The sequence below is a fragment of the Grampus griseus genome (assembly GCF_964374135.1).
Source record: "Grampus griseus genome assembly, chromosome: 9".
Lineage (NCBI taxonomy): Eukaryota > Metazoa > Chordata > Mammalia > Artiodactyla > Delphinidae > Grampus > Grampus griseus.
In genome coordinates, this window is record NC_139003.1 from 51,118,884 (window position 1) to 51,190,972 (window position 72,089).

The window sequence follows — 72,089 nt, forward strand, 5'->3', positions numbered from 1 at the left end:
AGTGATTAGTTCTATGGATAAAAAAAGCAAAGAAGAATGGGAAGAGAGGGAATACTGGAGATGAGGCAGTACTATAAGGTCATGAGGGAGGACCTCTTGGGGAAGAGCATTTCAGGCAAAAGGATGAGCAAGTGCAAAGGCCCTGAGGTGAAAGAAGGTTTGAAGAACAGCAAAGAGGCCAGCTTGCCTGGTGCTGAGTGAGCAGAGTAAGGCTGACAAGAAACGAGGTCAGGGAGAGGAAAGTGAAGAGAGATGCTAAAGGCCAGTAGAAGGATGTGGGCTGTTACTCTTTTGTTTATCCAGTTAATTGCTGTGTACCCACATGTTTAGATTAGCAGAAAGTCTGTTATCTCACCACTGAGGCCTCTCTTCTACTCCAAATTGTTTAACAGCTGAGGACTTAGCCCTGCTTGCTATGTCACTTGGTCAGTCCCTCGCCACCGCTGTTTTGGTTACTCCCACATGGGATCATCATGGGACTCTCTTTTCCAAGGCAGCCTGATGGATGCTTTTGCACTGTTGTGGCCATGCCCCGGCTGGTCCAAATCCCTGCCCAGGCCACAGTGGCACCCTAAGCTTGAGCTGAAATATCACAGGTCTCGAATGTCACAGATACATGCTCAGCCCCTGTTAGTAAAGCTTGACAAGGGAATGGGCTTGGAGTGGTCTCCCGCGATCACCGTGAACAGCCGGGCCCCTGCCTCACCCCCACTAACCCCCAGGCATCGACTCGGCAGAACTTGCCTCCAGCTGAGTGGCATCCTACACCTCTAGGGGTCAGATTCAACACTACCTGCTCCACACGAATGCACAAAGCCACAGACAGTGAGCCTCATCTCAGGGTGATGTCACCTCTGACACAGAGGAGGGGGCTGCCATACTGTTGCACCTCTGCTCACCAAGCATTGCAGGCTTATTTCTTTCTTATTTCTTTCTTATTTCTTTGTCTGATCCCGCAGACAAACTGACAGGCGGGATCTGCCTGATTTACCTGAGCAACCTTCACAGCACCCAGTTCAGTAAACGGCACTCAGAAAGCAACTGGGGAATGAAATTTGATGCATTTTAAATGACCAAATCAATCTTTCATTTGCTGTGAAGTGTTCTCAGATGGGCGACGGGTGAGATCATGATTTTCCTATTCCCCTCAAAGCAGCTGGTATTTGTGGGCTGATGGGCACACAGTGGTGTTTTCAGATTTTACACACAGACTCCGCTAGACCAGATACTTTTGCGTTTCTGTTAGCTGGTCAAGAGCCAGCCTCGCAAGTGGGCTGGGGAGCAAGGATGGCAGGGAAGAGACCCATGTGGGCCCTGCCTTGGTATTTTGTGAGCTCCCCGGAAGTGACTCCTTCCAAGAACCTGAACCTCCCAGCCAGAGACCCAGGGGCAGGGCTGAGACAGGGGCTGGGGAAGCTATCAGCGTGCCTCAGAGTCTCAGTGGTGCCCTCGCATGTCTTGCATTCAACCGGCTGGGAAGTTCAGTCACCTGCTTTCTTTCCTCCTCACTGCAGAGTCAGGGCAAACTGGCCTCCGAAGACCCCAAACGGGCCAGATCACAGGGGAGAGAAAACATTCCCTTCCACAGCCCTCTGGGGACGGCCGTCATTCCTTTGCAGAGCCCTGAAAACCTGGATTTATCTACTGTGTGATTTTCTCTTTAAGCTGTCCCCTGGGGCTTCATTAATTAGCGAGTCTCTTATTTAAACCCACTGGCTGTTCATCCTGCCTGTGATCCTGCAATGAAGTCTTAATGCTGAACCCGGTGCCTCTTGGTAGTTTCCATGACAACCGGCTCTAATCGCTCAGGTAAAAGTTTGTGCTTTCACTCTAGGCTCTGGGCAAGGGAAGCAGGGTGATGAGAGAGACAAGCTCTTATTCAAACACAGACACCTTCAACAATAGCTCCACAAATTACACGGTGAAGTAAATTGATTTGCACAACTGCTTTTTGAGTTAGGTCTGACACAAACGCCTTCCCCACTCCCCTCCCTGGTTCATGTTTCCATAAATCATTTAAAGAGAGTATTTTCTATTTATCCCTTTATCTTAACTCTCTCCTTTTAGATGTCAGCTTCTGGTAAAGAAATCAGAATTATGATATGCTGATCTCCCTGACATTCTATTAATTTAAAATTAATCACCCTTCCGAATTAGTGAAATCTTTTTACTATAAATCCCCTCCTCCCAACACCCACCAAACACACACACACACAAGCAGCTCAAAGAATGGCCCAGATTAGGCTATAGTGAAACCCTTGCTCCTTTCTTGGATCCCATGAAATCATTTGGTTCCTAGGGCAATCGTCAGGTAGAGCTCATACCAAGGCCCTGTGCCTGTGACTCTATGCTAACTTCCAAAGCAAGGACTGGCCTGGAATCAGAGGATGATTCTTATCCTTTCTGACCATTGAAAGGGAGTTTCCCTTTTGCCTTTTTCTGAAGCGCTCCCGCCTAACCCGAAGGCCCCGTGGCACGGACCTTGTAACCCAGATGCAATGAGTCACGGTGTGCGCCGCTCCACTGGCCTCACGGTCCTCACTCAGCAGTCAAGTCTGTGACTCACGCCAGTGAAAGTGGGGCTTTCTGGGAAGTGGACAACTGCTAGGAAAAACAGACCCGTGCCGCCCAGCCACTCCAACATCACATTCAGGTTGCTGCCTTCCTTGGGTGAGTCACCGTGGGAGAAGGAGTGGTCTCTGGTATGTAGGGTATAGTTCTAGGGTCAGATTCTTCAGTCCTTAGCTCCAACCTGTCCCTGGAAAGTAGAAAGCCCAGTGTCCGGGGGCAACGCACAGACAGCCGTACTCCCTACCCTCTATCGTCCTCATTTTTAATCCACTCTGCTCCCTCAACAGAGTGGAAAAAGTGGATGGCTGTGCATGAGTGACAAGGAGATGGTTTTAGGGGTAGGACAATTGCCATGTCATGGTACTAAATGTAACATCCATCCAGGCAGGAAGACACCATACGTGGTTCGTGTCACTTTGACCACCACTGACACACTGGGACTTAATCATCAGACCTTAAGGATCAGACTTTTAGAATGCAGTACAAATGGCGTCCATTGAGTCTCGTTAGTGCTTGCTGGCTGCTAAGGGATGTGATATGTTGCCTTTGTCTAAGTGTGTCTAGGGCTGGCTTCCTCATCAGGCACAATACACACAGTGCCCAGGGCCCACGATACTTTTAGGGGCCTGTGAAAATGCTTTAATTGCTTTTAAAGTTAGAAGAAAAAATAAATCAAAATTGGCTTGGATTATATTCATCTTTAAACCAATGTAATCCTATCATTTAAAATTGTTTTTATGGAAGGGGCCCACGAAGGCAAATGTAGGTAGGGCCCACAAGAGTCATAAGGCAGCCCCTGAGTCTGCCACTTCTAGGGATGAGACCTTTTGAACAACAAATCACACTAATGACACAGCATGCAATAGTGGTTTACAGAACCAGCGGTCAGGGTTGAGTATAAAACTATTTTTCTTTCTGAACAGTGTACAGAGTGTGTGTGTGTGTCTGTGTGTGTGTGTGATTTGCCAGAGGTCTATGAAGCTGCATTCTGCCCTTGGTCAAATAGTTTTCTTCTAAGATCTTTCTGAAAATTTAAGAACTGTCCCTTTTTTCTTGGGACACTCAGGAAATGAAGTTGGTTATTTCTCATTATGAAACAGTTCATGTTCCCAGCTCCTTGGAAAGGCTGGAAGGATGCTTTTGAATGCCAGCTATTTTAGCTGAGAATGTTAATCATGCTGATTCTGCTGTCAGCTGAGGTTATACCATCTGATCTTCCATTTCCCTTGTTATAATCATTTATGCTCTACCCCTTGACATGACACATAAGTCCTTTTTATTATATTACATATTACACACACCAGAACACACTGAAACTCTCCATTATGCAGTAAAATATAAAGTGGGTCCATCTTGATCTCCTCTGAAAAGCATCTAGATACTGAAGTGCCTAAAGGCCCAGCTGAAGGTATTTCTGTCTGCAGGGCAATGAGGAGGAACAAACTCCACAAAGTCCATAATAAGGCTGCAAGAAATTTGAAGGATTCCTTTTTCTTTTTTTTTTTTTTCCAGAAGGAGGGTTCTGGAAGACTGGGCCCATTCAGTGTATGGAAGAAAGGAAAACAATTTTATTGAAAATTTCCATGTGCCAGGTCCCATGCTGGGTTCTCTACCAGATTATCTTCTTTGAGTCTCATAATGTACCTGTTAACTTTATTTGACAAGTGGAGAAACCGTCTTTCGAAGAGTTGACTGACTTGCCCTATGTCACAGAGCTATTAATGTGTAGAAACGGTGTTTAGATCCAGGTGTGTGTGATCCCAGGGCCCACAGTCCTCTTGCCACACCACGGGTCAGCAAAGTTTTTCTGGGCCTGATATCAACTATTAACATTGCTGGTATAGCAGGAAAGCCGCCAGAGACAATATGTAAACCAACTGGCACGGCTGTGTTTTTGTAAAATTTTATTTACAAAAATAAGCAGCAGCTGGATTTGGCCCATGGGCTGTAGTTTGCCAACCTTGGCTTTACACCATGAGTCAGGTCTCAACCCTGGTTGCCACTGGAATCACTGGGAAGCTTTAAAAACTCTTGATATGCAGGACTCATCCTGTAACAATTAAATGAGAATGATTTGTAAAGAAAGCTTCCCAGGTGATTCCTACAAGGAGCCACAATTGAGAACCCCTGCTCTATAGCTTGTTCACCAATAAAGGCAGCTAAGATATGATACCAAAAAAAAAAAACCAAAAAAAGATGAAATTAACAGATAATCCTCTTTGTCTATCCAAATCCAGTTCTTCCTTCAGGAGCCAACCCAAATCCTACCCCCTCAACTATACCTTCCTTGTCTTGATCAGAAAAATTGCGCCCTCTCTCATCTGAATTCCTATGTGTTGCAGAATTAGTCCCATTGCAACATATTTTGTATCAGTCTCAACAGTTATTCAATCTTCTACTATTACTTAAACTTCCATGTGGGTAAACCTTGTCTTCCTGTACAGCCTGCAAACTGTGAGTCTATGGCTTTAGTCACATCTATCACAGGACCAGCTACAAACCTGGCACTGGTAGGTGCAAGGAATTTTCTTAAGGGGGACAGAAATAAAACTTTGGGGGATTTGAAAATGGATTTGAATATAGTTTGGTGGAATTTAGTAACTTTTCAGATCTTCCCCCTTTATCCCAAATCTACTTCTTCAATCTTTCCCACTTTAGTTAATATCAACTCCATCCTCAAAGATCTTGGAATTGAGCTTAACCTTTCTCCTTTCTCATAAACCAACATCAAAATCAGATAGCATAAACCGGTGGTTCTATCTTTAGCATATGCACAAAATCTGATCTTTACCTACTACCTCCACCGCTGCTATCCTGATCCAAGTCACCATCTCTCACATAGATTTTCACCAGATCCTCTTAACTGGTCTCCCTGATTCTGCCTTAGCCCCCTTCTCTGCCTAATCTCAACATATCATCCAGAGTGATGTTATTTGAAAAGTTTAACTGCTTCAAATGCTTCAATGGTTTTTCATTTCACCCAGAGTAAAAACCAAAGCCCCACAGGGCATGCCATTATTTCTCTGACCTCATGTCCTACTACTCCCTCCATTGCTCACTCATTCTCAGCTCTTCTGGCCTCCTTGCTAAACCTTGAATAAACCAGGCATGTTCCCATCTCAGGGCCTTTGCACATGCTGTTTCTTGTTGCCTGACCTCTAATCCCCTTGATATCTACATAGTCACCTCTCACTTACTTCACGTCTTTGTTCAGAGTCACCCAGTGAAGCCTTCATGACCACGGAGACTTTGAATCTCCTTTTCTTCTCTGATACACTCTCTACCTCTCTCTTGCTTCGTAGCTCTCCATAAGGCTTCTCACTTCCAACTTACTCTATAATTTACTTATTTTTTGCAGTTATCAACTCTCTCCCCTAGCTAGAATGTAAGCTCCAGGAAGGCAGGGTCTCTGCCTCTTTTGTCTACCTGTATCTCTAGTGCTTAGAACAATGCCTAGCACATGTGTCATTGAGTAAAGGACAGACTATCAGCTTGGTGGGCAGCTTCCTGAGAACACATGTGTTGGTGTGATGGTAATCTGATGGTTTTGGTCCATCAGGCACCATTCCCCTCTCTTATGATAACAGGAGCCTTCTATTCTATAAAATACCATGTTTGAGTGGAGCAATCCCCACCCCTGCCAGCTCCAAGGGTAGGCACATGGTCCTGGCCTTGGGTGCTCCCTGGCTATATTTATTGGAGTTTTTGGCTTAGCGTTGAGCATGTCTAACCCAGGCCAGTCCAAATACCATTGTGACTTCTCTGCTGAGAGACAGGGGGAAGATCATTTTTCTGCTGAGGTTGCTACATTGGTAGACAAAGGATCTGAGCCTATTTTTCAGCATATGGCAAGAGCCTATTCAAAAGATGGAGAGAGAAATGGACCTGGACACTATTGTTTGAACTGTGGACACACACTTTCCTAAGACTAAATCTTCCCTGGGTGTTTCAGCTGTGTGACGAAATAAATTTCTGTAATTATTTAAGTCTGGGTTTCTGTCACTTGACACTAGAAGAGTCCTGAAAAATAAATCTGGTATGAAAAGACTCAATCTCAGTGCTAAAAACATTTTTTAACTTTTTCAAAGACTGATTACTTTGAAAACACTGAGGCAATACAATGAAGATCGAATACTATGTAATTTATGAAAAGGTAATATAGAGTCTTTTTTATTGTTTGGTAAGACTGATGTCTCTAATTTTTTTAATTAACTAGTGAACATATTTAGCATTATTGATTTTGTATTGTGCTTTAAGTTAATAAATTAATGTATGATATAGTTTTAATTTTGGAGCCCTAAGTGAGGAAAGATATGCAGGGCCTCCTTATGCTAGGGTGACTGCAAAAATATGCCAGAATGGTCTTCCACTTTAGTATATCACTCATCTTGTACCCCCTCGCAGAGTGCTGGCCACGTGGTTAATAATCAGGAAACTTTTACTGAGTATATCAAAGAACAATTGAATTATTGAGAATGTAAATTGTTCTTAGCATTTTTTTTTTTTTTTTTGCGATACGCGGGCCTCTCACTGCTGTGGCCTCTCCCATTGCAGAGCACAGGCTCCGGACGCGCAGGCTCAGCAGCCATGGCTCATGGGCCCAGCCGCTCCGCGGCACGTGGGATCCTCCCGGACCGGGGCGCGAACCCGTGTCCCCTGCATCGGCAGGCGGACTCTCAGCCACTGCGCCACCAGGGAAGCCCTGTTCTTATCATTTTTGGTGAGTGCTCCTTCCCAGAGAAATGCTCAGCCACGCACTAAAACACACACACACGAAACTTGGTGTAAATGTCTGGGTTTTGTGAAGTGCTCATAAATTTGCATGGTGTCCATAGATCCTAGGTTAAGAACTGCTTTGAATAATCCCAATGTAATATAGGGTCCAGCCAGTATTTCCATAAAGAATTTTGATATTAAAAAGTGAAACACAAACATGGACTGTTGAGGGAGGTTATTGAATTGGCACTTCAGTGGCTAAGTGGCTTTGGAGTTAGAAGTGGATTGCCTTTGCCAATAAATACCGGCACAACCTCAGGTAACTTAACCTCTTCAAGCCTCAGTTTCCAAATATGTAAGATAAAAATAATAATTCAATCTTCTTCATATCTTTGAGTGGTGACTAAATTAAATACTGCATGTATAGCAGTTAGCACAGCTCCTGCTCTATAGTAAGCATCCAATAAATGTTAGCTGCTAATGACGTTCAAACCATTTACAAAAGGTAATATTTTAAGTAGCGTGAACTCATTTTGTCTACCATAGCTCAGGTGGGAATGTTGCCAACTCAACAGAGGGGGAACTACGGGATCTTTCATAGCTTCTTTGGGTTCTATCATTCGTGATGTGAAGTTATATTTTCTATACATTATAAAAAGTTGATTTCCATTGCCTACAGAATAAAATGGCAATCCCTCAATCATCAAGATCTTTATACAAGCAGGAACCCTTCGACCAGCCAAGGGTTAAAAGTTAAAAGTCAAGTTAGTTAAAAGTTGATCCAGGAACAGGCGGAAGATCCAGCCAGAGTTGCCATCTATCTAACTCCTAGGCTTTCCCTTTAGTGACTGTTGCGAGATTCATGTGCTGGCAATAAAACTGGTTATATTACTTGTTCAAACCACAGGGACTTCTTGATCTGGTTGGTTAATTTTCTAATCAAAAAGGCTGTTTTTACAACATTAAAATGAGTATTTAAAAATTTATGGAAAACACGATGAGGTAACTTCAACTTGTTCACTGGCCAATTAACAAGCAACGTTAATTATCTGCTCTGTTCTGCACTTCTTTCCACCACTGATTCATTCAACAATTTTGTAGAGGACCCGTTTGGTGCTGGGTGCTGTTCCAGGTTTGGAGGACTAATAAGTACCTGTAGCTGGAGTCAAAGAGTGTCAAGTAGACTCTGCACTCCCTTCCTTCTGTAACCCCATCAGTACCTGAAGATTTTGTTATGGGGGTGTTACTGACGGTAAAAAAGAAATGTCCCTATGTCAAGGCTCAGCACTGAAGCTGAGTGAAGATAAGCCACTCCTTACTTTGTCCATCTTAAGTGGTCTTGCTCGGAATCAAGGCTCTCAAATTCAAACATCTTCAGGAGCCACAGAGGCAGCCTCAGTGTGAAGTGGGCTGGGTTTAGGAAAACAGGATGTGTTGCATGTGAAGAGTCGTGAGCATCTCCTAGACGCATTCAGTTTCTGCTTTATGAAACATGGTCCTTGCCAAAGCACCCTCACCTATCAGCCACTAGTTTCTAATCACTGCTCTTAATGAAACCCCAAAGGGAGAGGAATTAAATCAGGCGTTGACAAACTTTCCTGTCAAGGGTTAGACAGTAAATATTTTCACCTCTGTAGGCCATGCAGTCTCTATCTCAACTCTGCTACTGTAGCATGAAAGCAGCCATAGAAATACACAAACAAGCGAGCACGGCTCTGTGCCACCCACATCTAGCCTCCTGGCTGTATATTGCTACCTCCTGGGCTAAATCATACCTAGCTACCTCCTCTCTGAGAGAGAGAAAGCGGGTCATACTCATCTTCATGGCCCTAGGACTAAGCTGTGCATAGCACCAAGGCAAAGGCTCAGGAAATGTTGGTAGACCCAGTGATTTCAGGAGGTGGATTCCTGATGATCTAGCTGACGCTCAGAAAAGGGCTAAAGCTGAAAGTCTAACTTGGATGCAATCTTCTCTCTGAGCAGAGTCCAGGGCTGAACCAGATAAGCCCTAAAGTTCTGTCTAAGCTGGCAAAACCTGACAAGACAGAGGGCAGAAAATAAAGTCTCTTGAATGTGTCCTCTCTCCCAGCTCCCGACTGCAAGTGTGAGCAGGGCAGGAGACTCCAAGTAGCTGTGTCGGGCACAACACAGAAGACTAGTCCTTTCTCTGACTTGGGATGGCTTTCTGAGGCTGGAGCAGGATTCTCTTCCTGCTGAAGCCATCATCGAGGCACCTTGGCTAGAAGGTGCTGCCCCATGCCCAGTGCAATGGTTTAAACAGCTGAAACTGTAAGCCACCCCCCAAGTGGGATGTAAAATGATTCCCTGAGCAAAACACCCCTTCCTGCTTCCGACTTCTGTCAAATAAATTGTGCAGCAGCTCCACCAACCAGGTGAGTTCCTAAAACCACATGTTAACAGCACGGCCTGAGTTTGGCTTGTTTAGAGAGTTTCAATTTGTACAGAATAAAGAGAAGATGCCTCATCAGATCCTTTTTTTGGAGAAAAAAGAGAGGAGAGAAAGCCAAATGGAAAAGCCCTATACTCCGATTCCTGAAGCCAAAATACCAAAAGGTAATTTATACTGAGTGTCACTACAAATAAAGGAGCCTGGGTCTATCTTACAAAGACTTTAAAAGCAGAGAGGGTGGCCTAAGTGCTTTTTGTAGTTTATGCTTCCTTTTTATTTCCCTACATTGACACTATTGAAAAATAAAATCTCTCTGAATGAGTGCCTGTTGACAATATAAAACAAATTTATATTGTCTTTCAAATTCCCATGATGCTACCAGGGTCAGAAATGTCATGTTTCAACAAGATAGCTTAGACAGGAGATGACTGTTTTATTAAAAACTTCCACTAGAAAAACTTTCCACTAGAAAAACTGCCCCCTAACTCCTGGTCCCTAAAGCACAAGCAGGATAACCCAGGGGGTGACTGCCCTCTGACAAATAGAAATGACACAACTGTTTATTTGGTACAATTTTAATTCAGCCTTAAAGCTCTCTATAGTCAATTTTGGTAACTGATCTCCTCTCATGGAAGATTAAGTGCCTTGAGGTAAAGACAAAAAAAGAAATTTGTTTTGACGTTATGAGATCAATAAGTCCTGGAAACCACTGAACGGTACAGTGAAAGCCCTGAGTATATTTAAAAGTGTAGTTTTAGATTTCAGTACAAAGTCTATTGCTTCGTTTAAAATATATGAAAGAAGTTAATATTAGCACGTGAGAGATCACAAGTGTGATTTTATTTTATTCTTTTGTCTGGTTTCAGGACAACATTTATCTGCTAAATAAATCTCCCTAAACAGGTCAAATTGAATTAAGGATAAGATTTTTTTTAATGCTTTGCTGAAACATCGGTGATTTAATTGTAGCATTCCTACTAAAAGGTCTTGAATATGAGCACTCACTTAATTCTGTAAATTACTGAACCTAAGTGCTTTCATCATGCAGCCAAAGACCACATGAGTCCAGGCTGCATTTAGAGACAGGCATTGTTCTTTCAATAGCCTGCGTCTCTGTCTGGAAAGGTCACCTGGGCCGGGACCAGAAGGCTGGGTTACTATTTTGTACATCTATTCTTGGTTCAGGTCCTGATATCTGGATTAAAAATAATATCTTGTTACTGTAGTGATGAGTATAGATGGTACAGTTGTCCACACCTCTTTCAAATAAGGTTACCAAGTGCATTAGACACACACACCAATATGGCACTGTCTAATGTCATAGTGTGATTACAAGTGTCACACCCTTCAATACACCCTGGTTTTCTTTTTGTAGTTCCCTGTCATGGAAGACAAGCCCACTGACTCTCCTTTCTTTCTTTCTTTCTTTTTTTTTTTTTTGCGGTACGCGGGCCTCTCACTGTTGTGGCCTCTCCCGTTGCGGAGCACAGGCTCCGGACGCGCAGGCTCAGCGGCCATGGCTCACGGGCCCAGCTGCTCCGCGGCATGTGGGATCTTCCTGGACCGGGGCACGAACCTGTGTCCCCTGCATCGGCAGGCGGACTCTCAACCACTGCACCACCAGGGAAGCCCCTGACTCTCCTTTCTTAAGGTGAGTTCTCCTCCTGCCTAAGGGCTGCTAGCCAGGAGAGGCAATGGAGGAGCAATGACTTCTCCTTGGCATCGTTTACATTAGGGGACTCTAAAACTCCAGTTTCCTGTTGACCTGGTCTCTTCTAAACCTTATGAGACACAGGGGCAATGATGTATAGTAACTGCAAAGAGCAGAGCTAGGCACCCAATAATTCCCCAAGGTAGACATGCAATTAAACTGTGACAGACCTGGATTATAATGGACACTTCCCCTGTTGCTGAAATGGGCAGCCCTGAATCTCCCAAGATAATAGATTGTAAGTTAATCGACCTTATTTTGAAGGAATGTCTCCTTCTAAACATCCTTTCTGATCTCAGGTTTTAGAACTCTGCACACTCTTGACCCTTTGTCTAAATGTGGTATGACTAAACAGCCATCATACTCATGTTTAACTAAAGCAAATTCTCCTCTGAGGAGTGGGGCGGGTGGGGGCAGGGGAAGAAAAGGAGAGAAGAGATTGAGAGATAGAGACTTTGTAACATTTCCATCTATTCTGTTCACTAAGTACATACTGTGAGGTCAGGATGAGATGAAAACCTGCTATTCACTCAATGCTCTTGCTTCCCTCTCTAACAGTGGGAGCATCTTGCCATACTGAGTGTGATTCTAGTATTTAAAAGATTCATAAAAACAAAAATAAACAAATGGGAGCTAATTAAACTTAAAAGCTTCTGTACAGCAAAGGAAACCATAAACAAAATGGAAAGACAGCCCACAGAATGGGAGAAAATATTTGCAAATGAAGTGCCTGACAAGGGATTAATCTCCAAAGTATAGAAACAGCTCATGCAGCTCTATGCCAAAAAAACAAACAACCCAATCCAAAAACGGGCAGAAGACGTAAATAGACATTTCTCCAAAGAAGACATACAGATGGCCCAAAAACACATGAAAAAATACTCAACGTTACTAATTATCAGAGAAATGCAAATCAAAAATACAATGAGGTATCACCTCACACCAGTCAGAATAGCCATCATCAAAAAGTCTACAAACAATAAATGCTGGGAACGGTGTGGAGAAAAGGGAACCTGCCTACACTGTTCATGGGAATGTAAACTGGTACAACCACTATGGAGAACACGATGGAGGTTCCTTAAAAAACTAAAAACAGAACTACCATATGATCCAGCAATCCCACTCTTGGGCATATATCCTGAGAAAACCATAATCTGAAAAGATACATGCACCCCAATGTTCACTGCAGCACTATTTACAACAGTCAAGACATGGAAGCAACCTAAATGTCCATCGACAGAGGAATAAAGAAGATAAAGATAGATATCTAGATAAAGAAGATGTGGTACATACATACAATGGAATATTACTCAGCCAGAAAAAAGAACGAAGTAATGTCATTTGCAGCAACATGGGTGGACCTAGAGACCATCATACTAAGTGAAGTAAGTCAGATAGAGAAAGACAAATATCATATATTACTCATATATGGAATCTAATTTTAAAAATGATACAAATGAACTTATTTACAAAACAGAAACAGACTTATAGATATTGGAAACAATCTTATGGTTACCAAAGGGGAAACGTGGGGGGAGGGATAAATAAGGAGCAGTGGGACAGAGGAGCGGAAGGAGGAGTCAAGAATCTCTTCTTTTTTAGGAAAGGTTTCTCTTTCATCTGGTGCAGCATGTCCTCTATCAGCTTCCTGAGAATAAGTGCAAGGAAATTTTGTGATATTTGATTTCTGGAAAATGTCACATTTAATTGGTAGGCTGAGCAGGAAATTTTAGGTTGGAAATATTTTCCTTTAGAATCTTGAAGGTATTCTAGCCATTACCATCTGGCTTCCATTATTGCTGTTGAGAAGTCCAGTGGCATTCTGCTTCTTGATCCTTGGTACAAACCCTGTATTTTCTCTCTGAAGTTTCTTCTCTTGTTCCTAGAGTTCTGAAATTTTATGATGGTATGCTTCATTTATTGTGTTCAGTTCTCTGGTAGTTCGTTCATTGTTGATACTTGTATGCTTCAGTTCTGAGAAATTTTCTTGAATTATTTCTTTGGTGATTCTTTTCCTTCCTTTTTCTCTTTCTAGGATTACTATTATCATTTTGGTACCTGTTCTCTATGTGCCAGGCACTGTTCTAACCATTAAAAAATAGTAACAATTAATCTTTCTTGCAATCCTATTTTCCATTTCTTTAACTTTTTGCTCTATTTGGGGGGAAGATTCCAAACCTTCTTTTCAGTTTTTCATTTCCTATGTTTCAATTTCTAAGAGCCCTTTTTTGTCCTCTGAATGATCATTTAAAAAAGAGTATCCTGTTCCTATTTTGTAAGTGCAATATCATTATTTGAGGATAGGCTTCATTTGTTTTTAAATTTTTTTCATTCCGCCTAGTTTCTGTTTCATCCTAGCTGCTTTTACTTTCTCTCATGTTAGAGATTTTCCTCAAACATCTGACAATTTTTGCCTATTAGCTGAAATTTAAGAGTGAGATATCCATAAACTAATTCAAAGCTCTCTGCACTTGAGTTTATCATGTGTGGTCTTCTTGGTAGGATGAGATGGAAGGCTATTTCATTTGGGGAACAGTTTATATCATTATCTTTAGGTCTTTTCTTCAGGCTGATTACATTCCCCAGAGAGGGCACTCCTAGTTGCTTGACTGGTTAGAATATGAATACCCCTGGTTTCCAGGCATTATCAGAGCAGAGTGAAGGAACAGGGCCATTTAGTATGTAACCTTTTACTTAATTCTCTTGTTTTCACTGTATACCTCTGCCCTCAACTATTCTTAGCATCCTAGAGACCCTCTGTTTACCCACTCCAGAGAATAAATGTTGAGTCTTTACCCAGAGTCAGGGATTGGCAGTCACTTAGCTACGTGAAGGTGGGGAAGGAATCGGCAAGTCTAATTACTTCTCAAACAGACACTGAACCAATTCTACTAAGTTCCACCTTCCCTCCCACTTCCAGAGGTACCTGATGTGCCCAGCTCCTGGGCCTCTGGAGGTTCTGTGGTGTATAGCAGGTTGCATCTTGGCTTTCCTTCATCTTCTGATGTCTGCTGAGGCAGATGCTTTGCTGCTGCTGTCTCCTCTCCTGTGCACTTTGTCCTTATGGGTTTATACCTTTAAAACAAACCATTTACTGCGATTTTAGTGGGTTTGGCAAGGACACAGAAGCTTAATCTGTCTGTTTAACAAGAAGCTCTGTGTAAAGTTTTTATTGCAGCATTTTATAGAGGTCAAAAATTGAAGCTACAACCAGACCCTCCAATTAAGGTAATTATGGAATCCACTGTGGTTCCTCCATACCTTGGGGTACTAGATAATCATGGAATGAATGAGTTATATCTATTCCAAGGCATTTGAAAGATTTACATAATGTATTATTAAGTGAAAACCAAGGCCCAGAAAAATGTATAAAATATGATTTCACTTAACAAAATAGCAAAATCCCTATAAACGTAAATATATATTTATAATAATTTTATGTTAAATTTGACTTCCAAATTTGGGGCAGGTGGGAGTAGGGAGAGGCTGAGGGAAGTGAGCACAGAAGAAAAAGACTAGAAGGAAATAATTGTGTTTATAATAAAATATCAATAGTATGTTTAACATCCTATTAATGCTGCTTTACCTATATATTTGCACATTTGCAGAGAGATATATGAACACGTGGTTACTGAAACGTTAACAGTGATTTACTCTGGATAAGATTATTTTTGTATTTTTCCTACATCTTTCTGTACTTTTTTTTTTTTTACAGTGAATATGTATTATGTAAATAACATGGAAAAATCTTTAAAAACAAAAGTTCAGAACTACCCAAAGATGTAAAGATCTACAAGTGGAGGTAGCAGAGTTTATTCCCAGAATAGTAGATAAAGGTAGAGGCATTGCAGTCAGAAAGATCCAATTTCAAATTCTGGCTCTAATATTAACAAGACTACTTAGTATAGGTCTTCAGAGAAAGGATTGCCTGGGGCTTGAACCCCAGCTCCACCCTTTACTGGCTGTGTGATTTGGGCAACACACTTAACCTCCTTGTGCCTTAGTCTCCTCACCTGGAAAAAAGGGATAATGATATTAATGCCTCACATGTTGCAATGGAAATTAGAAGAGTTAATATCAGTACTTGTAAAATGTCAGAACAGGGCCTGGCATGTAGTCAGTAATATAGATGCTTGATTTTCCTCTCTTTTTCTGGTTTTAATTCATACATATTTTATATGATTCCATTTTCTCTCTGCTTAGTAATATTTCTGTATTTCACTTTTTCAGTGGTTGCCCTAGAGTTATTATAGTATACACTTTAAACTAATCTAAGTCCACTTTCAAATAACACTATACCTTTTCACATATAGTAAAAGTAACTTAGAGTCTTTTCAACTTCTTCCATCACCTGTGGCATTGTTGTCATTCATTTCAGTTATACATATACTCTAATCACCTAATATATTGTTACTATTATTGCTTTAAACAGAAGGTTATCTTTTAGATCAAGCAATTCTCTTCCTTTCTTTATGTAGATTCAAATTTCTGACGTATATAATTTTCCTTCTGCCTGACGAACTTCTTTTAACATTTCTTGCTGCTTTAGACTGAATGTTTATGTCCCCCCACAAAAAATTCATGTTGAAGCCTACTCCCCAATATGATATTTGAAGGTGGAGCCTTTGGGAGATTATTAGGTCATGAGGGTAGAGCCATCATGCATAGTATCAATGCCTTTATAAAGGAGGTTCAGAGAGCTTCCTCCCTCCCTTCTGCCATGTGAGGTTACAGAGAAAAGCTGGAGGTCTATAAACTAGGAAGTAAGCCTTCACCAGAAGCCAAATCTGCTGGCACCTAGCCTGTGGGACCCCCCAGCCTCCAGAACTGTAAGAAGTAAATTTCTGTCATTTATAAGTTACCCAGTCTATAGTATTTTGTTATAGCAATCCTAATGAAAAAAGGCACTTACAGAACAAGTCTGCTGGTGAGGAATTCCCTCTTTTTGTTTTTCTAAGAAAGCCTTTCCTTTTTTTTTTTTTAAGATTTTTTTGATGTGGACTATTTTTCAAAGTCTTTATTGAATTTGTTACAATATTGCTTCTGTTCTATGTCTTGTTTTTTTTTTTTTTTTTTTTTTGCCACAAGGCATGTGGGATCCCAGGTCCCCACCAGGGGTCGAACCTGTACCCCCTGAGCTGGAAAGCGAAGTCTTAAGCACTGGACGATCAGGGAAGTCCCAAGAAAGCCTTTATTTCTCCTTCAGTTTTGCAAGATTTCACTGGATATAGAATTCTAGGTTGGCTATTTTTTTTTTCTTTTCAACATTTTAAAGCTTTCGCTTCACTCTCATCTTTCTTATACGATTTCTGATAAGAAGTCTGCTGTAATTCTTATCCTTGTTCCTCTATAAATAAGATGTTTTCATTTCTCTGGCTTCTTTCATTATTTTCTTTGTCTTTGATCTCTTCAATTTGCATGATATTCCCAGGTGGTTGTTTTTTGTTTTGTTTTATATTTTCCCTGTTTGTTTTTTCTGACTTTCATTGGTCTGAAATTTGGTCTTTTATTAATTTTTGGAAAATTTTCAGCCATTATTCTTTCAAACATTTCTTCTGCATTCTTCTTTCTCTGCCTTCCAGTATGCCAAGGATGTGTATATTATACTTTCTGAAACTGTTCCACAGTTCTTTGATGTTCTGTTCTGGTTTTCTTTTTCTTCATTATTTTTCTCTTTGTATTTCCCTTTAGAAAGTTTCTGTTGACGTATGTTCAGCTCATTTTTTCCTCAGCCATGTCAAGTCTACTGAGGAACCCACCAAAGGCATTCCTCATTTCTCTTATAGTATTTTTGATGTCTAGTATTTCCTTTGGATTCTTTCTTAGACTTTCCATCTCTCCTCCTACATTACCCATCTGTTCTTGCATGTTGCCTGCTTTTCCTATTAGGGTCCTTAACATATTAATCATAGTTATTTTAAATTCCCTGTCTGATAATTCCTACATCTATGTCAAAGCTGAGTCTAGTTCTGATGACTGCTTTGTCTTTTTGGTTAGTGTTTTTCCTTGCCTTTTGGCGTGCCTTGGAATTTTTTGTTGAGTATCAGACATGTTTCACTGGAAAATAGAAACTGAGGTAAACAGGCCTGAGGGTGAGGATTTATGCTAATATGGCTAGAAGTTGGGCTGTGTTTAATATTTGCTGTAGCTATAGGTACCGGAAGCTTCAAACTCCTCATGTTCCTTGCTTTTTCTCCTCTGTTGACTTTGGGTTTCCCTAAATATTCTCCCAAGGAGAGAGTTAGTCTGTGTCTTCCAGCTCTTTCAGCTATAATCCATTGTTATTATACTGGAACGCTGTTGGTGTAGTATTAAGGTGTGGAGAAGAGGTAGTACTCCGTAATCTTCAAATTAAATGTCATTCCTTTAGTAGGCCTGTGTTTCTGGGCTGTGATCTTCACAAGTGTTCCTCCCTGCCCCCTATTCCCTTTCCTGGCTATAGCAGTCCCAATTTATTTCCTTGAAGGCCTGATCCCTGTGACCTACGGTTGTTGTTTCTGATTTTGTTTGTTTTTTTTCCTTAGGCAAAATAGGGGGGGAAGAGGAATGTCCTTCTCCTGGCTGAGACAAGGCTCAGGCAAGAGAGGCAAGGCTCAGGAGAGACGTGTCTTCTCCTAGAGTGTACTGTGGAGAATGCATTCAGTGTATTTCACAGTAATTATGGTTTTTCTTCCATTAACAGATCCACAAGGGGATCTTTTTCTGATCTTCACCTTGAGAACTTGGTGGGGTTCCTGGATGTAAAGTCCACATAAAGGGTGGAGTCCCCACTAAAACTGTGGCCCCCAGCAGTTTATCACCTTCAAGCTAGTCCACATTCAGCTTCCAGCAATTTCTCAAAATTACCATTTAAGTGTTCTCACCAGTTTATGGCTCTACTGGCTTCTGCTCCAAATAAGCAGATCTCAGCAGTACGCTCTGTGTTCACCTGTCTCTCCAGACCTGGGGGTGGTAGTTTTTATTTATTTATTTATTTACTTACTTACTTATGGCTGCATTGGGTCTTTGTTGCTGCACGTGGGCTTTCTCTAGTTGCTTGAGTTGGGGCACCCGTTGTGGTGTGTGGGCTTCTCATTGCAGTGGCTTCTCTTTGTTGCGAAGCACGGGCTCTAGGAATGCAAGTTTTAGTAGTTGTGGCACGTGGGCTCAGTAGTTGTGGCTTGCAGGCTCTAGAGCGCAGGCTCAGTAGTTGTGGTTCATGGGCTTAGTTGCTCCGTGGCATGTGAGATCTTCCCAGACCAGGGCTTGAATCCATGTCCCCTGCATTGGCAGGTGGATTCTTAACCACTGCGCCACCAGGGAAGTCCCGGGGGTGGCAGTTTGACCTATGAATTCAGTGTTCTGATGAATCGAAGATAAGTTATTGATATTCAGTTTGTTCAGCTTTTTCTTATTGTTAGAATGGGACTTCCAAGTTTTTATATGTTGAGCTGAAATTGTAGTCTACATACTTGTTTTAAAGAACAAGTTTCTTAAGCTCTCTGAACCTCAGTTTCAACATTTATAAAGTGGGAATAGCAATACTTATGCGCTAGGGTGATTGCAGGGTATAAAGGAAAGAATACCTAGCACATAGTACCCAGCAAATGGTTGAGTACTAGTACCATCTGCTACTCCACAGGGAAATCACTAGAGGTGCACAGGCAAAAGTAGAAAGACCCCTGGTAGGAACAAGGTGGAGGAGATTCAGTATCAGAATGGTGTTTGGGGAAAACAAAACCCTTTAATATCTTTTTTATCTCTGAGGTTACATCGTTCTCTCGCTCCCATATTCCAAATCTGGTCACTCCCGAAGAGAAAATTAACAGAATATGCAAATTGAAGAGCAGTTATAACACTAATTGACAGTTTTCATATCAACAACTAGACCAGTTCCATACAAGTGTAAATCAATACCTCAGTGCCTCTGCAGCTGTGGAACCTCTTACAGGAAACTTACAACTATTTTGCTGTCTAAATGGAACTGAGACTCTTAGAAATGATGGCTTCTGAAAGCCTCTTTATCTAACGCAGTGTCCTCAAAGTTCTATACCATACTCTCCAACAGATGAATGATGAATGTGAGCTCCACTGCATCCTTTGGTTGGCAAGTACTGGGTAGGGTGGTTACACAATAGCATCCGGAGTGCAGGGGGACAAACCTGCAGGGCAGAGGTGTCGGGCCCAGAGCTAGAGCAGTGATTGCCTCACCTCACCCTCTGTCCTTTTCTATCACACAAAACTAAATCTATACATTTTCAAAATGTGGACACACTGGATTTTGCTGTGCTTTGCTGGTTGAGAGTCATGACTTGTTAAACAGCTCCCCAGAGGGCAAAGCAGTTGATTGGTTGTGATTTTCAGGGGAGGGAGTTGTGTCAGTGGAGGAATTGCTGTGCGGCCACCTCCCCCGTCACACCCCCTACAAGGAGTTTCTCTGCAGCAAATAATGCCTCTTCCCAAATATGCTTTGCACAGCATTATTTGAAGACATGCACCTCAACTTCTGGGCATAACAATGGCTCTTTGTCCCCTTATCATAGAATAGACCCTGAAGAGTCAGGAAAGATAGAGCCAGAGACTCTCAAAAAAACCCAAATTTGCCAGTATTGGCAGTTTTTGTACAGGCACAAATATGCTTGCTTCCTAAACACTTTCCTCCATCCACACTTCCCAGTTTTCACTAAATTTTTTTCCTCTCATTTGTTTGTTCAAGTGGGACAAAACTCTGGATGTTTGAAATTAAAATAAGATATCATACAAATGCATGGAATTTTAAGTTCTTTTCTGTTCCTTTTCTGATTTGACAGTCATATTTTAATCATTTTTACTAGTCAAGGATACTGAGCTATCAATCACAACATTGTTACCAGAGCAACAAATTATCAAGTTAAGATAAACAACCAGAAATACTTTTTTTTTTTTGGTAAAAGATTATTGGCTTAGCATCCTTGTGGGAAATTACTTCCAACTCAGATGGTTCAAGAGACTTTAATGAAGGAACTACTTATAAAGCTGTGAGTGTGGGTAAGAGAACCATGGAGGGAAGTTGGGCCACTCAGAGACCAGCAATAGTGGGAAAACATTTCTGTTTCTAGGGCTGGGGGGGCAGGTGAGCCCAGGGAGGGCTGGAGCCCTGGAAGACCCTCCCCAGATGTCCTTCCCTTGGCAGGGCCAAAAACAGCCCAAAGCAGGGAGGGAATGGAGAGTGAATGCCCTGCCCCTTATCCCCTGGGTGAGGCAGGCCAGCGAGACCTCACCCTCAGGCTCACGGGGAGCAGGGTCACACTTGAGAGTGAAGGCCTCCTTAAACTTTGTGCTGGACTGTGCTTGCCTCACCAAAGTCCGAAGTCCGGGCTCTCATATCGGCCAAAGCCAACAAGGGCACCCACAAGGGAGGCTAGGGGATGCACTCCATGGGGCTCAGCCTCCTGGGGCCCAGGACAGGCCTCAGAAAGGAAGAGAATGGATCTTGGCGGCGGGGGAGAGTCACAGAGAATCACAGGCACCACAGTTTTGCAGGTCATGGCACCAAATTTTTAAGTCTTAGGACTCTTACAAGACCCTTTTGTTAATATTATTTTTCAAGGGCAGATTTTTGATAAAAGAAGAAAATAAGCTGGTAACACACAAAAGCAAGATTGATATTCTTGTGAAAGCTCTCAGTTTATATAGAATTTTACCAAATTAGATGATTGGAACTAGTTTTATGGGAAAAAGCTCTCTCTCCCGCTACAGAAAACGAGAAGGGCAATCTCTTTCATCTCTTCCTAGGACTCCTCTTGTTCATTATGGAGACTTTCATTTTTAAGGCCAGGCTCTGAAATTTCCTTAGTCAACAATCTAAGCAAAAAACAGCAGGCCAGCAGGGCTCAGTTTTACTGACAGAAAAGGACAAAGGAATGCATGATATTTCACTAATACAGATGAAGTGAGGAACATACAGCTTTATTCTTCCACACTTGACACACATTTTTCTTACAGCTTTTTAACATTTCACAGGAGTCACTAAATGTGTGATGATGAGGAAAGGGCACCCCGAGCAGTTTGGGGCAGAAGCTCCGGGGTCAGCTAAGAGCCCTCACGTACCCTCCCAGCTGTCCAGGGAACCCGTTCCCAAGCGGGGACTGACACGGACCCAAGAGCCTACTGTACGGACTATCAATTCTGTATATTCCACTGATAACAATTTTGAAATACAGAGATAACTTAAAAGAAATGCTTTTAGAGCAAAGCACTTCTGTGTGATACCAGCCTCAGCATAGAAATTGCCTCAGGGAATTTTAGTCTCTTCAGTAGCAGCAGCAACAGCTAAGAAAAAATATCGGGAAAGTGTTGAGTACTATCCATGCCAGGCACCGTTAGGTCTATTCAAACATTAGCTCACTTCATCTTACCACAGATCTAAGAAGAAGGCCCTATTTTGAGTTTTCTTTTTCTTAAGAAGTTGAAGAGGGATCACAGGGCTTGAGAGGGTGAAGCTGGAAGTGAACTCAGCCCCTCTCCTGTCAGCACCCAAGCTCTCAAGCACAGCCCTGAGAGTCTTGGAGCAGGAGAGGGCTGACAAAGAAACCTTCCTCTTTTTCCAATTAAAAAAGTATCTAGGGGCTTCCCTGGTGGTGCAGGGGTTAAGAATCTGCCTACTAATGCAGGGGACACGGGTTCGAGCCCTGGTCTGGGAAGATCCCACATGCTGCGGAGCAATGAAGCCCGTGAGCCACAACTACTGAGCCTGCGCTGTAGAGCCTGTGAGCCATAACTACTGAAGCCCGTGCGCCTAGAGCCCGTGCTCTGCAACAAGAGAAGCCACCGCAGTGAGAAGCCCGCACACTGCAACAGAGTAGCCCCCGCTCACCACATCTAGAGAAAGCCCGCGTGAAGCAACAAAGACGCAAAGCAGCCAAAAATAAATAAATAAAATAAATTTTTAAAAAAGTATTTAGGAAAAGATATATTTTTAGAGTAAATTTAAGGACCATTCTAAAAGACTGTAGAACCATAGAAAGCTTTTGAAGAAACTGTAAAGTTTTGCTTTCCTAAGGGAAGTAATAATATACAATCTTTCCCATTTTGTTTTTGAAGCATTTGTAAAGGAAAAAAAAAGAGATTGGAGAAAATGATACTTGATGAGTGAAACTCTTTCAGGTGCTGAGGATTCAGTAACGAGCAAGTGAGACACGGTTCCATCCACAGGCAGCTTCTAGGGTAGTAGGAAGATGGTTACCAAACAGTAATTGAAAAAAAACAGATTACAAAATGGTAGAGTATGAGCATGTCTTGATTTAAAAAAGAAAAAACTATGTGTGTGTGTTTGTCTTAGTCCATTCAGGCTGTTATAACAAAATACCATAGACGGGGTGGTTAATAAACAATAGAAATTTATTCCTCACGGCCCTGGAGGCTGGGAGGCCCAAGGTCAAAGTGCCAGTAGATTCAGCATCTGGTGCGGTCAGCTTTCTGATTCACAGACAGCTGCTTTCTTGCTGTGCCCTCACACGGAAGAAGGGAAATGGAGCTTTCTGGAGCCTCTTCTAGAAGGACACTAATCCCATTCCTGTGGGTTTCACCCTCATGACCTAATCACATCCCAAAGGCTTCGCCTCCTAATACCATTAATTTAGGGGTTAGGATTTAAACACATGAATTTGGGGTGGGGTAAGCCAGCACAAACATTCAGTCTGTAGCAGTGTTTGTCTGTTACTGGAAGTACATTTGTAAAAACATGCTAAGTGGTAAAATAGAGATGATTTTAGCTTTATTCAATTTGCTTTTATGTAGTTTTTAAATTCGCTAGAATGAACGAATGACCATGAACTCTTGAGGCAGGGACTGAGTCTTACTCTTCTCTGTAATGGCAGCAGCGAGTCTGGTGCTGGATGAAGTGGGCGCTCGGTGGGGCTAGTTGTTGACCCAGAGAACCACCTGCACTTTGCAATGACCCCAGGCGGCTCCTTCCCCAGTGTCCACGCGGTTCGAGCTGAGTTGTGTACATTAACTTCCTCTATTTTACTGGCTGGTTTGTTCTCATGTGCTGGGTGGACTGGTGGTCTGATCAAGTTAGAAGCAAAAGAGAAAATTCTTCGTGCATGAGGCTCTGACTGCGTTGCATCTTGATGAGTCTGGTTGGCATCCAGAGTTTTGGACTCTGCCTTTCATACCGTGGTGACTCTTAAATTGTGCTGAGAAATGTTAGGCATCCTGAAGAAAGGGAGATTGCTTTGGACTAATAGGAATGTTAATGGATTTTGTCGGTTTGTTGAGTTCCTCAAATTATGCCATTAGGTATACAACATTATTTAGAAATTGTTAAAATATGTAATTTTTGTCCATTGGTTTTATATTATCCATACTCTGAATTTGTATCATGGGTTTGTTTTGTTCATGTGCAGGCTCTTTAGACCTTGGGAACAGCAAAGAACAAAGTGTTATATATGCACTTGCTGGTATGTGAAGGGCTGTGAAATGCAGTCTGGCTTCGACAGATAAGCCAGTCAATTTAAGTTATATTAAATGAATTCACTTTTTAATAGAGCTTTAATTTCAGCCTGGTTGGAAAGGGACAGGGATGATAGAGTGAAATTTAAAGTCTATAACCATCTCTTTTCAGGACATGATCTTTCAGATTTGGGTCGGGAAGCAGCACATGACGATCTATTACAGTCAGTGCTTCTGGGGTTAAAATAGAATTTCATTTACATGAATCCCAGACTTTCCCCTTCCAAATCAGCCTTTACCTGGTGTCCCCTTATATCTAATTCCTATGAGCTTTTATAAAGTCTTTTATTTTTAAACTGTATTATTGACTTATGATCCACAGACAGAAAAAGAAATATGCAAGTAATAAGTGTACAGTTCAATTAATTAACCCAAAGTGAGCACACTCATGTAACCATCACCCACGCCGTAGAACGTTACCAGTACCACATGGACCTACTGCGTACCCCACCCGAACCACTTACCTCCGGTTTGGGGCATTATGAATCTCCCTGCTGTGAACAATTCTGTTCCTATCTTTTGAGTCCATATGAACACTTCTCTGTTGGGTTTATGTCTAGTAGCTGAATTGCTGGATGCTGTCATTCAACATTACTATGTGATGCTAAACAGTTTTTCAAAGTGGTTATAGCCCTTTACACTTGGCCAGTAGTGCACAGATTTCCCAGAGTGCCACATTCCTGCTCATGCTTGGTCTTGTCCAGCTGGTGACTTTGTTCTAATCCTTGTGAGTTTAAATTTGTATTTTCTGGATTCCTAAGGAGGTTGAATGCCATATAATATGTTTACTGGCCACTTGTTGGAGTTGTTTACTCATTTTTTCTACTAGGTTATTAGATCCATTGTTTTAGGATTGTTTAGGATTCTTTATGTTCTGCACATAAGTTATACATGTTGCATATAACTTCTCTCACTCTGTGGTTTCCTTTCCACTCTCTTAATAATCTTTTTGAGGAACCAAAGTTCTTCATTTCAATGTAGTCTAGTTCACTAATATTTTCATTTCCTGTTATTTCTTTTTGTGTCCTATTAAAGAAGTCTTTGATTATCCAAAAATGAAGAAAATACTTTCCAATGTTAGCTTCTCAGTGCTTTGCGGTTTTACCTTTTACATTTAGATGTAGGCTCTACCTGGAACCGACTTGAGGGCGTGAGAGGAGATAAGATTTTGCAAGCTTTCTTAGGCTTTGGAGGTCCCACAGCTGAATAGCTCTCTTTCTGTTCCTTAAAATCTTTATTTTATATCTACTGAAAGAGATCTTTTAGATATACTTACAAAGATTTAAAAAGCATGTATTACATATATTCATAGAAAGAAAAACGCTAGGAATATATTGGTTAGTGTGTGGGCATCTCCTGCTTGACCCTCCGATTCAGCCTTCGTGCTTTTCCCTCCTGCTCTGAGCCCCAGGAGGCTGAACTGCAGGGACTTCATGCAAGGGCTCTTCCCATTTGGCTTCTCATCAGTTTAACCGGTGGGCAGCACCAGAGGGAGGTCAGAGGGTGGAAGGTCCGTAAGGTTGGAGTGTTTATTCTCCCAGTTCCCTCCCTTCCCAGCCCCTTCCCTCAACCAAAGGTCATAACTCCCACCAGCCCCCTTCTCCATACAGCTCCCTTCTCAGGGGTCTAATAACCACTCGCTCTCCTTGACCCTTCAAGCAAACGGGTGGTAATTGATCCCTATTCTTCTGGTTCAGAGCTACTTCACTATCCTTTGCTGGTTGTCCTATACCCTGCCCACACCTTTGTAAAGTGCCCCTTTATTAAACTCTCCTCAATTCCCCAATTAGAGTATACTATTTGGTCCCTGCTGGACCTTGGATAATACCATAATGGTATTCCTAAAACCTTTTCCCCCATTGAGAATTCAACTCTCCTAAATCATTTTTCATCTTCTAGTCATCACTGTCCGTGTTTTTCACCATAATATCATCTCTGAGTCTAAGCCACAGAGAGTATTAATGATGCTACATTTCTTAGCTGAGAGCTGCACTACAGCTTCTGGGATTTTCTTACAAGCTGCCGATGCTCATTTTGCAAGTTTTGATGCACAGACAATGACTATTACATAACAACAGCTGCCCGGCCAACAGCAATTATGAGATGCTTCCTGATTTCAGAGATGTTAAAGTTTTTTAAATGTGTTTCTTATAATCAATGAAATACTGTAATGATGATGATAATGATGACTACAAAAAGTACCTAGGATCTTTACATATAACATTTTCTCCTTTAATGCCAATGCCAATCCTCTGTGGCAAATATTATTCTACTCTTTTTACAGGTGGGGAAACTGGGGCTCAGAAATATTACGTACTTTGCTCAGGATCACACACCTAGGCAGGGGCAGAGCTAGGATTCCAAATCAAGTTGATGTTAACGTCAAACCTTGAAGTCTGAACCACTTGCATTCAGGCACCTAGAGATGATGAGAGAGCATGGTGCATTCAATGACTTCCTAATGAGCTGGCTGATCCCTCGGGTTCCTTCTGGAAATTCTCAATAACTCCCACCCCAATTTTAGGTCTTCTTTAATGGCTTTGTTGCCTGCCCCACCAAACAAGCCATCTAAGAGAATGGGAACAGATTGTCCGTGACACCGTTTGCTCCCATGATGCGGCAGCTCTCACAGACCCTTGAGTCAATGGCTGTTGACTCCCTCAGGCCAGAGGGAGACAGGCACGCTGCTACCTTCCCAAGGGCCTGCAGTATTGCCAACTCCCACAAAGGCAAAGCTTCGTTTCAAGCAGCCAGCAGGGAAGTAACTGCCTATTATGGGAATATGGAGCAATAAGGCTGTGAAAAGACAAGCAAATCTCTGAACACGGATCATCAAAATCAGCCCCACACTTAACGTCTTTGAGCTACACGTAGGAGAGCTTCTGCTTTGGGAGTCACCGTGCAGGTTCTGAGGAGGTAGTTAAGTACCACTGAACAGAACGAGTACATTTTTTCCCACCACTTATGGTACTCAAGCATCACACTTGAAAACTGTCTAGTCTCCGTCCTTCTCAGGTACCTTGAAGGTCCCCTTGACATCTCTCTCTTTAGGGAAATTGGATACACAGCAGTGCTCCCCAAAGTCAGACAACAGACCAGCAGCATCAGCATCTCCTGGGAACTTGTTAAAAATGCATATTCTCAGGTCTGACCCCAGATCTGCTGAGTCAAACTCTGAAGGTGAGAGGCCTGGAAATCTGTGTTTTAACAAACCTCCAGGCCATCTTCATGTACACTAAAGTTTGTGAAGCATGGATATACAGTATTTTGTGAAAATGTTGGGGTCTACCACAACCTCAGTGTACTTGCAACTAGGATTTAATTATTGGATTAAAAAATAAAAATAATACATATTTCTTTTTGCAAACCAAATGTTACAAGGGTGTAAAATTCATCATTTCATCTCCCCAGTGCTGATCTTCAGAAGTAACCAAGGTCAACAGTATGACAAGAATCCATTCACACCAATCTGTTTATTCACATATACACAAACATACATATTCCTATATGAGTTTTTTCCCCCTTTCTTTCCATTTTTTTTGGTTGTTACAAAAAAGAATTCACGTTCCAATCCACACACGGCTTTGCAATCGGCGCTTTTCACTTAATATATCAATGGATATCCCTCCAGGTCAGTACCTATAGTCCTAATTTTTTTCCTTTAGGAGTTGTAGGATATTCCAAAGCATGAATACTTCACGTTTGATCCAATCATATTTTTACTGATAGACATTCAGTATATTTTCAGTTTTTCACAGAGGCTAAATTAGAGGGCTAATTTAAAGTAATTTAACTGTGACAATAATTTCTGGTCTCAGATATAATCATAGGCTGAATTTGAAGCTGAAAAGGTAGATATAGGGGAGCATTCTTGTGCATAAAGAACGGTCTATAACAAACCCATGCATCTACAGTCAATTAATCTTTGTCAAAGGAGGCAAGAATATACAATAAAGAAAAGACAGTCTCTTCAGCAAGTGGTGTTGGGAAAGCTGGACAGTTGTATGTAAATAAATGAACTTAGAACACTCCCTCACACCATACACAAAAATAAACTCAAAATGGCTTAAAGACTTAAACGTAAGACATGACACCATAAAACTCCTAGAGGAGAACATGGGCAAAACATTCTCTGACATAAATCGTAGCAATGTTTTCTTAGGTCAGTCTCCCAAGGCAATAGAAATAAAAGCAAAAATAAACAAAGGGGACCTAACCAAACTTATAAGCTTTTGCACAGCAAAGGAAACCATAAACAAAATGAAAAGACAACTTACAGACTGGGAGAAAATATCTGCAAATGATGCGACCGACAAGCGCTTAATTTCCAAAATATACAAACAGCTCATCCAAATCAATAACAACAACAAAAAAACCAAACACACAACCCAATCAAAATATGGGCAGAAGACCTAAATAGACATTTCTCCAAAGAAGACATACAGATGGCCAACAGGCACATGCAAAGATGCTCAGCATCGCTGATTATTAGATAAACGCAAATCAAAACTACAATGAGGTATCACCTCACACTGGTCAGAATGGCCATCAACAAAAAGCCTACAAATAACAAATGCTGGAGAGGGTATGGCGAAAAGGGAAGTTTCCTACCCTGTTGGTGGGAATGTAAATTGGTGCAGCCACCATGGAAAACGGTATGGACTTTCCTTAAAAAACTAAAAATAGAGTTTCCATATGATCCAGCAATCCTACTTCTGGGCATATATCCAGAGAAAACTATAATTTGAAAAGATACGTGCACCCCAATGTTCATAGCAGCACTATTTACAATAGCTAAGACATTGAAGCAACCTAAGTGCTCACTGACAGATGAATGGATAGAGAAGATGTGGTATATATATACAGTGGTATACTACTCAACCATAAAAAAGAATGAAATAATGTCATTTGCAGCAACATGAATGAATCTAGAGATTATCATACTAAGTGAAGTAAGTCAGAAAGACAAAGATAAATACCATATGATATCACTAATATGTGGAATCTAAACTATGATACAAATGAACTTATTTTCAAAATACAAACAGACTCACAGACATAAAAAAAACAAACTTATGGTTACCAAAGGGGAAAGGGGAGGATAAATTAGGAGCTTGGGATTAGCAGATACAAACTACTATAAATAAAATAGATAAACATCAAGGTCCTACTGTTTGGCACAGGGAACTATATTCAATATCCTGTAATAAACCATAATGGAAAATAATATGAAAAAGAATATATATTCACTGAATCACTTTGCTGTACACCAGAAACAAGCACAACATTGTAAATCAACTAGACTTCAATTGAAAAAAAGAAGGATCTCTAAAGATTGCCTGAGCTACTCAAGCTGGGCACCTGTCTTTGAGCATATCCGAAAAGCACCTATCAACCATCGTTTGCGTGCCAGGCATTGTACTGTTTCCTGGGGATACATCAGTGGACAAGACAGACATGATTTTCTTGATCCTCCTAGAACTCACTCTCTAGTGGGGGGACATAGAGGCACAAAAGACAGTTATAATGCAGTGAGATTAAGTGTCAACAGAGGTACCAGTTTCCTGCAAGAGATGCCAGGTAAGCTGTGACCTAGTGATTGAATAGGAGTTAGTTGGGTGAAGGAGGGGTAATGTTCAGGATAGAGGGACCAGCGTGGTGAGTCTGGAGGAACTGTGAGTAGCATGAGGAGAGGAGAGAGAAAGCTAAACCTCCGAGCAGAATCCTACTCATGAAGCCGCTTGAAAGTTTCAACACTTTTCTGAAAAAAACAAGGAGCCCTTTTTAGTGTAATAGAAGGGTACCTGCCCCTTCTAGTAGACAAGCACCTCTCGTTAGAAACTGGAACTGCATCAGGCAGACAAGAGAGGCAGGAAAGAGACTTGGACACTAAGTTGAATGTTATGCCAGATGTGAACACACAAAATAAGGGACATTCAATAAACCCAGCATAGAGCACTCTAATCAAGGCAGTGAGTTTAGTTTATACTCAGGGTGAAATCTGTGCTGATACACCTGTTAATTCACTCTCGCTGAAAATCCAAAATCTATAATGTGGGAAAAGTACTTCCAATCAACACTTGATAAATACTTACTGGGTGTTAGATCCCAGTGGTAAAATGAGGTGCAGATTTTTATTCACCAGATTCCGTGGGGATATGATTCTCCTAAGACGGACAGATTCCAAGTCCTGTGGACCTGTGCCATGTGTAAGCTGAAGTGTTTAGGGAAGAGTGAAGAAAATGTGAGACCCGCACGTCTGTGAGGGTACTCCGTGAACGAGACAGAGGAAACAAGATTTCAGCAGCTGCCGTGAATGAGGGAAGAAGGTGAGGTGGGTTTCCACTAAGTCTTCTGCAAAACCCTTATGCCATCACTTTATGGACAACCACAGTAAAAGATCTCTTGTATTTCTCAAGACTTTTTAATTGGACCATTGTTAATTTGCATGAGAAACTGCACTGAGCATGGGCCATGAAGGCGACAGTCATATTTAGGTTACACATCCATTATCTTCTTTAACTCCAGCCAGGAATCTTTTCAGCGGCCTTCGGCTAAGTGCTCTGTCCCAGGGCAGAAAGCCACGCAGTGAGGAGAACTACTTATGGACCAAGGCGTGCTCTGCCCATTTCATCCTTACTGTCTCCCATCCATGGGACAGCATCCCCAGGTGGGTGTCTGCCCCTACCCCACAGAGGCCTATGACATGGCCTTAAGCACAGCAAACAGTGTGCCTGTTTCCAAGACCCACAGGACAGTTACACACCCTCCCTCCTCTCATCTTTATCCCCAGAAAAGTGACCACAGAGTTCCCTAATTCCATGCTGCACTTCTCAGCGCTCCTAGCACAGCCTGTCAGAAGATCTTTCTTTCTTAGATTTAGCTAATGTGTGGTCACTAAAGCATTCAAACAATATAGAAGGGTGTAAGTACACTGTGTGAAGTCACTCACTCCACACCTACCCTGCTCTCAGAGGTAAACAATTTGATGTTCATCTTTCTAGAATTATGTACGTATACATATATGCATAAATATATATGTATGTATACGTATACACACACAACACACATTACTTACTACAAAAATAAGATGTTACTACAGATCTTTCTTGACTTATGATGGGGTTACATCCTGATAAACCCATCCTAAGTTGAAAATATTAAGTCAAAATGCATTTAATACACGTAACCTACCTTAAACATGCTCAGAACACTTACATTAGCCTACAGTTGGGCAAAATCATCTAACACAAAGCCGGTTTTATAATGAAGTGTTGACTATCTCACGTAATTTACTGCATAGTGTACTGAACATGAAAAACAGAATGGTTGTGTGGGTAAAGAACGGAGGTAAGTGTACGGGTTGTTTAACCCCATGATCACGTGGCTGACTGGGAGATGCGGCTCGCTGCCCTGCTCAGCATCATGAGAGGATGGTACCACATATGCTAGCTTGGGAAAAATCATAACTCAAAAATTTGAAGTATGTTTTCTACTGAATGCTTTCACACCATCGTAAAGTCGAAAAATTGTGAGTCAGGGACTGTCTGTACACACTCCAGAAGGTAATTGCTTTTTTTAAACTTAATGTATCAAGTTTATCTTTCCATGTCAGTACACACAGAACAACCTTATTCTTATTGTGCTATGCCACGCCATGCTAGACATTGTATAGATGTACCAGAATTTAATTAAACCTCTGTTAATAAACACGTAGCTTAATTTTTAGCTTTTTCTATACACAGGTCTATGGAGATGTAGATTTATCATTGTGTATGGATGCAATCTTTGCTATAAGACAGATTCTTTGTAATGGAATTAATGGCCCAAAAGGAATGCATTTAAAAACCTTTCCCCACATTCTTGCCCAAACTGGGTATTTCCAATTAATCCTTTTAATTTGTGTATTGCTTAGAGGAAGGCCTTTCTCACACCAGTGTTATAACAAATTTCCCTATATTTTCTGTTACAGTATACATATATATTTTTTAATGCTGTGGTCTTTTAATTTACTGCCAAATCCAGCCTGCTGCCTGTTTTTGTGAAGCAAGTATTATTGGAACACAGCGACACCGAATGTGTACATATTGCTGATGACTGCTTTTACACCACAGGGGCAAAGCTGATATTTGTGACAGAAATTGTATGGCCCATAAAGGTGAAAATATTTACTGTCTTGCCCTTTCTAGACTGTTATCCAACTAATGCCTAGAATTTATTTTATTGTTTGTTTTTGTGAGGAAAGAACTAACTTTATTTTATCAACTGACAGAAAATTATCCAATGAATGGCTCATCTTTTCCCTACTGACATGAAATGCTATTTGTGTCATATAACAAACTCCCATCCATCCATGGGTGGGGTTCCTTTACACTCTATTCTGTATCATTGATCAGTTGGTCTTTTCCTGCACAAATACTACACTCTTCACTTCTTTAGTTTTATGTTTTTCCCATAGTATTATACTTTAAATTTTTATGTTTGGTAGGGTAAGTCCTTACTTGTCCTTTTTCAAAAGGAGTTTTTATATTCTTTTTGTTTTTTCTTTCATATGAATTTTAGAATCGCTTATAAAGATCCCAATGGGGTTTGTAACCAGTATTTCATTGACTTTAATTTGGGAGAAAATTGAAATCTTTACAATATTCTGTAACAGTGACCATTTCCTCATGGTCTCATCTATATTAAATATTATTATCATTTTTCATCTTTGCCAATTGATAGTTGAATTGAGGTTTTTATTTTTTTTATTTTTTTAAGAAGATGTTGGGGGTAGGAGTTTATTAATTAATTTATTTTTTGCTGTGTTGGGTCTTCGTTTCTGTGCGAGGGCTTTCTCTAGTTGTGGCAAGCGGGGGCCACTCTTCATCGCGGTGCACGGGCCTCTCACTATCGCGGACTCTTTTGTTGCGGAGCACAGGCTCCAGACGCACAGGCTCAGTAGTTGTGGCTCACGGGCCTAGTTGCTCCGCGGCATGTGGGATCCTCCCAGACCAGGGCTCGAATCCGTGTACCCTGCGTTAGCAGGCAGATTCTCAGCCACTGCGCCACCAGGGAAGCCCTGAATTGAGGTTTTATTCTAATAAATTAATAATACATAAAAATTGATATTTTTACCTTATTGTGAATTTTCCTCAGCTTTTTCTTACAGTATGTTAAGATGGGGCATTGCTCTGTAACCGATACAGGTGAAAGACAGGAATTTTACTACATCGCTGGTAGTGCTGATTCCTATGCCCTAGAAAACAGTTTAAGCTATTGGTCAGTTGAAAGACATTGATCCCTAAACATAAGCTCTTTAGCAAACATCCTCCCTATTGACTCAACATTGCTGCTCCGAAAGGCTCCACCATTTCCTGCTGCCTAAATGAATTTTTAATCAGCTCCATGCAGAGTGAACAAGCACAAACAATCGCACAAACAATCTCCCTCCTTCTGTAGGCCAGGCCCTCCAAGTGCGGCAGAGAGCGGTCGCATTCACGCCAAGTAACGGCCCTGCTTCCCGTTCTCTCACCTGGGTTCACCATCAGCCTCAGCAGGGCCGGAGTGCCTCAGGTTGGTCCCCGGTAAAGGTCTCTGGGATGGAGATTTGCAGGCAGGACGTTCCTTGGGGAGTGCGCTTGTGGTTGGACAGAGGGAAACACCATCCAGTCACCTCGAAGGCTTCCACCTGGAGTTCTGGAGCTGGAAAGGCTCTTTAAAATTATCCCAAGTTAGGGCGAGGGGGCTGGGCTTTATATCTATCTGCTGAGAGGTCGTGGGCGGGGCGGGGTGGGCGGGGGAGGTAGGACCTTGGGCTAAACAGCTCTCCCCAGCTGAGGATAATTCTCATTGAGCAACTCAGCTGAGCGCCAGTATTCGCCACATCTCCTAGGAAATTGAGTGCCTCGGTCCTGAAGGGGGGATGTGGGCGCACAGCACAGCCTCCACTACAGGGCCTTCTTGACTTTCCCTGTACCTCCCAGCTTTTTTTCCCCCGAGCTGAGAGCTCAAATACCTTCAAGTACACTGCTCAGCTTTGGTATTTAACCTTTCACGCAAAACTCTCATGTCACACGTAGATAACGTTTCCTTTCTTCCAAGCACATCACCCGAATTCACAAGCCAAATATCAGGGAACATGGCTGCAAAATTATGTTTATACCAAGACCCTCAAATGTATTATTCAAATAAATTAGAAAAAAATTTTCACATTTTTTAAAAAAAAGAAAACCTTATATAATCCACGAACTAACATTACATCATGTTCCCTTGGCACTTTTTACCTATAGTATATGAAAAACTTACAGATTACAAGGGCATTTTGCAATGAGTCAAAAAATGGATTGTAAAATTACTCACGTGTTCTTCCGTAATAACTACCTCCATAAAAATAGTGACTATCATTTGTATAGTGCTTCAGTGTTTACAAAGTACTTTCGTATCAACAACTTGCTGAGTCTTATCGGAGGCAGGAATTATTATGAAGACTCTGAGGCTTGGAGAGCTGAGGTAAGCCATGCCTCTGTCCAGAGCTGGAGGATGCTGGGAGTCTGGTGTGTCTCCAGAGCCCTCCTCCCTCCCCTTCCTCAACCCTCGTCTCCCCAGCTCCACCACACCCTCACCTGGTCCAGGCTCCACGCTCATTCTCTGTTGATACGCTGTAAACACCCACACTCCCCAACCAAGATCTTCTCTCCCTGGGAAGGACCTGTGTCCTCCTTCATCTTTCTCTACTAATCTTTTTTTTTTTTTTTGCGGTACGTGGGCCTCTCACTGTTGTGGCCTCTCCCGTTGCGGAGCACAGGCTCCAGACGCGCAGGCTCAGCGGCCATGGCTCACGGGCCCAGCCGCTCCGTGGCATGTGGGATCTTCCCGGACCGCGGCACGAAACTGCGTCCCCTGCATCGGCAGGCGGACTCCCAACCACTGCGCCACCAGGGAAGCCCTCTCTACTTATCTTTATTGAAACCTGCTCTCAGCTGGCTGTCCCTGGGAAAGGGACTCATAATCTATTTCATACCAAGCTACTAATGCCCAGCAATGGTGAGTAAACTGCTTTCTCCACCCATCCCCAGTTATATATTATCCCCAGGTATCTGTATGTATGCTGATTATCATTATATTATATATTATATCATCATTATATATGATTATATATGATATATAATATATATATACCCTCAGGTGTATCTGCATTTTAACAAGATCATATTGTAGTGGAATATGGAACAAGTTAATGAGGAAGATATTTTGGAGAGAGAGGGTCTTTCCAACTGCCTGCCCCCACCCCATTCATGTTATTTTACTGCTCTGTTGATGAGCATCACTCATGTAGAGCACTGGACTTGGTGTCAAAAGAATTGAATTTGAGTCCCTGCTCTTGGGTAGGTACTTAACTTTGCCCACCTTGACCTCCTCGCCATCTAAGTGAGAATAGGAATTGATGTTTCACTTTTCAGGGTGACTGGGGGGACCAACAAAAATCTCAGTATTATAGCAGTTTTGTTAAACTCTGTGGCTAGAGGAACTTGCAGTTGGAGATGGTCCAAGGGTGATGCCAAGAATTCACTGCTCCACGGGCCTCACACCACTGTCCACCCAGGAGGTTCCCCTGGTGCACACGAGCTACACAGCAGAACTAATATCAGCTGATCCTGGTGACCAACTCTTCCCTATACGTAGAGTGGTCATTACATGTTTTACTTTGACTTGTCCTTGAATGTGTGACAAGGCTAATATCATTGAAGGCATTTCTCCCCACAGCAATCCATTTTTTAAATGCAGTCCCTGCCATGGATGGTGTTTTGTGACACTGGGGAAGGGGAAGGTGAGTACTTTCCAGAACAAAGAAGGTAGGAAAAAAAGGTGTGGGGGGATATGACATAGGGACCCTTTTGCCAGGGAGAGAGCAAAATATAGATGAGGTGATACTAGGGTTCAGATGCTGCTGCTCTTTGCGGCTAAGTGTGTATGGCGATGGGGAATCGGGGTGGGGTGAGATTCTAGAAAGTCCAGAGAAAGTGAAGAGGTTAATCAGCTGTCCTTCTCAAACACAGGTGTCCAGAGTAGGAGAGAAGAGGTAATCTGGAGTATTTAGGGGACAGGGGGATAGGACAGTCCCCCCGTGCTTCCCTGTGTTGAGTGCAACACGGAAGGGATCTTGAAGTTCTTAGGCCACAGGGAAGGCAGCTGAGCACGCTGGCTGGGACTCAAGGGCTAAGGTGGAGGGAGAGCAGCCCTCTAGCAGAAGGCTGAGAACGGGCTGTTTGAGCTGCCTGCTGGGATTCACAGCCAGGCCTCAGTGGAGAGGCACATGGTAAGAGGCAAGTGAAGGTTCAGTCAGACAGGACTCAGTGTGCTTGGGCCACCCTGAGAGAGGAGATCCCAGGTTATTCCAGCCTAGAACACTTCAAGAGAGGACTCCGTGAGGGCGGAGGCCACGGTGGCCCACACATCAGTGGAAATAAATTACAGCTGCTTTAGGGGCAAGGAAAAGTCCCCAGAGATGGGTGGCACTTGGGCCAAGATGCCTTACTCCAATGTCAAGCTTCTCCTTGCACTTAGATTGTATCTCAGAAGGAAGAAGGGGAACCTCTGAAGGAGGGAAACAGTCCAGATGGGGAGTTCAAAATTTAAATTGATTATCTATCTAAAACGAGGCAGAGGAGATTCAACTATGTTCAGCTGGCAAGTTTAACTCTCCTCACCATCAATGGGAAAGATGCATTGCAAGGGAATCTAGGTCCTTGGAATGTAGAATTTCCCACGTTTGCTTTTTTTTTTTTACATCTGAGACACAGTACATGCCTCAAATGGATTACTTTACTATAGATGAGAAAAGCAGCCTACCTTTAACATTCTGGCAAATCCCAACCTTAGAAAATACAACATTAATAATGCAGAAGATCATTTTTAGTTCTCTAGTATAAGCAGCTTCTCTACAGTAACTTCACTGTATTCCTTGAGGATGTAATTATTATCCATCATCTTGTTATGAATAACCAACAACCAAGTCTGCAAGGGACTGATGCCAGGAACAAGATTTGACAACTCCCAACAAGCTAATGATTTCTAAGTCCTTCCATCCCTTGACCATCGTGGAATCTGACAGAGTTGTTGTCAGTGTGACGGGAGGCTAGGGAGGTGTCTGTCTTCCCAGTTACTGCCTCCCTTCACTCCTTAACAGCTGAGATGTGAGGAAGTAAAGGCTACACAAGGGGAAGCATCCTACAGCTATACATAGGCTTCTACATGGAAGTCATTATTCTTTGATAAGGTCACATTCAACAGGAGTTTAAAGCAATGACCCCACTCAGATCTTCTAAATAGAGTGACAGTCAGCTGTCTTAGAGAGATTCCATAATCTGAGACTCAGAGGCTGTGAATCTTCAATGCACTGGGTGCTGGGAGTGATGGACAAGTCAGGGTTTGCATCTTTATTGACCTTTTCCCCCCAATTGGATCCTTAAAGGCCAGATTGACTCTGCATCTAAATTAGCTGCTGAAATCCCTTTTTGTCAAATCATCTCTAATTAATGATATGGCAATATACACACCTATTCTTTCTGTCTGGGTGGGGGGCAGGGAACTACAATTTATTGAGTACTCACCATTTGCCAGGTATTTTGCCAAGTATTTTATGCATTCCTTCATTTAATTCTAAAGATTAGGCACTGTTAGTATTAATTATTTTTTCAGAGGCTGAAACCGAGAGATTGTGGCTTGCTCAAGGTCATTCCGATAGTAAAGGATGGAGCAGGACTATAACTGCCTGTTCTGTCCTCTACTTCTTTAGTAGGAGCTCATTTTCTCACTACTCTGTAGTTTCCTTAACTATTTGTGGTATAAATTTAAGTGCATCTTTCTTTCTCTTTGATGACAGCCTTCCTGATACACTAGTCTAAGTATTTGTATAAGTCTTTCTCACATGTGTTCCAAGGAATGCTGCCCTTTTGTGCACACATAAAACATAGCAGTGAGTAGACCATTAGCAAGTGTGAGACCTAGTTCAGTAAAAATCAAGTACTAAGATGATGCAAACAAACTAGGAATGCTGAACCAAACACATTATTTAAAAAATGCGAAACAATGCTTACAAAAAAGGGAGAACTATCCAGGTACCAGAAATAAAAAGGAAACTAAAAAGCAAAGATCTAAGCAACCGTGCTTATGCCTCATCCTCTTTAAGGTGACATTGGGAGTAAGTTCAAGGAATGCAGAAGCTTTCGTTTCAGTAGACGCGGCCCTTGGCCCAAGACTTCACTTGGGTGGAACTGAGATTTCAGGATAAATGCAGGATCCTCAAATAGCTGTTTATTGCAGATATAATAGAGAATGAAAGGATGGAATAGGAAAAAACGATGCCCACTGGCTTAGCTTGCCTGCCAATGCCTAGGCTCTGGATGGGAAAAAAGTCTCTACAGGAAACTAAAACCTTAAATTGAACATCTTGTGGGTTGAAGAGTTACATTTATACTAATCCCGTAAACCAGGATCCACCAAGCTAAGAAATTAACATAAAATGGTCGGTGATTCACCTGGCAGGTGCAAACACAAAGCCATCCTGAAGGAACATTGCCCCAGACCAAGTTGTATGGAGCTTCTGTAGGGAATGGGGAATAAAAAAGAGGAGTAGGGGTAAGAAAATCCAACACACTGGGGCAGTAGGGCCTCTAGGACTTGAAATACAAACCAGCAATTTGACAGGGTACAAAACACAGATATATTTAAAATAATTTAAATAATTAGGAACATAAAAGTGAATCAAGGTCTTAAGAGAAGAATAAGTGGCTATGAAAAAATTCAAAATAACAAAATAGAAATTCTAAAAATAATAATTTAAAACTACAGTCATTAAAATGAAAACTCAGTGGATGGTTAAGCAGCTGATTAGACTTGCTGAAGGGAAAGTTAGAAGCAAGAAAACAGATTTGAAGAAATTATCCAGAATATACAGCATAGATAAATAAATAGAGGGGAACTAGTAAAGAGATTTAAAATTTTGGAACACAGAATAAAAGGTTTATTCAATAGAATTTCAAGAACAAAAGAATATAGAAAATAAGAGAAAGGCAATATTTAAAGAGATAGTGTCTGTGAGTTGATAAAAGACCTAAATCCTTAGATTTAAAAGCACAACAAATTCCTGAAAGGATAAATAAAATCTTACATCTTAACACATCAGTGTGAAATTTCAGACCACCATGACAAAGAAAAATTCTTAAAAGCAACCATAGAGAAAATGATAGATTATCTACAGAAGAAAACCAATTTGAAATAGTACAGATTTCTGAAAATCAGCAAGGAGGCTAAGAGTCAGTGGAATGCTAGCTTTACAGTATTGAGAAAAAATAACTGGAGGTGTAGAATACTATGTCCAGCTAAAGTAAAATAAAGATATTTTCAGAAAAAGACTGAAAGAATTTATCATTTCAAGACCCTATAGAAAGACCCTATAGATAAACAAACTACTGAAGGATATACTTTAGGAAGAAGGAAATTGAACACAGAAAGAAGAAATACATTGAAAGTAGCAACAGTAAACCAAAAAAATAAACATGGATAAATATAAATAACCATTGACTACATAAAATAACAGAAATAATAATGTTTGGTTTGGGAGGACAAACAAGCAAAATGGCCAGAGAAGGTTATTGGAGTTGAGCTCATTCTAGTGTCCTTATTTTGTTCAGAAGAAGGATAGAAAATATAATAGGCAAACTGGTAGAGGAAAAAAAGAAGGAAACGACTTATTCCATAGAAGGCAAGAAACAAAAAAAAAGAAGTAAAGAAAAAGTATGGTAAACAGAACAAAATAAGATGGTAGAAATAAATCTAAATCAATAATCATAGTAAATGTAAACAGTCTAAACTTGCTAGTTAAAAGAGCTTACTATTTACTTTTTTTGAATACTATATTATGAATACTACATTTTGTTATAAGAGCTACAAGAAGAACTTGAAGGCTCAGAAAGGTTGAAGGTAAATGGATGAAAGAAGATAAGTAAATACCAATGTCTGGAAAGCTAGTGTAGCTGTATTAGTACTATACACGCTAGACTTTTAGACAAAATGCATTTAGGGAATAGAGGGGGGTCATTGCATAATGGTGAGAAAATCCAGTCTTTCCTGACTCCATGGTCCAGCTCAGCAGTTCTCCATGCTGCCTGCCCCTTATGACCATAGTGATTACATAAAATTAAAGAGCAGAGTAGAATTTTACTGAGAGAATAATAATATAATGATTTAAAATCCCCAGAGGTAGTCAAACTGGCCTGGGTTGGAGTTCTAGCTCCAGCACTTACCAGCTTTGTTGCCTTGTTTCATTTCACCTCTCTGTACCTCAGTTTCCTCATCTGTAAGATGCAGCTGAGCCATACTTGCATCTCATGTTTTGTATGAGGATTAAAAGAATTACAGTAAATAAAGGGCCAGTTTATACCAGCTTCTCAACAAATGTTATCCTATTTCTTATCCTATTTCTTATCTCTCATATCCTATTTCATATCCTATTTCTTATCACAAAAAACAAAACCTGCAAAACTTATAACTTCAGAAGGCAAATAGCTATTTAAGATTTCAAGTTGAAATCATTTTTCTTATAAAGAGTTAACTAACCATGAAATTAAATATTTAGGCATTCACGGAACCAATGTGCTCATAACGTTAGAATAAGAAAGTGGCTGGTCTAGAAATTACAAGACATTCTTAATGTCTTCACAGCTGATGTTTTTTCTATCATGGGAATATTTTGAAATCACCTTTTACAGTTATCTAGAGAGAATGGTGTACTGTGAGGTCAATTAGGAAAATAGCATGAAGTTGAGTGTTTGTATTCAGGTGTGTAAACGCTGGTGGCTGGTTGAGATGCTCACTTGTAAAGCAGTTTGGCACTCAGAGCACATTTTCCCTTAAAACAAGATCACAAATAGTGATTTCTTTCCCAAGTGGGGTGACCAATTGCCCTGGTTTGCCTGAAACTGAAGGGTTTTCCAGAATGAAGGACTTTCGTGCTAAACCTGGGAAAGTCCTGGGAAAACCAGAATGATCAGGTACCCCACAAGTCCAACACCCCAAAACTGATCTGTCTGTGTCAGTCACAACTTTGGGAGCCCTTCGTGAGAAGCCAGCTCTGCTGAGTGCCAGAGTTTCCCCTGTTGCACTGCTGGGCTCAGCACTTGATCTCTGACAGTTGCCTGAGCCCCTGGGTACTGATGTTACTCTGGGGTCTGAGTGTGAGAGAAAAGAGAAATATCTCCTCTCTGTTACACTTTGTCACTTAGACCCCAATGCAGCCTGTCCTCTGCCTAGAATATCACTTCTTCCAAAAACATGGTACTTTTAGGTTTGTGTACTTACTCTTCTCCCGTTGTTGCCCAAACGCGTCCCTCATTTTCAGGGTGGAGGATGAGCATTAACAGAACATCAGAAGCTGTCCTATCCTCTCCACAGTCTTGAACCTCTCGTCCCACCTCTCATTCACATCAGCTCAGATAATCAATGCTGACTCCGAGATGGATGGCCAATCACCACTTCCCCAGAGAGCTATCTCAGAATCCCACCGGGAGCTTGCTTGGGGACCTGCACAGCCTCTTTTCTAGGAATATAACATAGTTAATAATGACCTTGAGATCCACATTAGTAAACAGCAACCTACTGAACTGCCATTCACCAAGGTCCACTCTTAATAACACCCCCCTCTCCCTACACACCCTCGTGGAAATGTTTTCAGCGTCCCCTGTTCTTTCATAGCACTTGCTTTATGTTTCTGTGTAAACCTTGACCATGATCTGCCTTGTAGTGCAGTCGCTTAAGCATATGTCTATCTCCTTCATAAACTACAGGTCTTTAAGAGCAGAGAAACGGTCTCACTCATCTTTATACAACTCTTAGAACCTTGCAGATTGCCTGTCGCAGAGAGACTATTCAGTAAATATCTCAGGAATTGATAAGATCCTCTGGACTTTAGAAACTCATCAGAGATCAGCTGGCTCCATTATAACTTGGTCAATAATTCAGTCTATTAGGAGGAATGACTATATTAAATTTGTTCTGCCAACATTGCTTATTCTTGCATTGAAATTCACAGACTGCTAAATTGAAATTTAGCAGGTCACTGTGGTGTGAGAAGACTTGTCAGTGATAGAAAAGATGAAGAAATCACAATAAATAAAATTCAAATTATTCTAGGTAAACTTTAATTGAAAAATCATTTGAACAATGCTGTTCTCTCTAGTAGATAATACCCAAATAGTAAGGTGTTACTGAGTGAGCAGAAAGGGTAAAATATACTTTGATATTCTACTCAAAGGTTCTTATTTCAACTTTAAATTGCCTCATAATATCATAGTATAGCAGCCAAATTAATGAGTCAAGTCAGACTTCAAACAAATACACTGAACAAATCAAGTTTCAAACTCAATTAACTTCTAGGAAAAAGAAGAATTCTGAAATTAGGACGAGATTGGAGGAATCTGTGTCTTGTAGATAAAACATTTTTTTAAAGGCTCAAATCCTTTACAAGTTTAAATATCAAAATAATCTGCCTAAGGACAAATTAGAGTCACCCCAAAGTAGAGTCAATACATTAGTAAGATGTGTTATATGCCAATATGACATACTTGTAATATGTCAACACATTAGCAATGTAAGTGTTAAAAATTTGTGAGAACTCCAAAATTATCATTAAACTCAAAGCCAGGGAAAAATTTGTAGTGACCTAGAGGCATTTCAGAGAATTTGGGGACCACAATATTCAAGGCTGAAATAAAAGTTCTTTTTGAAGTTGATACTAAAGGTAATTTAAGATGACTCGAACTTCTAAGATGATTAGAAATTAGTCTATTAACCAACAACTCTGAGAGCATCAGGAAGCTGTGGTTAAATAAACTCCTGTACTTTTGTCAAGGCCCTGCATAAATGGTACCTACACCTCCTGAAAGGATGACAGAGAATCCTTTGAGGTTGTTCACCAAACATCCCATTGGTGCTGGCTCCTCTGGGATCACTCCCAATTATCACAATCAACTGCAGGCTGCACTGTCCCTCACTGCACACCTACTATGTGTCAGGCAACAAGGCAGGTACTATCCGCACCATCACCCTGCTCCCGTGATTGTAAAGCGTTTCAATCCTGCAGCATTAGAACAAGTTTAAATTGATAACTCTTACTTAGCACATTAAAAAATGAGCCTGGATGACATACAATTAATTATATGTTATTGCACTCTGATTTTAAAAAGAGAAAAAGATTCTGTGTGATTTCACTCTGTGATAATTTTTCTAATAGGCAGAAGAAAAGGCAATAATTTAGTTGTGACACTATTATAATCCTCCAACCCATGAAACACAATAAAAGAATATTCCACTGAAACATCTCACTCGAAAGGCTGTTTTCTTTTATGATGATGGAAAAAGTATTTGTTGAATTCTGATGACATCGTAACTGATTCCAATGTTCTGCATAGAGGAGAAAAAACATTTTCCATTGTATACACAGTAATAAGTAACCATCTAAGCATAATGCATGTGTATTAGAAAGAGGGGAACAATTATCTACCCTCACGTTTGCTTTCCTGCCATCAGGGCACGAGGAGGCTGTGTGTGGGCCTACCTTCGGACAGCCATCTTTGCTTAGTGGGAAGAAGATTCATACCATGGTGTGGAAGTCCCAAACAAGTGCTGACCTTTCCTTCTCTTTATATCTGCTCCTCTGTCCAGACCCTTATCTGGCAGGGGAAAGAGGCTGGAAGGTGTTCAGGCAGCTAAAATATTGCAAAAGAGATAGCGCGGTGCCTCCTTCCTGAATTAGGGAGTGGAACCAACCCTAAAAACAGTTATTCTCTGAACTTGTAAGTTTGTCCATAAGATCATGACTAAGAACTCTCAGGCTGAGAAGCTGAGTCCTGATTTGGCCAAATGAATACTATTGTTAGAGGGGCTGATTTTCCCCCAGAGCCAAGTCTATAGGAAGAACAGGTGGGACTTGAGGGGAGGGAATGCCTGGGAGAAAAGGGTTGGGGGTGGCCATGGGACTCGACTTCATCCCACATTGGATTCTCCCTTTAGAATAGTAACCCAGTGGTCCAAGCCTAGCACACAGTCAATTACAGAGACTAGGAATCAAGAATAATTAAAAACTCCTCAAAATACGTCTTGCTCTCTCATACCTGCAGATCCTCTACCTTACACCCTTCATCTGGCAGTTGGTGCTCTGCCTTCCAACCTCCGCTCAAGCACCGGTAGCTCCAGGAAGTTTGGCCTGCCTCCTCCAGTCTCACCAGCCTGGGGTGGGTGCCCCTTCATGGCTCCTGTAACACCTCCTGCCCACCTCCTGTTAGAGAGGGCGGAGGTATCTCTTCCCCTGAAACAGTGGATCACAGCTTTGAGTGTACTGAATTCAAAGGACTTAAGTTTTAGTCTTGGCCAGTAGAGGCTTCTGGCTGTTCCTCCTCTGTTCTCTTTTACTATCTCCCCCTGCATGGAATGAAGCTGCTATCCTGATTGATTCTTGAGACCACATTGCACTGTGGGCAGGGATTTTTTTTTTTTTTTTTTTTTTTTTTGCGGTACGCGGTCCTCTCACTGCTGTGGCTTCTCCCGTTGCGGAGCACAGGCTCCAGATGCGCAGGCTCAGCGCCCATGGCTCACGGGCCCAGCCGCTCCGCGGCATGTGGGATCTTCCCGGATCGGGGCACGAACCCGTGTCCCCTGCATCGGCAGGCGGGCTCTCAACCACTGCACCACCAGGGGAGCCCAATGGGCAGGGATATTGTCCAGAAGGTAACACGCATTCACGAGTGTCCCTTCTCTTCCCCCCTCTGCTGCTGGACGTGGCAGGCTGCCTCTTCCTGTCTGTGTGCTGTTTGCGTAAGTGGATTTGTGAGACTGCCACACACCTCACTATTCCTGCCGCTCCCCACCAGGGTGCTGAGGTTTCGTATGGGGGCTGGGCTACCCTAGAGGTTCAGGCCTCAGCCAGGTGCTCTGATTCAGCTTAGGGCAGCCCTGTCTTTGGCTTCATTGGATACTTGCCCATCTGGTACTTTGTTCGCCATTTGCCAATTGACTGTTAAATCTATAGCTCCTTTGTCAGGAAACTGCAAAGGGAGGCATGATGAGTGGAAAAGAGGCCCCTAACATCCCCAAACTCTAACACTCCCATCTCTGTACTTCCAACGATGCACTAATTATCTGTCTCCCTCATTGGAGGGCAAATTCCCTGAGAAACTAGTACTGATCTTTGTATGCCCAGTGCTTAGTGCAATGTCCAACAGGTATTAGGTGCTCGAAAATGCTAAGTGTGTGAATGGATGAATGGATGAGTGAGTTTGGCCATTCTTGGACCTGCTTCACTGATCCAACCCTGGCCACTCTGCAAGCTGATCCCCCTCTGTGTTGAGCTCAGCAGGTCACCTCACCCAGAATGTCCTCAATCCCAGCTCAACATTCATGGTCTCTCTGAAGACTTTTCTAGCTAATTCTACCCACACTCATTTCCATTTCTAAATGCCTTTTGTACGGTTTAGTACTTTGTTATTCTCTAATTTGTTTTAAGTGTGCCACGATTATGTTGTTGACAAGGTCATATATGACCTGGTCTTGACTTACTTCTTCCACGAGACATCATCGGGCAGGGTAAAGTTTGAAATTAGAGCAGCTGCTGTCAAATCCCCCTAACCTGAATGCAGTGAGGAAAGTCACTTACTTTCCCTGGGCCTCAGCTTCCTCACTTGTAAAAATGGGGGGAATAATCCTCTGCTTCAATGTGTCATGAGCACTGAAAGGATCAAAATAAAAACACAATGGCACCTACGAAAACACATACACAATTTATACCTCTTAGAATGTTGAATAAAGCTAGGATCAGAGGAGAGCTTCATAAATTCTCATACATTTACTTGATAGTGACTATGTTGCCCACAGGCATTTCATTAATGAAGGTTGAATTATCCTTACTGTAACTCTCGCAAGGATTATTATTATTATTTGCAATGATATATGGGTGGTATAGTGCCTTTAAACTCATTCCAAGAAGGGTTATCAGGCTGAAGATGTTTCAGAAGTACTACTAGGGAATCTCTTGGAATGTAGTTGTGCGATTTTTTTTTTATACCATTATTGTATTTCTTAAAGTCAATTTCTGTTTCTCAGGGATGTCTTAGTCCACTCGGGCTGCTATCACAAATTACCATAGACTGAGTGGCTTAAAAACCACACAGATTTATTGCTCACAGTTCTGGAGGTTGGAAAGCCCAAGATCAAGCACCAGCAGATTTGTTGTCTGGTGAGAGCTTGCTTCCTGGTGCATAGCCAGCATCGTCCTGCTATGTCCTCATATGATGAAAGGGATGAGGGACCTCTTTGGTTCCTTTCATAAGGGCACTGGGGAAACATTAAAATGCTTTGTGAACAAAGAATATTTTGTATACCATACAATTCCCTAAGTCACGGTGTGTACAGGGTTTTTGTAAGCAGTTTTAAGACATCACATAAAAATATTTGTGCATATTTTTTACGGTGTGGTTCAAAGTACAAATATAGGATGAGGCCCATTTTCTTTGATTTAGAAATTACACATCAGAATCTAATACTAAGCCTATGCAAATAAGTACGTGGAGGGAGTATAATAAGTGAAGGAGAGGGGAAGTTTAATAACCTTTAGCTAAATTAATTATCATACCCCATGTTGTGTGAAAAGATAATCATCCTACTCAGTGTGTTTCTGTTTAGGACTCAAATTCTAAGAGTGGTGGCCTAAGTAAACGTGTAGATCTGAGCTGTCTGATATGGCAGCCACTGGAAACACGTGGCTATTTAAGATACACTAAAATGTAAAACTCTGCTCCTTATTTGCACTCGCTACATTCAAGTGCTCAAAAGCCACATGTACCTAGTGACTACTGTATTCAACAGAGGACATACAGGACATTTTGCAGAAAGTTCCTTCAGACATCAGTCCTTTCTGCTGACAGCATAGGCTAACAAGGTTAGCAAGAATTCCATATGAATGGGGGAAAAAGTTCAGCAAATTGTTAGAAATTAGCATTGCCCTGCTCTGTGTTTCCAAATATGTCTGTTGTTCACACACACCCACACACACACTCCCCACAGCTGAGTCTTGGTCGTCATAAATCATATCTTTATATCTTCCATAGGCACTGTTTTAATATTGGTGAAACAAACCTTGAATCTGCTACTTGAGGGAGACTGTGGTTTAATGAATAATTTCAAATAATTCTTACTACTGCAACAGCAGATTCTGCATTGAGGAGCATACACTTTTGAATGCGTGGTACTTTATTTAAACGCACATATATACAATGTCGACAAAAGGAAATTCTGCAGAGGTGAGCAAAGGGGCTGCATGCATTGGGAGGACCGGCAGACTCTAGTTTTACAGGATGAAATAGGGGTTGAAAAATAGGCAAAGACCGGAGAGCAAGTTTCATTTCCCATCACCACATAGAAGGGTCTTCCAGCCTGTCAAACACAAGAAGCAAAGCACGTAAGAGAAGCTTCCCAACTTCCTGGGAGCCTTGCAAGAGTGAGACATTCAGTTCTGAACTGAAAGATGATCAGAAGCTGTTGAAAAGTCTGCTGTTGGCATTCTAAATAGGAGGCCATGTAGACTATCAGAGCGGGAGACAGTGGCATAATGTACAGAGACCCAGCTGAGTAGCTTTCACTCATGTTACCGAGAGTCTCGGGCAAATCTCAGAGGGAGTATTTAAAAGGCTCTGTATTTATCAAAGAAGCCAAAGAACCCTGCAATATTTCTGAAGATCACAACTACAGGAATCACATGAAACTGTAAAAAAAACACACTGTCATTCAACTCTGAATGTGCTTCCTGTATTTTCCTGCAAGGCTTTTTATGTAGTAAGGTGCTATTTATTAGACTATAAAGAACCCTTTTAAATAAAATAGCATTCACAGGCAACTTCAAGGCTGTCAAGTTTTGTCTCCTTCTAAGTACACATGATTGAGCCTGTCAATCAGAGTACGATTAACTCTATTTCATGCACCAACCATGTGAGGCTTGGCCACAAAACAAAGAGCAGAAGCAAGACAGTAAGTCGGTCTGGACGATTATATATTTCTAACCCTAAGTAGATAGAGCATAGCCTAAACTTTTTACGGTGGCAAACATCATATGCCTATCAATGAAACATTAAGAAGTATGTATTGCTTAGTATGAGATTTCCACCTGCTTCCCTTGCATTTGATGTTCAAGTCTTGGCTGCTACCGCCAGGGACAAGAGCACTGGAGTTTTATTTCAGTCCAAATTGGTGCTTCCTTCAGAGAGAACAAACCTGACAACTCTACACGTGCACCTTCACCCTGGCTGGCCATTTCACAAGAGAACAGAGGGAGGGTGGGAGGGGAGGCGGGCGGCTCAGAGGGTCGTCGGCTCATCCTCTGGGGAGAACCCAATGAAGAGTGACAACCAGTCACACGTGCTGAGCAAGTGTTCTAGTGACCTCTCCTGGGGAACTTGGTTCTTGATGTTGTAGAGCTCTGGGTTTAAGGCGGACTAGCTAGCACAGAACTGGATAAACCATATGCCATGCGATCTTACTGGTGGGTAGGGGCAGGGGGCCTGGGACAGGAGAGTCAGTTATGGAAACGGAGGAGGACCAGGCATCTTTTCACTCACAGTCTCCTCTCAGGAGGACCCCAGCCCAATGTCTGACACCTAGATATCAGAGGGCACCCTTCCTAAGGCAGGTCCACACTCCAAGAAAGCCCCAAGGCTCCAGACAAGCCCTAAGAATAATGTCATTCTTGTTCATTCATTGAATGTGATAAATTATGATGTGACATCAGTTGAACTAAAACATGTCAAAAAGTAAGCAGGAGTACCCCTCGACTTATCTACAGCTTCGTGTAAAACCAGGAAGACTAGAGTGAGAACCAGAAGGGGCATTTCCTAGGATGTGGAGATCCTCCACCTAGGGTATAACAACTAAAGATGACCTCAGCCAAAGATGGAGAGTTGGTCATTTCAATGTAGAGATGGGCTGCTTACCCTATGCTTCCACAATCTAAGCCAGTGAGAAATTCTCTATAGAGTAATTTCTGAGATTAAAGTCACTCATATTTAAAATTTCAAAGGAGCATCAAATAATTTGAGCCAGAAAATATTACCCCACAGCAGTTTAGAGATTTGCAAATGAGTGTGTGAAGAGAAAGGTCCTCCCTGCTCTGTTCCCCACCCCTCTTTCTGTCCAAATCCTACCTGGTCTAGAAGACCCCATTCCAAACGCCTCCTCCCAGCAGCCCTCTCTGATTTCCCTCTCCTGGGTACCTGAACTCTGCAATAATGTCCCCACACAAGCGTTTACATACCTAGTTCTGGGAACGTTTTCCGTGCTTTCTCTCATCAAGAGGTCTGAAATCAGTGTCTCAGGGCTAGATCGTTTTCCATATCTAAAAAAAAAAGCGGGGTCGGGGAGAGTAAAAGTCCTTTAAAGCAAGTTTGGAGGAACCATAAAAACCTTTAGGAAAAGAAAAGATTTGTGGTATTAAATATAAAAGTTATTTTCAGTTGATCATCTGCTAACGAGTAATCTAGGTGAATGAAACATACATGATATAGAAACATCATAAATATGATTTCAAATTATATATATATTTAAATTTTGCTTAAATACTTAATAGATAACTTAGCAGATTATATAACCCAACCAAAATTCCTAGTCAAATTCTTGCCTTTTTATATTATCACAAACAATACATATGTATAGTTTTATAACTAGGTGACACGAAGTATGATTTTAAATGTTTCCATAATTAGATAATTGGCTTACAGTTCTGATGATATACATCAGTTTAAATCAAAGAGACCAGATGATATTTCAGAAACAGGTCTATGAAAAACTCATCAGACTGAAGTTCTAGACTCACCTGTGTCTTTGAATCTCAGTTCTCCCATTTGTAAAAATAAAATCATAACTCCTGCTTAGATTAGAGTCTTGATGAATATCCAATGTAAGTCACAATGCTTTGAAAGTGACAGAGTGATACACAAGAATGCACATTACTGCTGTTGAAATGCACCCATTCTCACAGCTGCCAACAGATCCTGAGTCCATACTTATTTGGGGTGCCAAAAGCTAAAAGCCTTCTCTCATGCTGTGATTTTAATCTGCCCTGAAAATATGAAGGAATCCTTCTGGTCCATGGAAATGTTCTTGGTCTCTTTTCTCCCACAGCAGGATATGGATAGGGTGATATATGAATTCAAGGTTATGTTCTCCTGCCAGGGTAGTATATGCTGCTGGCTCCAGGTAAGTGAGGACATTAGTCTGTCTGTCTGTCTGTCTCTCTCACTGCTAAAGGATCTGACAAGTCTACACCAAGTTGTATTTTTTGAGGAGTCTGTTTTTCCCTTTCTTAGAAAGGGCATTGGACATCAGCAGCTGCTTTTTTCCACAAGTGAAAAATAAGCCTGGCGTGGATTGATTAGCTAACAGATAAAACAGAGGAACAAAGCTGATGGAGGATATATGCTAACTGCCTATTGAGCACAGTTAAATCTAAATTCTGGGGAAAGATTTCCTATTATTGCTCCTTTGCTGGAACTCAAGGGATGCAAATACAAAGCCATCTCCCCGTCCCCATCATTTGTAAGATTTCCTCAAAGATTTTCTGGAGTTGTAGCATCAGGCTGCAGGCTGCTGCTTATATGTATTTATTCTGTCCATCAGTTGATTTTACTAATGCTAAAACTCTTGGGCAACCTTAACTCATTTATCCTCATCATACTTCAGTGAATTAAAGAACTGGAGAATATTTTCTCCTATTTACCATTAGAGAACCTAAGTCTGTAACAGCAGAATTTACACAGTCAGAAAGTGGTACCCAGAGCAGCACTGATGACTGTTCTTCCAGCTCTAATTAATTCTGGATTATCCTTCTTCTCCACAATGCTTTAACGTTCAAAGATAGCATCTCTAGGGAAAAGAATTTTAAACCTGACCGCATATTAGAATCACCTGGGGAGCTTTTAAACCCACTGTAAAGCCCAGCCCCGTACCCCACCCCCCACGGGGAGATTCTGATTTAATTCACAAGTTCATTAAATATACTGATGCTGCTGTTACAGCAGCATCAGTATATTTTAAAAGCTCCCAGGTGATAACAATGAGAGACCAAGAGGGAGAAACTCTAGTCTAGGGCTGAGTTTCTCAGTCTTGGCACTATATACATTTTGAGCGGGATAAGTCTTTGTTATCAGGGGCTGTCCTAGGCATTGTAGGATGTTTAGCAGCTTCCCTGGCCTCTACCCACTAGATGCCAGTAGCACCTTCCCACCCCACCACTATGACAAATGAAAATGTCTCCAGACATTGCCCAGTGTCTTGGGGAGCATAAAGTCAGCCCCAGTTGAGAATCACTGACCTAGGAGACTGTATAAATAAAATGTGGTAGATCAATGCTCTAGAATAAACGATGCCACCTATGGAAGCGATGAACCAGGAGTATATGGCTTTAGAACATGAACTGAGTAGCAGAGGGGAGGAAAGAGAATGATATCACAGTACCATTTATGCCAAATTAAAACGTATGTTCACAAATGTAATTTTCAAAAATACAAACATGTGTATGAGTGGATGTGTGCAGTGCGAAGATGATAAGAGCACAGAATGGAGGTGATGGGTGCAGATCATAAGCCTTTGAGTGTTTCTAAGATGGAACTTATATGAAGATGAGACAGAAAACTGCTTCAGGACCAACTCCTTCCCACCTAACCTGAATCTCATCCCTTTCCCTTATTTTCTCCTCATCAAGGGTGTTGAAGATCACATTGACTGCTGACAGTGGTGACAACATCCAAAGATCGATAGGAGGAGGGCTCCAATTTAATCATCACTAAAAAAGGGTTTTCATGAAATGTTCTTAGTTTCATGATCTGTAAAATGGAGATAGTTATACTCACTTCAAAGCTTTGAGGTAAAGACTGAAGAAAATAATGCCTAGGAAAACATGTTGAAATACTAAAGCTTTATACAATAGTAAAGGTTTACAGCAATCATCTCTGAAAAATAAGTTTTACTGTATGCTATAATTAACAGACTAAATAACTAATAAAGGCTTTCCTAGAAGAAAAAAAACAATTTGTAAAAGTTCTTTTCTCTGGTCTGTATGATAGCATAAGCAAGAATTTGAAGCAATTAACTTTCTGAAAAGTCTATTAAGATATAAGACATTTTTGCTTTTCACTAATGAAAATTATCTGACTTTAGGGACCATAAACCAATACTATTTAATTCTGGCACTTTCATGTATTTCTGATTCTATATATATTGGTACTTTAAAAAAAGATTTTTAGGATGAAACAACTTTCTGATGAAACAGAAAAAATGTTAAAAATTAAGAAATATAAATTCTCCCCACTTTGGATCCTTTCCAACTATTCCCTGAATATAGTAAAACAACACACAAAAAACAATATTTTACAAAACGTAATTTAAATATGTTAAATAACATTAATGCTTGTAAAGAGCTCATTGTTTTTAGCTTATTAAGGTCATTTGATCTCAGTAATTAAAATAAGATACTGAATGATTCAAAACTAAGATGAACCAATTTTGGAAGCAAATTTTAAATCCTATGTTATTTGTAAAATATTTTGGATTTGATTTTTTGCTTAAGATCTGATGTTGAGAGTAAAATATGGCCTTTCATCTTAGCTTTCTGGGGGTTCTGAATAAAGATGAATGACAATTTCTCAGATTACATGTAATCCCTGGATTCACCCTAGAGTGAGTACACCACTGTTAAGTTTCTCCTTAAAAAAGCACCAAGTGGGCATTTCCTTTTCAGAACTCACCTGCTATGAAATGGGTAGAGTCTCACCATGTTACATCAACTATTTTCTTGCTAAATATCTACTTATTAGGAGCAGGATTGTCAAGTGAGGGGCTGAGACTGCAATAAAACACTGTACAGAAGGGAAAAAAATAGTTCTATTTGTCTTTTCCTAAATACCGTCATTCACTTCGGTCTGGGCAGGTTGGAAAACCAGGCAATGTCTTTGGCGACTCAGCTGTTTCCTCCTTAGCTTGTGCTGTTGTTTTTCTAGATACCCCGCTCTCCCTTCTCCCTACAGCACCTCCCCGGCGCCCTCCTGACCCCTTTCACGGGGTACTTTCCTATTCAGGTTTGCAAACAGAACCCCCAACTGCTCTAAGAACAAAAAAGATAAGGGGGTGGGTGACAGGAGATGGCCAGCCACCCAGCCTGGGGAACCTGAGTTGGGGATCAGGATTTTGTAACTGTAGTTGCAGAGGGAATGTACTCAGTGCCCTGGTATTTACTGATAGCTGAGTATGTGCCCGATACTGTCCTACCCCGGGATACAAAGAAGAAAAAGAAAAGGTCCCTGTCTTCTGAAATCCCCACGATCTCCGGGTGTGCAAGCGGGTTGGTCCCGGAGTCGTCGCTCCCACGTAGCCCACATACCTTTGCCTGGTGATGAGATTGATGTAGTGTCGCAGCGCCGAGTAGTATCTGGCCAAGTCCTCCGCCGGCGCGTCCTCTCCGGGGTTGTCGGGCTTGGAGGGGTACGCCTCGGCCAGAGCTCCCAGGCACACGAGCAGGGACAGGGCGAGGGTCAGTCCGGACAGCCCCAGTCGCTTGCTACCCAGCATCTGCGTACACCGAAGGGGCAGCGGAGTGGGCTTGGGGGATTCAGAGGATACACACTCCGCATCTCCTTCCTCTGGACCCCGCGCCCATCCCGCTGCTACCACCCCTACCCCACGTCCACCCCCAGTCCGCGCTCGACCCAGTCACGCCGAGGGAAGCGGAGCGTGGCGAGCACCACCCTGCGGATTTAGGTCCAGATCTGCTCTGGCCCGGCCCCGCTGCTCCGTCCGAAAATTCTGAGCAACTTTGGTCAAGTAGCAGAGCCGAAGATCCCGCGGTGAGAGGCGCAGAGTTGGGGGAGGCGCCGGCGCCAGTTTAAAACACTTTAAAAAACAGATTAGAAGTTCCTGCCGCTGCGTGGAGGACTTATCCCTTTCCCACCCTCTTCCCCAAACCCCCTGTTAGAGGAAAGAAGTTTCTTCTTTTCTACTTTCGGTCTGCCCGGCCGCAGGAGCTCGACAGTGATGGCTGAGAGTACTTCAGGGTGGCAACTGGGGGGTGGGGGGGTGGGGGGAGAACTGCTCCCGGGCCAGTCAGTCCCAGATCGGATCCCAAGGATCCCGAGAGGCGGCAGGGAGCGCGTCTTCCAAGCTCCGGGGAGTCCTCATTCTGGGAGCGCGCCTTGGGAAAACTCCCTCCAGGCGGCGACCCTCGAGGAAACCGCCAGCTGCTCTGGGATGCGGTCGTGTTCTCCCTCTTTATCCGCCTAAAGATAACCCAGAGGAGCGAGCCAGCCAGGAGGGTCGGGGAGAGGGCAGATGCACCATCAGAGGGGACAGGAAGGAGCAAGTGGAATTTAGCCGCCGAGAGCCCGGCGCGTAAGGGTTGGGGAGCGGGGCGCGACCCTCCCAGCGCCCCTGGGATCTGCAGAAGGTGAGACGGCGCCCCGGTCAAGTTCACAGGTGCCCGCACTCCCTTCGCTCCCGCCAAGCAAGCGGGTCGTGGCACTCACGGTGGCTGGCGGGCTGGCGAGCGGGCGTGACTGGGCCGCGAGTGCTGTGCAGTCCGGCTCGCCTCTCCGAGGGGTGAGAGCCGGCGGATGGGGTGTCCGGAGCAGGTCGCAACGGGCCTTTTATGGCGTTCCCTCGCCCCGGCAGGAGGGGCTTCGGGCAATCACGTTCGGTGACTCCCACCCCGCAGCTTCCCACCCCCGTTGGCGGGGGAGGGGGGAGGGGGCTAGGACCGCTGCCGCGCGAGATCGGCTCGGGGAGCCACCCACACCCGGACTCGCCCGCGCCAGGCCCTGCCGGGGGGAAGGCAGCGCGCTCCGAGGGCGCTGGACCACGCCAAAGAAGTTCCTGCCCTCCCGTGGCGGCCAAACCTCGCTCTCCTTCACGCCCCACCTATTCCTGCCAGAGATAGGAGCAGCCCAGATCATCTTTGTCACCTGTCACCGTACCAACGAGCTGGGCGCCAGGGCTGGGGGTACCCGAATCCTCTACTTGGTGAAGCCTCTCCGGGATCCGTGCGGCAAGGGCACGGACACTGCTCCAGCGCGCTTTCAGGGGGAGACTATTCGATGCCCGGATATTCCTGCGCTTAAAGCAGGTCCGGGAGCCAGCCCGAAGTCCAGAGCTAGAGGGTCCCAACTCCCCGCTTCTCCCAGGGGCTGAGAACAGGTTTCTGTGGCTTCGCCCCTTTACCCAGCTTGTTTTTCGTGGAGATCAGCCCTCCCCAAGAGCTCGCCCAAACGCTAGGCGTTCGGGCGGTACCCGAAAGAGTGTAGCGACTGAAAACTCCTCAGAGGGGGGACACTTTCTGGGTTTGCTGAAAAAGAGCGGAGTCTGAAGCTCGGAGAGACCCCTTAAAGCGCGAACGCAAAATTTTGGTGCAAAGCGACCGGGTAGTTAAATTAACAGCATTTTCTCTTTTATCTGCTGGCCGTTGCATAGTCCCAAATATGTTCGATTAATGTTGATTGAGAATGCAGGCTCTGATCGAAATGAAACAGGTAAAAAAAACAATCACCATTAATTTGCACATCCCACTGAACCTGTAGAATGAATATGAAAGATGCATAAACTATTTTTACAGGATCAGAATTTCATGTAGTGGACTAGGTCTTGAAGTTCCCTGAATGAATGCTTCTAGAAGTCTGAATCTTTCTGAATAAAAGGCATGTTAGGGAATTAAAACTCTAAGTTACACGTTATTTTAATGCTAAAATGACAAGTGAGTCAAACTGACATTTTGTTTTTGTGCTGTTTTGACAGCGTTGAATTAAGTATCAATTACTGTGCAGCAAGCAATCCTGAGTGTGTGTGTGTGTGTGTGTGTGGTGTGTGTGTGTGTGTGTATGTGTGTATGTCTCTGTGTTAGCAATTTTGAAGACCAACATCCCTTTCACTTGGGTGACTGCCTCTTTCCCCATCACCCCAACATATACCAGGAACACAATACCGGGCTCTCAGCTTTGCTCAGGGATGCTTATGTGAAAGCCTTTGGTAAAGTTAGAGCAAAACGCTTTCTAACTCTGATTCCACTGTTGATAAGAAGAGGCACTTCTAGCAGCTGAACCGTTTTGTCTCAAAAATCGTGTATATGTTTATTCTTAGCAGCTTTGTTGAGATACGATTAAGATATACTAGGTTACAAATGTTTAGAATATTCCATTGGGTATATTCTTACACAAATAACGTCACAGTGAAGTCATCACCACAATCAATTTCCTCATGTCCCTTTGTAATTCCTCCCTCCTGCTTCTCCCTACTCCCCTCCTACACTGATCTGCTTCCTGTCATTATAAATTTGTTTGCATTTACTGGAATTGTGTCATAATGCAATTCCATGGTATGTACTCTTTTGTCTGCCTTCTTTCTCAGTATTATTATTTTCAGATCCACCTATGTCATTGCATGTATCAATAATTCATTTTTTAATTACTCAGTAGTATTTCATTATATGGATATATTTTAAACTTAAAAATCTATTCAACTGTTCATGGACTTTGGGTTGTTTCCAGTTTGGACTATTACAAATAAATTTTCTATAAACATGTTACAAATCTTTGTATGGACATATGCTTTTATTTCTCTTGCGGAAATACTTAGGGGCAGAATGGATAGGTCGTATGGTAGGTGTATGTTGTCCCACAGTTCACTGATGGTCTGTTTTTACATGTTTTGTTCTTTTTTCCTGTGTGTGTTTTACTGGATACTTTCTATTGCTATGTCTTCAAGTTGACTAATCTTTTCCTCTGCAATGTCTAATCACTGCAAAGACCATATAGCTTTTATCTCTAGAATTTCAATTTGGATCCTTTTTATTTCTTTCATGTCTTAACGTGTCCAGTCTTTTCTCTGACTTCTTGCATATGCATTAATAATAATTTGTCTACTACTTTTATCATCGGTGTCATTTCTGTCCTACTTTGGATTGACTGATCTTCACCTCATTACGGCTTGCATTTTCCTTCTTTGTCTGCCTGATAATTTTGGAAAGGATGTCAGGCATTGTAAATTTTACCTTGTTGTCTGTTGGATGTTTTTGTAATCCTAAAACTATTTTTGAGCTTTGTCCTGGGACACAGTTTAAAAAGTTGGGAGTAGTTTGATCCATTCCGGTCTTGCATCTAAGATTTTTAAGGTGGGCCCAGAGATGGCTTTAGTCTGGATTTAATTTTCCCCACTCTGAGGCAAGCACCTTCTTCTTACTTTAACTGATAGCTGATGCCCCCTGAATTGTGAACACCCTCTGGCTGTTAGTACAGGACTATCAGCTGTTTGTGAGCACTGGACACTATTTCCTCTCATCCTTTTGTGCAGTTCTTTTCCTGGTCTCAGGTGGTTTCTTCATGTGCACGATCTAATCAGCAGTCCATTAAGCATTTTAGCTGGACACTCTGAAGATCTTGAGTGTTCTCTCTCTTATCTGGTACTCTATGCATGAACTTTAGCTGTTTCAATTCCTCTCTCTGCACTGCAGCCTGGATAATTTCTTCAGGCAGTGGGCTGAGACAACTGTAGGGCTCCCCTCAATTGTTTCCCATCTCTAAGAGATCACTGTCCTTTGTTGCCTGATGTCGAATGTTTTGGGTGTTGTTTCAGGTATTTTTGCCTGGTGTTTCAATTGTTTCAAATGGGAGGGCAAATCCAGTTCCTCTTTTTATTTCTTAACCAGAAGTGGAAGTCTCATAGTAAGGCTTTGGAAAAAAAGATGTTTCTGTTCATTGTCTCTTAATCACCTTTGGTTTGGTCATGAAACTACAGCAATATAGGTTCTGTCTGAATCTACCTACTGAAACTGCCATCAGTAAGACCCTCCTAATTGCAAGCTGCAAGGACCTTTACTAGTTATCTGACTTAGCTTCACTGTTGCCTTCACTGGTCTCCTCTGGGTTACTTCCTTGCTCTCTGAACTGGCCACAGTCTCCTTTGCTAACTTTTCCTTCTGTACCCCAAGCCCCAGCCTTAACCCTTCCATTCTGCATACACTAAACAAGAAAACTCATCTATTCCCATGGCTAATGAGTCTGAAATCTCTACCTCCAGCTAAGGGCTCATATCTGGAGTCCAGGGCTATATGTCCAACTCAGAAAATCTTGATCAAGCCTCAAGTTTAGATTATCTAAAATAGAGCTTCCATTAACATAAATTCCTAGTTTTCTAATTCCTAATTCCTAAATTCCATATGAAGTCCAAAATATTTTCAGAATCCTTAAATTGAAAAGCAAGGCTCACATATTTTGAGCCTTACCTACCTCCTAGGTCTATCTAACTTTTTTTTTTAATTAATTAATTTATTTTTGGCTGTGTTGGGTCTTTGTTGTTGCATACGGGCTTTCTCTAGTTGCGGTGAGCCGGGGGCTACTCTTCATTGCAGTGCACAGGCTTCTCACCGCGGTGGCCTCTCTTGTTGCAGAACACATGCTCTAGGTGCACGGGCTTCAGTAGTTGTGGCTAGTGGGCTCTAAAGCGCAGGCTCAGTAGTTATGGCACATGGGCTTAGTTGCTCTACGGCATGTGGGATCTTCCTGAACCAGGGCTCAAACCCATGTCCCCTGCATTGGCAGGCTGATTCTTAAGCACTGCACCACTAGGGAAGCCCCGGTTTATTTAACTTTACTTTCTCCTTCATTCCTTACATTCCTGTCCTTTGGCTTTCTTTCTGCTCCTTAAATAACCTTTCAATAACCTTTCCCACTTGGGTTTTCAATGTGCTATGTTCTCTCTCTGAGATATTCTCTCTCTCAACTTTTTACCTGGCCAAGACTTACTTACACATCCTTCTAGTTTTACCTTGAAATGTCACTTCAGATTTTCCTAGTCCTCCGGGCTGGATTAGATCCCCTGTTATAAGTTCTCAGGGGACCCTGAACTGCTCATTAATTGCCCTTAGTTTCAGTTGAATTTTGATGTATTATCTAGTTATTATATTGATATTTGTTAATAACTGCTAACTCTGTAAGAGAAAGGACAACACATTTTTAATTTACTTCTGTATCCCTAGTATGATACCTAGCACTAAATAGATCCCTAATAAATATGTCTTGATCAGAATAAATATTTTTATGAAACTGAGGTTTATAACTGAGTTCTAAAGAAGTCTGTTATAATTAAGAACAGGGATTGGCAAACTACCGCCTTTGAGCCGCTGCCACCAACAAAGTTTTCCTAGAACACAGCCATGCCCATTAATTTACATATTGTCTGAGGCCATTTTCCTGCTACAAAGGCAACATTGAGAAGTTACGACAGAGACTGTACTACAGAGATTGTAATTCTGGCCCACAAAATCAAAAATATTTACTCAGGCTCTCTATAGAAAGAGAAATCTCTCTTTGATTTAGAACTTAAGTATTTTACGTGAGTCACAATTTGAGGGTCCTTAATAGGCCAAACTACTTCCTGCTCAAGGGCCCTTGCATATGCTTTCTCTGCCTGGAGCACTCTCCTTTCCCTTGACTCTTTGCTGGCCAACTCCCACTTATCCTTCATGTTTTACTCTGCTTGTTATTTCTTCCTAACCCTGAATCTAGAATAGGTTTCTCTCCACCTTGCCTCATTGTGTGGTTCCCTAAACTTAAACTTTCCCTTTAAAGATCCTTTCATAGCTGTCATTGTCTAATTAGGTGTATAGTCATATGTATTATTATTTGCTTGGTGTCTCTAACATTTCATAAGTGTAAGCTCCAGGAGAGCAAGGGTGTATGTTTTGTTCACCATTATACTCCCAATACTTAGAATAATGAGTTCTATGGAGAAAAGCAATAAGCAGAGAAGGGAGATTGAAAGTGCCAGTGGAGGGTTATAGGAGAGTCGGGTGGTAAAATTTTAAAAACACGTGTTTTTACTCTATTCACAACACTTCTGACAGCAAATGTGTGGGTGTTTATACATCAAGCAATTCTCCAGTTCTCAGTGGACATCGACTGTATGTCCTACCACTTAACTTAATTCTGACACTAACTGCCTGGACTTAGTGCAGACCTCACAAGTTAAGGGTTCAGTCTCATAAGACTGCCCCACACTTCAGATGACAATCTGAAGTCCAAGGTTGTTAACTATACTTCTGGCCAAGCAGCTGTAAGTTGGGAGTTCCCACAAGCCCCTCCTCACGTTCAGTAATTTGGTAGAATGGCTCACAATACTCATGGAAACATCTACTTAAGTTTTTTTTGTATATTATAAAGGATTTTACAAAGGACACAGAGGAAGGGGCACATAGAGCACGGTATGGGAAAGGGGCACAGAGCTTCCATGCTCTCTCTGGATGTACCACCCTCCCAGCACCTCCAGGCGATCACCTGGAAGCTCTCTGAACCCCACAGTTTAGGGATGTTTTTATGGAGATTTCATCAGAAAGGTGTGATCAATCATTAGCTCAAGTTTTAGCTCCTCTTCCCTCCTCAGAGGTTGGGGGTGAAGGGTGGAGCTGAAAGTTCCAAGCCTCTAATCAAGGCTTGGTTTTCTGTGACAGCCCCCAACCTGAAGCCATCTAGGGTCTCCCAGCCAGTCATCTCATTAGCATACAAAAGACACCCTTCTCACTCCAGAGATTCCAAGGGTCTTAGAAGCTCCCCTGTCAGAAACTAGGGTTAAAGACCAAATATTAGAACAAAAGATACTCCTAGCATCCTTATCACTCAAAATTACAAGGGTTTTAGGAACTCTGTTCCAGGAACCGGGAACAAAGACTAAATATAGTTCTTATTATATCACAGGTGGTCAGGGCAGATCTCACTGAGAAGATGACTTTGAGCAAAGACTTGAAGAAAGCGAGGGAGGGGGCCATGCAAATAACAGGGCAGAGGAAAGCCTGATTTAAAGATGCTAGGGCAGGTATGTACCTGGCATTTTCAAAGATCAGGAAGGAGACCATTGCAGCTGGAGCAAAATAAGAGAGAATAATAATAATAATAAATGAGGTCAGAGAGGAGTGGAAGAGGAAAGATCATATAGGGCTTTGTATTACATTATTTTGCCACTTCCATCAGTGAATTGGAGAGTCATTGTAGGTTTTGAAGCAGAGGAGTGATATAATCTGACTTATTTTTAACAGAGTCACTCTGGCTGCAGTGTTGAGAACCTGATGAGGGGCCTGGATAGCAGTAGGGAGGCCAGTTTGGAGGCTACTAGAGTAATCCAGTGAGACATCATGGTGACTAGGACCAAGGTGGTAGTAGAAGAAAGATGAGAAATAGTTGATTCTAGATATATTTTAAAGGTAGAGCAAAGAGTGTGAAAGAAAGGGGAGAAGAATGATTCCAGATATTTTGGCCTGAGCAACTGAAAGGCTGGGGTTGCCTTCCACTATAATGGAAGTAACTGCGGGTAGATTAGGTTTGGGGTTGACATTGGAAGCTCAGCTGAAAACATGGTAAGATCTTGATGTTTATTAGACCCCAAGGGGAGAAGTCAGGTGTATGTATGAATCTAGAGTTAAGGAGAGCGATCTAGCCTTGAGACTTAAATTCAGGAGGTGGTTGCCTTTAGGTGACATTTAAAGCTGTGATAATACATAAGATCATCAAGGAACCGAGGTAAGAAAGAGACAAGAAGAGCCCCAAGTTGAGTCGTGCTGTGAGTCAAAATTGACAGGTCAGGAGCTGAGAAGGGATGAACAAAGTAGCCTAGATGGAGCTAGGGACCAGAGAGGTAGAGGACAACCAAGAGTTTGATGTTTGGTGTTCTCGAATCCAAGTGCAATTTTTTTTTTCAAGGAAGAAAAAGTGAATACCTGCAGCAAGTGCTGCTGAAAAGTAAAGTAGGACACAGGCTGAAATTGACCTCTGTCTTGAGCAATGTAGGGGTCTTGACTAGAGCAGTTCTGGTGGACTGGCAGGGCTTAAAGGAAGGAGCAAGAGAGGAAAGATCTTGGAAACAATTCTTTCCAGGAGTTTCACTGCAAAGAGGAGTAGAATACAGGGCAGCAACTGATGAGGGAAATGGGGTCAAGAAAAAGGTCTTTTAAGATCGGGAAAAGGAGCAGGAATAATGAGGGAGAAGGAAAAAATAGTGGAGAGAGTTCTAGAAGTTTTATATATTAGGAATTTTATCCCTTTGTGAAATGAGTTGCAAATATTTATTGGTGGTGTGTCATTTTATCTTTTGACTTTGCTTAATGTGTTGTTTTTGCCTTGTAGAAGTTTTTAATTTGTAGTTCAATGTATCAATCTTTTCTTTTGTGGCTTCTGAGTTTTGAGTCTTAGTTTAAAAGGCCTTTCACATGATACATCAGGGGTTTGTGAAATATGGCTCAAGGGCCCAAATCTAGCCCTTTCCTTGTTTTTATAAATAGAATTTTATTGGAAAAGAGCCACACCTACTTATTTACATAATGTTTGACGGCTTTTGCACTACAGTGGCAGAATTGGGTAGTTGCAAGAGTGACCCTCTGGTCCACAAGTAAAAAGTTTACTATGTGGCCATTTACAGAAAAATATTGCCAACTCCTGTTCTATAGTTTAAAAAAAGACTTTGCCCATGTTTTTTTGGTTTTGGTTTTTCCTTGTTCTTTTATCATTTCTTTCTTTCTTTCTTCTTTCTTTCTCACCCCCACTCCTCTCTTTCCTTACCTTGAGACCTGGAATCTACCGTGGTATGGTGAATATGTTAGGGTTTCAAATTTCTTTTCCTCTAGATTGTCTATTAGTTTTCTCATACCACTTATTGAAAAGTCTGTAATTTCTCCATAGATTTGGGATGCTAACCTTTAACACATACAGTAATAAATTTCTGTAAATATGTGTGTCGATTTCTGGACTTTGTTTTATTCCACTGAACTTTCTGTCTGTACAAGCACCACACTGCTTTAATGATACAGGTTAATATGTAGTTAAGGTTTGCTCCATATCCTCCATCATGACTCTCTTTTTAGAGGTTTTGATTTACTAGTAATATTTTTTGTTAAGTTAGATATATTTGTAATCTTCTATCATCTTACTTTACACTGTGGGATTTTTAATTTATTTTAATAGAGCCTTGCCATTTCCTTTGTTTTCTACCTTTGCTTTATGACCTGTGATATTTTTTTATATCTTATTTCTGGCATTTTGGAAAGTATATGATCTGTTTTATTTCTTCTAGTGATTCTCATAACAAATTTGGATAATTCGAAGTGAACAACGGCTGTTATTTTGGCTGCCCACCCAGTTGCCACTCCTGCCTTTTTCTTTGCTAACAGATCCCAATTTGGTTCTGATATCAATATTTCCAGCCAAGGGACTGAATTATGATCATTCTCTTGCCTTTGCCAGTGATTGGTTTAGGGGTGAACATGTGATCCACTTCTGGCTGATGAAATACCAGGATAGATAAGATGAGGGCTTTTAGGAAAGTGTTTCCTTTCTCAAAAGGAAGAATCATCCCCCTGTCTTCCTGCTTTGGATACTGCTGAGTACAGATGTGAATCTTAGAGTTGTGGCAGCCATCTTGTGGTCATGAGGAGCGATATTGCAAATACGTGGAAGGTGACAGAATGCAAAGACCAGATGGGCCTGGATTATTGATGCAACCAGTGAGCTGCCAAACTAATCTTTGGACTGCCTTCCCCTGGATGTCTCCTTAAGTAAACAATAGATGTCCACATAGTTTAAGCCCCTGTTAGCTGGGTTTCCTGCTACTTGCAGCCAAAAGCATTCCTAATTAGAACTCAGTTTTTAATTCTTGATTTTCTTTACTTTTTTTTCTCCATTACTTTTGGTATTTTATTGGTTTTTATTTTCAGATATTTATTTTTTGATATGGGAAACCTCTATTTAAGCCTTATATTTATCTTTCTACTTGTAATGCATTTTCTTTGACTCCCCTTAGGCCTAACTTAGGCCTGTTGTATTCATGGGTTGTTTTCTATCTGCTTTTCTGTTGTCTGAGAAGGTGGCAAGATGGGGCTCAACTGGGTCTGGGGTGGGAGGGTGGAACCAGGGTTGTGGGTTTCACAGTTGGGGGACTTTGTCACAGAAGACTTTCTCTGTGATTTAGTTAAAAGTTCTGTACTGAGATTTACTCTGAATAGTTAAAGGTGTATCTGACCCAGTGAGAAAAGCCTTTGGTTTTCAGGTTGTTCACCAGATGCCAGGGAACCCAAAGCCTCCTTTTCTCTAAAAGTTGCCTTAGGTGGTAACTTCCTCCCCTCTTCTCCCTGCTTGGGACCTGGGTGGAAAAGGCATGAAAAAATAGGCAAACTAGGAATTCATCATATTTGTCCCTTCCCTGCTTATATCCTGTGTTTCTCTTAGTAAAATAAACAAGCAAAAAATGCCAATTCTTAGTAGTTCTTCCTGTCTCTAATGAATGAATCTGTTTTTCTCTCACACTGAGACAGGCAACCGTTTAGAGAGACTCCTGTCACTTCTCTTTTGAGCTTCATTTCCAAGCGCCATCCCTCACACCATCAGCCTGCTACCCTCTAAATGAAAGGTAGAGTTAGTTTTTTCAGGACTTTATTCCTTCACATTTTTGTCCACTGTATTGCTTCTGGAGGAGTCAAGTAGAAGCTACAGTCAATTTCCAGAATCTTCTCTCTGTAGATACTATTTTTAAATTGTTACATTATGAGGCTGTGCTTCTTCCTTAGTTTGGATGCTTCTGACTTTTTTTTTTTTTTTTTGCTATTCTTATTTTTGTTCATTTTATTACATTTGAGAGAAGTTTTTTGATTCCTGTATATCTTTCCCAGCTTCTCTGTGGAACTGAAACAGGGTTTACAGACATTACTGCTTTGATTGCTATATATTTTTAGCAGTGTCTAGAAGTACATGTACAAGAGAATTTGGGCAATTATAAAGATCGTTTGGACGAAAATTATGCCCAAATTTATCTGAAACATCTAGATAATTGTAGGAAAACATCATTTTTAAAATTTGAAAGTATTCTGATAATAGCTACAATTCTCTCCTCTACTTTGCTTATGCAGGAAGAAACTGAAGATTCCAAAATAGCACCTGCAGTGCTGAGTTGAGACTGGCTTTGTGTCCTTCTGACCACAGTTTCTAATAAATTGTTATTATTATTATTAACTCAAGTCCCATGCTTCTAGTCACAACAACCTGTGCAATAGCAAAACACTTACTTTGCTGAGGACAGAACCTTAAATGTGACTGTGGGAGTTTGAGCACATTTCACCACACTGAAAGCAGACGTTCTAGGAAGGTATTGACTTCCTTTTGTGTAGCTGGTTAAAATGCTGTGTAGAGCAACCTGCCCCTCAGGTGATACAACTGACTAACCATCAGGCTTACTGAGGAATCTTATCTTCATTCCTGATAGAGTTGAGTTTGAAGACCATTCTGTTTCTGGTGTGAGGCTCTATCGTTTTCATTTGGGGGTTGTGGATTGATGTCCCTAGAGAACCACTGCAGGACACCTCCAGCCTTCCAGGACTCCAGTAGCTGGCATGTGGCCATGAGTTTCCCAGCCTCACTTGCTACTAGGGTTCAGGTGTGACTTAGTTCAGATCCAGTTGTTTGAGATCTTGATTCAAAATTGAGTTATAACACTATTAAGATGTCCCATATTCTCCAGGCATATTATTAAACATAAAAAAAAGTTTTAAACAACCCTGAGTTATAAAAGAACTAAGTTATGTGGGGAGAGAAACAAGCTGTGAATATCTTCTTCCTGACCCAAACAGAACAGAAGCAGTGTGGCCTGGAGCAACTGGCCCTGATGGAAGAGTCCAGGTTCTGCAGCTTCCTGACTGAGGCAAAGATATCAGCATTCTTGGTGGTCTGTTTCTGTGATGAAGTTTGGGGAGTTGTTTCTGGAAGCTCAGCCTAGAGTCTGCTTTTTTAGCACTTACCTCCAAAGAGTCTACCCTTTAATAAATCCTTTTCTGAGTGAAGCAACTAGAACAGATTCTGAGACCTAACACTAAGAACTCTGAACTCCACGGGACCATGGGAGAAACAATGCTAAGTCAAGGATTTTGCTGCCACAGATCGGGTCCCTTGAGTCTCAGAGATGGGAAACGCAGGCCTCTGTGAGGTGTTTCACCTTGTCTAGTTACTTCCATGGGCTCGTTTAAACTGATGGAAAATGGCCATGTGGGAAATAGAAGACCATTCTTAGAGATATAAGAATTCTCTCAAAGTATGACAGTGCATACAGAGCCATGGGACTCCCTCAGCCTTACCTGTAGGAATGTGATCTCAGGGCATTTTGCCAAAACTTTCTTTGCAAAGGATGCTCTCTTGGGATGATTTGGCTGAAAGTAATAGAGAAATCAGGTTTGGTTGTCTAAAATCATGATGAAAATTTATAATCTCACAAACTAAGAAGCCCAAAGATAGGGCATCACTACTAAAAGTTAATTCTGCAGCTCAGCTATGTCAACGAGACCCAGGTGCTTTCCATCATCTGCTCCACCATCTAGGTGTGATGGCTTTGACTTAGAGACTAGCCCCAACTCTGCATCCAGACATACTGACATCCCTTCAAAGAAGATAATTAATTTACTCTGTCCTTTCTTGCTGAACATGACTTTTTTTCCCTCTGTCTCCTAGTATTACAAAACATATATCAATGAGTAACTTTGGATATTCATCTTTGCCCATGTGTTCAGACGAAACTGTTGGAATCCTAGAAATGGAATTTCTTGGTCTAAGAAAGCATGCATTTGAAATGTTGATAGCTCTCGCAATATTGCCTTCCCAAAAGATGTGTCAACTAGAAATGTATGAGAGAGCGTGTTTTCCAAAAGACGTTGTGCACTTTTACAGATGAGGTAGCGGGGCTGATTCTGTGAACGGTGAATCAGAGGTACCTGAGGCTAAGCTGAGGAATGTGCCTGCCTAAATTTCTGGTCCCTCCATCTGGCCTCATGATAGGATGGAGGGGACTCTTTCCAAAGTGAAAATCCATGTTTGTGACCAAAGTACCTTTTGGTCCTTAGAAGGACTGGAACCCAAGGGAAGTGAAAACTAACTCAGCCACAAGGCAGAGCAGGTTTAATGAATGGACCCAAAATGAGGCTAGAGAATTCCTGCTGTTTCTATTAAGCTGATAGGAGTTACCCGAAGGCTGTTTTCACAAACCTTTCAAACTCTGATAAGCTCACCAGAAGTGTTTTTCAGAGTACACTTTGTTCTAACTGTTTCAGTGTTCGTTCAAGGAAAGTTCTTTTTAGCTTCAAATAACTTCAAATAACAAATAAGTTCAAATTTTGAAATACTACAACTTTTCCATTATGGAATTCTAAAGGTTTTCCAGTATTGGGAAGTAACAGCTTAGGTTTCATAAGTGTATTCTGGCACCTTAAGTATGCATCAATTTGCAAGCTTTCCCAGGAATGTCAATGCACGATATTCCTAACTTTATTTTATTTATTTTTTAGATTGTATATATATATGTTAGCATACGGTATTTATTTTTCTCTTTCTGACTTACTTCACTCTGTATGACAGTCTCTAGGTCCACCTACCTCACTACAAATAACTCAATTTCGTTTCTTTCTATGGCTGAGTAATATTCTATTGTATATATGTGCCACATCTTCTTTATCCATTCATCTGTCGATGGACACTTAGGTTGCTTCCATGTCCTGGCTACTGTAAATAGAGCTGCAATGAACATTGTGGTACATGACTCTTTTTGAATTATGGTTTTCTCAGGGTATATGCCCAGCAGTGGGATTGCTGGGTCATATGGTAGTTCCATTTTTAGTTTTTTAAGGAACCTCCATACTGTTCTCCATAGTGGTTGTATCAATTTACATTCCCACCAACAGTGCAAGAGAGTTCCCTTTTCTCCACACCCTCTCCAGCATTTATTGTTTGTAGATACTTTGATGATGGCCATTCTGACCAGTGTGAGGTGATATCTCATTGTAGTTTTGACTTGCATTTCTCTAATGATTAGTGATGTTGAGTATCCTTTCATGTGTTTGCTGTCAATCTGTATATCTTCTTTGGAGAAATGTCTATTTAGGTCTTCTGCCCATTTTTGGATTGGGTTGTTTGTTTTTTTTGATATTGAGCTGCATGAGCTCTTTGTAAATTTTGGAGATTAATACTTTGTCAGTTCCTTCATTTGCAAATATTTTCTCCCATTCTGAGGGCTGTCTTTTCATCTTGTTTATGGTTTCCTTTGCTGTGCTAAAGCTTTTAAGTTTCATTAGGTCCCATTTGTTTATTTGTTTTTATTTCCATTTCTCTAGGAGGTGGGTCAAAAAGGATCTTTCTGTGATTGATGTCATAGAGTGTTCTGCCTATGTTTTCCTCTAACAGTTTTATAGTGTCTGGCCTTACATTTAGGTCTTTAATCCATTTTGAGTTTATTTTTGTGTATGGTGTTAGGGAGTGTTTTAATTTCATTCTTTTACATGTAGCTGTCCAGTTTTCCCAGCACCACTTATTGAAGAGGCTTTGATTTCTCCATTGTATATTCTTGCCTCCTTTATCAAAAATAAGGTGTCCATATGAGCGTGGGTTTATCTCTGGGCTTTCTATCCTGTTCCATTGATCTATATTTCTGTTTTTATGCCAGTACCATACTCACTTGATTACTGTAGCTTTGTAGTACAGTCTGAAGTCCGGGAGCCTGATTTCTCCAGCTCTGTTTTTCTTTCTCAAGATTGCTTTGGCTATTCAGGGTCTTTTGTGTTTCCATACAAATTGTGAAATTTTTTGTTGTAGATCTGTGAAAAATGCCAGTGGTAGTTTAATAGGGATTGAATTGAATCTGTAGATTGCTTTGGGTAGTAAAGTCATTTTCACAATGTTGATTCTTCCAATCCAAGGACATAGTATATCTCTCCATCTGTTGGTATCATCTTTAATTTCCTTCATCAGTGTCTTATAGTTTTCTGCATAAAGGTCTTTTGTCTCCTTAGGTAGGATTATTCCTAGGTATTTTATTCTTTTTGTTGCAATGGTAAATGGGAGTGTTTCCTTAATTTTTCTTTCAGACTTTTCATCATTAGTGTATAGGAATGCAAGCGATTTCTGTGCATTAATTTTGTATTCTGCTACTTTACCAAATTCATTGATTAGCTCTAGTAGTTATCTAGTAGCATCTTTAGGATTCTCTATGTATAGTATCACGTCATCTGCAAACAGTGACAGATTTACTTCTTCTTTTCCAGTTTGGATTCCTTTTATTTCTTTTTCTTCTCTGATTGCTGTGGCTAAAACTTCCAAAACTATGTTGAATGATAATGGTGAGAGTGGACAACCTTGTCTTGCTCCTGATCTTAGAGGAAATGCTTTCAGTTTTTCACCATTGAGAATGATACTGGCTGTGAGTTTGTCATATATGATCTTTATTATGTTGAGGTAAGTTCCCTCTATGTCTACTTTCTGGAGGGTTTTTATCATAAATGGGTGTTGAATTTTGTCAAAAGCTTTTTCTGTATCTACTGAGATGATCATATGGTGTTATCCTTCAATTTTTTAATATGGTGTACCACATTGATTTGCGTATATTGAAGAATCCTTGCATTCCTGGAATAAACCCCACTTGATCATGGTGTATGATCCTTTTTATGTGCTGTTGGATTCTGTTTGCTAGTATTTTGTCGAGGATTTCTACATCTATGTTCATCAGTGATACTGGCCTGTAGTTTTCTTTCTTTGTGACATCTTTATCTGGTTTTGGTATCAGGGTGATGGTGGCCTCATAGAGTGAGTTTGGGAGTGTTCCTCCCTCTGCCATATTTTGGAAGAGTTTGAGAAGGACAGGTGTTAGCTCTTCTCTAAATGTTTGGTAGAATTCACCTGTGAAGCCATCTGGTCCTGGGCTTTGGTTTGTTGGAAGATTTTTAATCACAGTCTCAATGTCAGTGCTTGTAATTGGTCTGTTTATATTTTCCATTTCTTCCTGTTTCAGTCTGGGAAGGTTGTGTTTCTCTAAGAATTTGTCCATTTCTTCCAGGTTGTCCATTTTATTGGCATATGGTTGCTTGTAGTAATCTCTCATGATCCTTCGTATTTCTGCAGCATCAGTTGTTATTTCTCCTATTTCATTTCTAATTCTATTGATTTGAGTCTTCTCCCTTTTTTTCTTGATGAGTCTGGGTAATGGTTTATCATTTTGTTTATCTTCTCAAAGAATCAGCTTTTAGTTTTATTGATCTTTGCTATCGTTTCCTTCATTTATTTTTCATTTATTTCTGATCTGCCCTTTATGATTTCTTTCCTTCTGCTAACTTTGGTGTTTTTTTTTGTTCTTTCTCTAATTGCTTTAGGTGTAAGGTTAGGTTGTTTATTTGAGATGTTTCTTATTTTTTGTGGTAGGATTGTATTGCTATAAACTTCCCTCTTAAAACTGCCTTTGCTGCATCCCATAGGTTTTGGGTCACTGTGTTTTCACTGTCATTTGTTTCTAGGTATTTTTGACTTCTTCTTTGATTTCTTCAGTGATCTCTTGGTTATTAAGTAGTGTATTGTTTAGCTTTCATGTGTTTGTATTTTTTACAGATTTTTCCTGTAATTGATATCTCGTCTCATAGCATTGTGGTCAAAAAAGATACTTAATATGATTTCAATTTTCTTAAATTTACCAAGGCTTGATTTGTGACCCAAGATATGATCTATCCTGGAGAATGTTCCAAGAGCACTTGAGAAGAATGTGTATTCTGTTGTTTTTGGATAGAATGTCCTATAAATATCAATTAAGTCCATCTTGTTTAATGTATCATTTAAAGCTTGTTTCCTTATTTATTTTCATTTTGGATGCTCTGTCCATTGGTGAAAGTGGGGTGTTAAAGTCCCCTACTATGATTGTGTTACTGTTGATTTCCCCTTTTATGGGTGTTAGCATTTGCTTTATGTATTGAGGAGCTCCTATGCTGGGTGCATAAATATTTACAATTGTTATACCTTCTTCTTGGATTGATCCTTTGATCATTATGTAGTGTCCTTCTTTGTCTCTTGTAATAGTCTTTATTTTAAAGTCTATTTTGTCTGATATGAGAATTGCTACTCTAGCTTTCTTTTGATTTCCCTTTGCATGGCATATCTTTTTCCATCCTCTCACTTTCAGTCTGTATGTGTCCCTAGGTTTGAAGTGGGTCTCTTGTAGACAGCATATATATGGGTCTTGTTTTTGTATCCATTCAGCCAGTCCATATCTTTTGGTTGGAGCATTTAATCTGTTTACATTTAAGGTAATTATCGATATGTATGTTCCTATTACCATTTTCTTCATTGTTTTGGGTTTGTTTTTGTAGGTCTTTTCCTTCTCTTGTGTTTCCTGCCTAGAGAAGTTCCTTTAGCATTTGTTGTAAAGCTGGTTTGGTGGTGCTGAATTCTGTTAGCTTTTGCTTGTCTATAAAGGTTTTATTAGTTTCTCCGTTGAATCTGAATAAGATCCTTGCTGGGTAGAGTAATCTTGGTTGTAGATTTTTCACTTTCATCACTTTTAATATCTCCTATCACTCCCTTCTGGCTTGCAGAGTTTGTGCTGAAAGATCAGCTGTTAGGCTTATGGGATTCCCTTGTATATTATTTGTTGTTTTTCCCTTCTTGTATCTTCTCCATTCTATTTCCAAGATTTTGGATCATCTTTACTATCATTACTCTGAATTCTTTTTCAGGTAGACTGCCTATTTCTTCTTCATTTGTTTCATCTGGTAGGTTTTTACCTTGCTCCTTCATCTGCTGTGTGTTTCTCTTTTTGCTTTACTTACTGTGTTTGGGGTCTCCTTTTTGCAGGCTGCAGGTTTGTAGTTCCCGTTGTTTTTGGTGTCTGCCCCCGGTTGCTAAGGTTGGTTTAGTGGGTTGTGTAGGCTTCCTGGTGGAGGGTACTAGTGCTTGTGTTCTGGTGGATGAGGCTGGATCTTGTCTTTCTGGTGTGCAGGACCACATCCGGTGGTATGATTTGGGGTGTCTGTTACATTATGATTTTAGGGAGCTGCTAATGGGTGGGTTTGTGCTCCTGTCTTGCTAGTTGTTTGGCATAGGGTGTCCAGCACTGTAGCTTACTGGCTGTTGGGTGGAGCTGGGTCTTAGCGTTGAGATGGAGATCTCTGGGAGAGCTTTTGCCATTTGATATTACATGGAGCCAGGAGGTCTCTGGTGGACCAAGGTCCTGAACTCGGCTCTCCCACCTCAAAGGCTCAGGCCTGACCCCCGGCCAGAGCATGAAGACCCCATCAACCACACGGTTCTCTCCCTTCTTGTAGTTACTCCA

General features: G+C 41.5%; 1 protein-coding gene across 2 annotated transcripts; it reads right to left on the reverse strand.

Moving 5' to 3' along the window:
- Nucleotides 1-46,018: 46,018 nt before the first annotated feature.
- On the reverse strand, nt 46,019-54,735 carry NPY (neuropeptide Y). Of its 2 annotated transcripts, none has more exons than XM_082661784.1 (4): nt 54,473-54,735; nt 53,335-53,522; nt 49,216-49,296; nt 46,019-46,247 (listed from the first exon to the last, which is right to left on the reverse strand). In XM_082661784.1, the coding sequence occupies exons 2-4, from the start codon at nt 53,520-53,522 to the stop codon at nt 46,190-46,192; spliced, it is 327 nt and encodes a 108-aa protein (XP_082517910.1). In that variant the 5' UTR covers nt 54,473-54,735; the 3' UTR covers nt 46,019-46,189. The 2 variants fall into 2 exon arrangements, with proteins under 2 accessions (XP_082517910.1, XP_082517911.1); XM_082661785.1 differs by lacking the exon at nt 46,019-46,247 and adding an exon at nt 47,163-47,345.
- Nucleotides 54,736-72,089: the final 17,354 nt, after the last annotated feature.

Coding starts and splice junctions, on each gene's coding strand:
- NPY (XM_082661784.1), bottom strand. CDS start 53,522: ATGCTGGGTAGCAAGCGACTGGGGCTGTCCGGACTGACCCTCGCCCTG. Junction 49,297..53,334: donor AATCTCATCACCAGGCAAAG/GTATGTGGGCTA, acceptor TTTTTTTTTTAG/ATATGGAAAACGATCTAGCC. Junction 46,248..49,215: donor GAAAACGTTCCCAGAACTAG/GTATGTAAACGC, acceptor ATGTTTCCCCAG/TGCCCTTATGAAAGGAACCA.